A 72,089-nucleotide genomic window follows, 5' to 3' on the forward strand; every position below is an offset into this window, starting at 1 on the left:
TTGGTCAAATTGTCCTTCTTTAAAAGAGTGTATTTAATGTTTAAGTTTTTATTAATTTTTAATTTTGAATTAATTGAATTGTTTGAATTAAATCTGTTGATTAATTTCATAATCAAAATATACTTGATTATATCTTGGTTTAAAATTTGTCTTAGACTTGTAATTCAAGTCTAGATTTAATAATTTGGTAATTATCTTTTCTTGTTTATGAATTTTATTTTTCAAAAGATTGATTTGTTTTTCTAAGTTCCTAAACCTTGAATATGAAATTTTATAGATCAATGAATTGTTTTCTAAATTATTGTTTAGATTTTTATTAGTTAATATATTTGGTGGAGCTTGCATATCTAATTGTTGAGGTAAATCCAAACTAGAGCAATGATGATTATCTAATTTACTAACGTGTGTAGAAAAAATTAGATTGTCATGTATTGTAAGCTTACTAACCTTTGCTCCCCCTGGATCCTTGGGTCTTCTTTTTGGGCATTGAGGTTTGTAGTGACTCATCTTTTTGCAATTGAAGCATTGGATATGCTCCTTGCCTTTTTGAACTTTAGGGGTCGGCTTCTCCTTTACCTCTGATTGTGTGGTTCGAGTCTTATAGGTGGGGCACTTACTTTTGTAGTGTCCTCTTTCACTGCATTCAAAACATATTAAATGATATTTAAATTTTGAATTCATAATTTTACCTTTAGAATCCTCGTTCGAATTCTCCTCCTTGTCCATCGTCATCTCCGATTCAAATTCTGATTCAGATCTTCCTACCTCCTCTTGTGCCATTAAAGCTATAAAGCTGGTTTGGTCCGATTCTGAGGATAACTTTAAGGATTCGAACTCTGATTCGAGCTCGGATTCGATTGTGACTTGATCGTCTAACTCCAACGGTTCCTCGTGAAGCTTGGTCAGACAGGTCCAAAACTCGTGGGCATTCTTGACTTTTCCTATCCTGCAATTAACTTTGTTAGGTAATAAATCTGAAACTAACTTTATTACCTTTTGATTTGCTTCTGAGTTTTGTGTTGATCTTCTCAGTGCCAAGCCACTATCAAAGTCGTTCATGAAGATGAAGCTTTCCATCTGCATCCTCCACAAATTGAATTCATGCCTCTCGTATATCTCATATAAAGGTGGTTCGTGAATGCTCCGTCCTTCTAGTTAGGCCATTTTTACCTTACACACACAAAAAAAAAAGGAATCCCAAGACTTGGTCTTGGATTAATAGTGCGAGAGATAAGGAAAATATGCGTGATTTTTTTTTAAATAATAAAATATTAATAAAATATAATAAAAAATATTATTATAATTTTTTGAAAATACGATATTTTACTAATATCGACCAATGGTGAAAAGATGACAATATATATTTCAAAAATGGTTTTTTAAACCCAAACGATATCTATTTTACTTTGAAAAATAACCCCCCTTGCTCGATTGGTGGTTGCACTAATTCAGAACGGTATCCGCTCTGATACCACTTGTTGGATCAAAGAGTTTCACTAGAGTGGGGGGGGGGGGTGAATAGCAATTAAAAAAAATATCGAGTAAGCAGCGGAAAATAAATAAGTCAAAGCAAACACAAAGATTTACTTGGTTCGGAGCCTTTGGTGACTCCTACTCCAAGGCACGTATACAAGGGTGCTTTCGATGGGCAATCACTAATAATTTGAAGAATAATTACAGAATTGAAGTACAGGAATTATGTATAGAAAACAAAACTGACAATAAGAAAAGACAGAAACAGAAATAACACTTTGTCGGAGAGCTTTCGCAGCGCCGCAGGAGCACAGAGGAGTAGATCTTTCGTTATAGTCCCGACTCCAGCCTCTACCCTCCTTATATAGGAGGTTTAGAGCGCCTGGATCCTTTCGGGCTCCCTGAATATGACATAGCCGAGCCAACAAGGGATCTCCATGCGGTGAAGTGACGTTTGGGGATAAAATTCACCTTCGAGCGCCCGGACCTATTCCGGACGCCCGGACCCTTGTTTTCCAGCGGTTTCCTTCCTGCAAGAAAAAATTAGTCCGAGACAAATATATATCCTGCAAAATAGAGTGTTAGCACAGTTTATCATTAAAGAAGAATAATAATTAGATTTCGTCTCCTCGAGACCAGAATCTAGTCACGATCTCGACTTAAATTTCCGAAATGGATCTAAGTCGGATCGACGCCTAATGTTCCCTTCTCGGGAACGCGTCCTCACAGTCACTCCTCTCCAGTGACTTACCTTAACTTACCTGTCAGACGTCCAGGCAGCCCTTCGACCCGTTTAGACTTCGCATCAGCTACTTAGTTAGCCCGTCGACCTAGTTGAGCTTCCCTACAACACTGAGTTATCATAATATTAACAGATATCAAGTATAACCTAGGGTTACCTCCTAGGGTTGCCTAGCTTCACTCACTAGGACTTCCATTGTCTGGCTTCACTCACCAGGACTTCCTCTACCTAACTTCACTCACTAGGGTCTGACTTCACTCACTAGGACTTCCTCCACCTAGCTTCACTCACTAAGGCCCGACTTCACTCACCGGGACTTCCACCACCTAGCTTCACTCACTAGGGCCCAACTTCACTCACCGGGACTTCCGCTTTGCTTAACCATTGCTAGTCATCTAGTCCTGACTAGACTTCTCTCTCCCAAACATCAGGTCCTGTTTGGGTCAATCCTTGGTCATATTGTCAAATATCGAAACCCTAGAGGTCGATTGCACCAACAACATGTTTCAATCTTATCTACAAAAAAACATAGACATAACATGCATTATTGATACTTGTAGCTATTATTTGCTTGATTCATGTGTATTCTGGTTCATTAAAATTTTATTTGAAGAAAGACAGTACTAAAAAATATTAAGATTTTTTGTGCTTAGCTATCCCAAAATCAAGAGAAAAGATGCAACAGTTGAGATTAGACGCTTTTCAAGAGTACGGAATCTAGTTTCTTCTTATTGTGATCAAGTAAGAAAGGGGTTTCTTTTGTGATATGAAGAAAAAGTTGTCTTATTCTAACTTTAACATTGCTCTAAGAAGAAAAAAATAGTTTATCATCGCTAGTTTGCCACCTCTTACTCTTCTAGTCATTATGTTTGAGCCCTCAATTAATATATAATCAGCACATAGATGCTAATTATCTCAATATTTCAAAAAAATTATCTCATTGTTTAATCACAGATTATTATCGTTAACACTGTGATTCTCATATAAATAAGAAGATATAATTTTAAAGCAATTTCCTCAAGGTACTATATAATTGATGCAGTACAAGATTATATTTAGCTCAACGTCTAATCAAGGATATTAACCTTGCCATTATAATTTTCAAATAAATAAAAAAATTAACTACTACAAAAAATACAATGTTCTGGGATGAATTCTAGAACGAATTTATATAAAAAAAAAAATCGTTGCAAAATTTTTTGGGACGAATCCTGCAACGAAAAAATTTTCGTCCCAAAACCTCTTGTTGCCAACTTTTGGAACGAATATTTTTTTGTTACAAATTTGGCAATGAATTTGGGGACGAATAATATTTTCATCCTCAAATTCGTCGCCAAATTTGTAACAAAAACTTTATTTTTTGCAATATTGCATACAATTTTAGAACGAATATTTGCTTTTGTTGCAAACTTAGCAACGAATTTGGGAACGAAATCGGTGACAATTTGGCGACAAAATTTGGCAACGAACTAGATTTTCATTGCCAAATTTGTCGCTAATTTTCACCAAACTTTTACAATGAATATTATTCTTGTTGCAAAATTCGGGACAAATTTGGCAACAAAAATACTAATTCAATTTGCAACAAATAATCCTTCGTCCTATATTTCGTCACAGACAGATTCATCCCAGATTTTGTGACGAAATTTGGAAACAAAAATGATTTTGTCGTGAAATTATCGATGCACAATAGTTACGATAAGTTTGTAACAAATTATTTTCGTTGCCAAAATCATCCCTAAATAAAAAAAAAATCCAGAAATAATTTATTTCTGCATTTCAATCCATACATACTACAACAAATTCAAATAACACATTATATATATTAACACATCCTAATTAATATTATCACTTCCTATTTCACATACATTTGTTAATAATTGAAATCAAATCATAATACAACAAATTCAAAGGTCTGAACAAGTTATACAAGATCTTTCTTCTTCAAGCTACTCCAAAATATTATACAAATTCCACACTCCAAAAGTTGTACAAGTCTAACAATCCAAGAAGTTAAACAAGGATTTAAATTAAAAAAAGAACTAAGATACAACTCATCTTCTTTGTCCGCAAAAGTTTTCTTTCCCATCAAATATTCTTTTCCTGCATAAAAATAAACAAATAAAGCATATCATTTGAAACCAGAAAGATAATTACTTAAATTCTAACAGTCTCATGTAAGCAGATCATTATAACAGACAATAATGGTAAGGACTCACTCTACAGAGTAGTAATTTAAGATGCTAAAGTGAAAACCTATGATGATAAATAAACTAGGACCAAGGGAAAAAAAGAGAAACGAGCAAAAAATGCAAGGACATAATCTACTTAACATTCATAAGTTTACCAATATCATGTACTCCCTTTTAAATTGGAAGAAGAAAGTATGGTAGTATTTATAACAACCCATAATTAGATAACTCTACAATGAGAAAATAAAAATTCCTGTACAATTAATACCAAAATGACTCATAATCTTTTAATCAAAAAAATATTGAGAGCATTAATCAGGATTTTATTACAATGGTAAATTAAATGGTAAGAAGCACCTTGAAGCTAGTATGAACCATCCATTTCATAGCAATGGTAAATTAAATTACAAGAAGTACCTTGAAGCTAATTACTAGTATCCTATATATGATACAACCTATTTCACCATATCAAACAATAGCTACAAATATCCTAATTTCATATGACATGGAGAGCATGAGATGTATTCTTAAAATTCCAATCATATGAAAATGTCTCAAATAAAGAAAGCATAAACTAGTTAAGGTCAATTAGTTGATACTAGTCTTTTAGTACTCATGGTTACTTGGTTGCTAGGAAACTTCTAATCATAATTCAGAATTTGAAACTAATAATGCTGTAGTAGCAAATTTCAAAAAATTTATAAAAAGAATAATAACCTTATTTAACTTTTCAAAGGCAATTGATAAAAAAAATAAAATAAAAAATATAACATGTTCAACTAAGGGTGTGTTACTTAATACTTACTTTTTTCTTCGATATATATTTCGCCTCACCAACCATGTTAAAAACAAATTAACAATATTAATTAAAATAAAAATTAAAAAAGTTAACAAGCCATGGATTAATGTTTAAAACACTAATTATGAGATAAATAATCATCATACATAATTAAAATCATGAACAACCATCACCACCATCATCATTTCATCGTTGCCATCATTATCATCGTCATGCGGAGGAATTTGACTTAGAGTAGAGCTCAACTGAAGGAGTCGCATGATAAAATCTTGTTGTCGGCGCAACTCTCTCACTTCTTGCTCCATTTGCGCCCTTTCTAGGTCTCTTTGCGTCCTTTCTAGGTCTCTTTGCGATAACATTTCCTTCAGATTGCTAACCTCTTCAGTCAAGTTATTTACTTGGATCGTAAGTGCTGGTGAGGATGAAGATGTTTCAACTATTCTTTGGATTCTGCTTAAGGAACTCATCCCCAATATCCTTCCCCCTTTTGGTCCTCCATTGGCCTCCAATTGTAAACTCAAATTATTACCAACAGAGTCCTCAGACCCCTGACTATCGACACCACCAGCTTGTGAGCATGTTTGGGCTAGCTCAAGTTCATCATATTTTTCCTATTTTTTAAAAGACATAAGATATTGATTATATATAATAGAAACATATATAATATTAAGACAGTGAAGGTACTTAACTACTAAAATCTAAATCATATATTAAGACTAAATAAATAATAATACCAACATTTACTGCTTTTGCTCTCACCCTACTCCAAGTCTTATTTTTTTTTTTTTTTCTAAAAGTGCGGGTGAAAGTTGTTGGATTGTGAAGAATCGATAGAGGAGGGGGGGGTTGAATATCGAAAAACGTTCGAAGGTGAGTAAGCACAGCGGAAAAGAAAGAATAAGCCAAAGAGAACACAAGGATTTACTTGGTTCAGAACCTTTGTCGACTCCTACTCCAATGCCCACACACGAGGGTGCTTTTGATGGGCAATCACTATCAATTCGAAAATAGAATTACAAGATTAAAGTACAGGAATTGATAGAAAGAAAATACCGACAAATATAAAATAATAGAAAGGAACAGAGCTTTATCGGAGTAGCGTCGCAACGTCGCAGGAGCACAGGAGAGCAGATCGTCAATTCCGAGTTATGTGTAGAGCTCCGCCTTTGACCCTCCTTTTATAGGATGCTCGGGGCGCCTAGATTCCTTCCGGGCGCACTGGTGTGATGTAGCAGTCCCAACCAGCAAGCTTCATATGTCGACGCCGCGTCTTGGATAGAACTTACCTCTAGGCGCCCGGACCCCCTTTCTCCATAAGCTCCTTTTCCTGCAAGACAAGGTTAGTCCGAGGCAATGTATATCCTGCAAAACAAAGTGTTAGCACAGTTTAGAGTATGACTTAGATTCTGTCTTTCCGAGACCGGAATTTAGTCAAGATCTCGACTTAGAGTTCTGAAATGGTTCTAAGTCGGATCGGCGCCTAAGTTCCCTTCCCGGGAACGCGTCCTCACAGTCACTCCCTTCCAGTGACTTACCTTTACTCACCTGCCAGACGTCCGGTCAACCCTTCGACCCGTTTGGACTTCTTGCCAGCTATTCGTTCAGCCCGTCGACCTAGCTGGACTTCGTGCCAAGCGTCTGGTCAGCCCGTCGACCCGCTTGGACTTTTCGCCAGCTATCCGGTCGGCCCGTTGACCTAGCTGGGCTTCGTGCCAGACATCCGGTCAGCTCGTCGACCTGTCTAGACTTCTCGCCTGCACACTCGATCAGAGTGTTAGACAACAACAAACCTAACTTAACTTAATTTATCATTCATCAAAACCTAAGTTAGACCGTTAGTGCTAACCGCACCAACAATCTCCCCCTTTTTGATGGAATGACAATCTGATTAAGTTAGTGAAAAAATATGCAAGTAACAAAACCAGCATGATTTTTAAGGTTTAAGTTAATTTTTAAATTTGACATTTTGTTCAACCTGATTTCAAAAAAAAAAAAAACCGGAGTGTTACTTGACACGGGCCGCCCGAAAGGAACTCCGGGCGCCCCGCCCCACTTGACCCCGAGCGCCCGGAATAGGTCCGGGCGCCCAAAGCCCCCTATATATAGGGGGCAGGGGCGCCCCCTACAATTGCACCTCCAACCTTTCGTTAAGACTCCCTCCGAGCTTTATTGCGAGAGTGATTAAAATTAAATTTTACCTTACTCCGAGGTTAATACGCTGTTGCGAATCAACCGAGGTCATCATTTCTATCTGATATTTTGTGATGGCTCCTCGGTAAAATTCTTTTCCCTTATCTAAATATTTAATTTGTTGCATGCTAGTTTGTTTGTTACTTAAGAATATTTTTTGATTTAGAAAACGTTCTAAATCTGGTGTTGGGCCCTCCACTACTAGTGTTGACCCTAGGTTTCCTATTGACGAACTTAGGATTAAGTTTGAATCGACCATTTATATGGTCATTAGGACTAAATGTCTTGATCGAGCGTTCTTTTTACGTTCTTGCGTTCCAACTATAGAGGTTATAAACCACTATAACTTGCGGAACCTTGTTGACTGTACTAGTCCAGTAAACATAGGCTTGTGTGCTGAATTTTATAACAACCTAATGAAAGTAGATGACCTTACCTATGTTACTAGGGCAGCTGGCACTGATATCACGATATCCGAGACTTTTTAGAGTTACGACCATCTACCTGTCTCTTTCAGTGCTATCCTCCCAGGGATCTACCATTTGGAGATCCCTACTCGCATATTACTCTTGATACGATTTATTCGTATTTTTTGGGGGGTGAACGAGTACCCACTGTGACCCAGTTTAGGTCAGTTGCCCTTCGAGTCCAGGACTAGGCCCTTTTGCATTCTACCAGGGAGTACTCGCGACATCGTGGTGATGCGTCCATTCCACTCTTTTCTTCTCTATGCCTTGTGTCATAGGTTAGATATTGACATCAGCCTACATATCTTTTCCACCATTATCTACTCGGCCGAATACGTGACTAGTGGAAGAGTTCATATGTCCTACTGTCACATTCTGACAGCATATATGTCCTCTTTGGACATTGATGTCTGGTGGCATCCGCCCTATGACCGAGTTTGACGTTATAGGAGCTAGGAACTTTTCCCTAGCTGGTGTCCATATAGATGATGAGGGTATCATGTCTTGGCAGAGGGGGGCACAGCACCAGCCCGACCCAGATGCCTAGCAGGAGGAGGCAGAGCAGGATGAGTTTTTTCTCGCATTGTTTCCTGACGAGGCCGCTCCTGCCCTACCACCAGCTCGAGCACCACGTCCCGCTCCTCGCACTCTAGCCGATCAAGTATCTGGACTAGAGAGAGCTATGTCGAGCCTCCAGCAGGAGTCCTCCGAGTTTCACCGAGACATACGGCGAGAGGTCTCCGACCTACGATGAGAGGTGCGACAGGAGGTCTCCGATCTACAACGAGATGTGCGACAGGAGATCTCCGACCTGCGACGAGACCTACGAGAGGATGACCGGACCCGACATACTGAGCTGTTGGCACTACTTCGTTCTTTAGGTTCCCGACCACCTCCTTCATCATCTCAGTAGTTGTGATTGTTATATAGTTCTGTTATGACTCTATTACAGCTCTTGTAGTACATCTTGATCTATTGATTATCATTTCAGATTTGATTGGTTCTGCTCTAATTTAGTAGATTAGGATCACTAAAATTTAAACTGTTTTCACAATGATTGTTCTAAATCTTAGGTTAAAATTGTTTTATCTTTCAAAACTTTCCTATTTTTAGAATTTCAAAAAGATTTTTACCCTTAGACTAGGTCAATCCCTTAGAAATCATGTTCCCCTAGGACTAGTATTTGAGCATCTCACCAACACCCTAGGTTTAACTTGCTTGTGATTGACAAACATAGAAAGGGGTGAGATGCATAGGCAGATTGCTTGAACTTACGATGCTTATATCAGTGCATCGACATAAGTCTGGATGTTAAATACCAAACATATATTGATCAAGTTAAGTTATTCAGTTTAGTTAAATACTAACTGATTACAATGCACTTAACTTGACTAACCTGATATTCAAAATAGCAGCTTTCACTTAACTTGCTAACTATCAGAAGATAGCAGCTTTCACTTGGTTAGTCAAGTTAAGTGCATTGTAATCAGTTAGTATTTGACTAAACTGAATAACTTAACTTGATCAATATATATTTAGTATTTAACGCTCAGACTTATGTCGATGCACTGATATAAGCATCGTAAGTCTAGGCAATCTGCCTATGCATCTCACCCCTTTCTATGTTTGTCAATCACAAGCAAGGTAAACCTAGGGTGTTGGTGAGATGCTCAAGTACTAGTCCTAGGGGAACATGATTTCTAAGGGATTGACCTAGTCTAAGGCTAAAAATCTTTTTGAAATTCTAAAAATAGGAAAGTTTTGAAAGATAAAACAACTTTAACCTAGGATTTAGAACAATTATTGTGAATGCAGTTTAAATTTTAATGATCCTAATCTACTAAATTAGAGCAGAACCAATCAAATCTGAAATGGTAATCAATAGATCAAGATGTACTACAAGAGCTGTAATAGAGTCATAACAGAACTATATAACAATCACAACTGTTGAGATAATGAAGGAGGTGGTCTGGAACCCAAAGAACGAAGTAGTGCCAACAACTCAATATGTCGGGTCTGATCATCCTCTCGTAGGTCTCGTTGTAGGTCGGAGATCTCCTGCCGCACATCTCGTCGTAGATCGGAGACCTCCTGTCGCACCTCTCGTCGTAGGTCGGAGACTCGGAGACCTCCTGCCGAAGACTAGTCATAGCTGTCTCTAGGTCGGTAATCGATCGGCTGGAGTGCGAGGCGGACGTGGTGCTGATGGTGGGGCGGCCTCGTTAGGAAGCGATCGCGACTCATCTGCTGCCTCCTCCTGGGCATGCGGGTCGGCTGGTGCCAGACATGATACCTCATCATCTATATGAACTAGCTGGGAAAGGTTCTAGCTCTAACGTCAAACTTCGGTCACAAGGCGAATGTCACTCTGGTGACATCAATGTCGAAGAGGACATATGTCAGTGTGATGTGGGGCATGAACTCGTCCACTAGTCAGTGTTGGTAGATAATGGTGGAAAGATATGAGTGATGTATATCTATGACACAGGGCATAGAGAAGAAAGAGTGGAATGGACGCATCACGCGATATCGCGGTGCTCGATGGTAGAATGCAAACTAAGACTCTATAAGGCGTGGTCTTGGACTCAATGGACGCGACCTAAAGCGGGTCACGGGTACTCGCGGGCAAAAAATAGATAAATCGTCGTATCAAGTAATATGTGAGGATCTCAAATGATAGATCTGGGAGGATAACGAAAGAGACAGTAACTCAAGTCTCGGATGGTAGTGGGGATGGCGTGATATCGTTGCGGTGCCCAGTAACATAGGTAAGGTCATCTACACTAGGTTGTTATAAAATTCGGCACAAGCTCTATGTTCTTGGACTGTGCGATCAACAAGGTTCCGCAAGTTATAGTGGTTTATAACCTCTATAGCTGGAACGCAAGAATGTAAAAAGAACGCTCGATCTAGACATTTAGTCCTAATGACCATATAAATGGTCGACTCAAACTTAACCCTAAGGTCAGTAGGAAACCTAGGGTCAACACTAGCAGTGGAGGACCCAACACTAGATTTAGAACGTTTCCTAAATTAAAAAATATTCTTAAGTAACAAACAAACTAGCATGCAACAAATTAAATATTTAGACAAGGGAAAAGAATTTTACCGAGGAGCCATTACAAAATATCAGTTAGAAATGATGATCTCGGTTGATTCACAACAGCGTATTAACCACGGAGTAAGGTAAAATTTAATTTGAATCACTCTCGCAATAAAGCTCGGATGGAGCCGTAATGAAAGGTTGGAGGTGCAATTGTAGGGGGCGCCCCTGCCCCCTTATATATAGGGGGCTCCGGGCGCCCGAAATAGGTCCGGGCGCCCGGGGTCAAGTGGGGCGGGGCGCCCGGAGTTCCTTTCGGGCGCCCGCCCCTGATTTTTTACTCCGGTTTTTTTTAAAGGTTTAGGTTAAATAAATTTTTTAAGTTAAAAAAATTTAAGTTTAATTTTTAAAATAAATTTTTAAGTTAAAAAAAAATTAATTTAATTTTTAAAATAAATTTTTTAGTTAAAAAAAATTTAAGTTTAATTTTTAAAATAAATTTTTAAGTTAAAAAAAATAAGTTTAATTTTTAAAATAAATTTTATAGTTAAAAAAAGTTTTAGTTAAAAAAAATTTAAGTTTAATTTTTAAAATAAATTTTGTAGTTAAAAAAATTAAGTTTAATTTTAAAAATAAATTTTTTAGTTAAAAAATTTAAGTTTAATAAATTTTTAAGTTAAAAAAAAGTTAAGTTTAAAAGTAAAATTTTTAAGTTAAAAAGAATTTAATTTAAAAGTAAAAAAATTTTAAGTTAAAAAGAAAAATAAAATTTTAAAAAATTAATTTTAATTTTAAAATGTTAATTTAATTTAATTGATTTAATTTAATTTAAATTTAATTTAATTTAATTTTAATTAATTTAATTTAATTTAATCAATTTAATTTAATTTACTTAATTTAATTTAATTTAATTTACTTTACTTTACTTCAATTTAATCAGTTTAATTTAATTTACTTAATTTAATTTATTTCATTTAGATCCTTAGTCATCTCACCCGACCTATGTTTACAATCAGGGAATCCTATAATTTTGTGAGATGAGTTAGGTTCAATTTTACGGTTTGGTTTTAACTTGTGTTAGATTCAGGTTTAGCTTTGGGTTTAACAAATAGGCATTCTCTGGATAAACTTCTGGGTTATGGTGAGTCACTTGGGCATCATTAGAGTAACCATGCCTTCGAGGTTTTTCAAATAGTCCTATTCACTGGACTTAGTACAAAACCTTAGTCTAACTGATTATGATCCATAAAAGGGTTGCTTCGATTAGTTCCACTTAGCCAAATGCACCAGGTCGAAGCCATATCTTCCTAGACATGCATAGATTAAGCTTCCCTAACGTACTATCATCCAAAACTTCACCAGTACCATTTTTCAAGTTAAACTTGAACCTTTTTTAACTAGTCCTAATTACCCTGTCGAGTAGGTTGGTTAGGGTTACCCTATCGGGTAGGTTAGTTTTGGAGGTACCAGCTATTCTGGAGTCTTCCCCTGAATTATTGGTCGTTACTTTAATTTTTAGTTCTAGGTTTATATCTATTTCTTTTATAGTTATAATTTACTTGGTGATAGTCTAAGCTTTGGTGCGTTTTAAAATATTTAGATTTTGAATTTTTTTTGTTTAGGTTTGCATTTTGGGTTTTGATTTGGTTTATTTGGATTTATATAATATATTTTTTTCTTTAGGTATATAGTATTGGTTAAGTCCTACTTGCATGATCAAACATACTTTCAGAACCCAGGCTTTACTTGTTGGTTTTTGTATTAGATTATTAATGATTTAAAAGTTTTATTTGAGTTTGACTTATATCCGAGTCCTGTTTTATTATAACATGTTTTTTGATTATTTAGGATTAAGTCTAAATTTTTTGATCTGGTAGTAAATTTTTCTAACATATTTTTTAAATTATTAATTTCTAATTTTAATGATGAATTTTCCTCCTCAAGTGTTAGATCTTGAGTTGGTTTATTATTTACAATTTGTTCCTTGAGGATTTGATTTTCCTCAAGGAGCAATTTGTTTTCATTTTCTAATTTAACTAACTTATTATTTAAGTAAGAAATAATTTTAAAAAACTATCGATTTAAGTTTAGGCATACCTCTTCGGAACCTTCGGAAACGAGTACGGACTCGTGGCTCGATTCGGGTTCGGACCCGTCTTCCGATTCTGCTGCGCGGGCCATTAGCGCGAGGTGACTTTGATGCTTTTGATCTTCAGCTTCCGATTCGTCCGAGGAGTCGTCCCAAGGAGGAGTCGTCCCACGTCGCTTTGAGTGCCTTCTTTTTGGTCGGCTTCGTTTTGTCGATCTTCCGTCTTGGACACTCGTTCTTGTAGTGCCCCTTTTTGTTGCATCCGAAGCATGTTACGTTCCTCGAATCGACTGGAGAACTGATCTTTTGTAGATCCTTCTTGCTGAAGCTTCTCTTCCTCTTGGTGAACATTTTCCTTACCAGGTTCACCAGGTGTTCTTCTTCTGAGCTCCGCCTTTGACCCTCTTTTTATATGATACTCGGGGGGCGCCTGGATCCCTTCTGGGCGCCCTGGTGTGACGTAGCAGTCCCAACCAGCGAACTCCATGTGTCGACACCGCGTCTTGGATAGAACTTGCCTCCGAGCGCCCGAATCCCATCTGGGCACCCGGACCCCCTTTCTCCAGAAGCTCCTTTTTCTGCAAGACAAGGTTAGTCCGAGGTAATGTATATCCTGCAAAACAAAGTGTTAGCATAGTTTAGAGTATGACTTAGATTCCATCTTTTCGAGACCGGAATCTAGTCAAGATCTCGACTTAGAGTTCCAAAGTGGTTCTAAGTCGGATCGACGCCTAAGTTCCCTTCCCGGGAACGCGTCCTCACAGTCACTCTCTTCTAGTGACTTACCTTTACTCACCTGTCAGACGTCCGGTCAGCCCTTCGACCCGTCTGGACTTCTTGCCAACTATCCGATCAACCCGTCGACCTAGCTGGACTTCGTGCCAAGCTTCTGGTCAGCCCGTCGACCCGCTTGGACTTCTCGCCAGCTATCCGATCGGCCCGTTGACCTAGCTGGGCTTCGTGTCAGACATCCGGTCAGCTCGTCGACCTGTCTAGACTTCTCGCTTGCACACTCGATCAGAGTGTCAGATAACAACAAATCTAACTTAACTTAATTTGTCATTCATCAAAACCTGAGTTAGACTAACATTAGTGCTAACCGCACCAACAAAAGTATCAATGAAAAAGAGCTCCTTCCCCATCTCCTTCATCGGAAAAAACATGATTACAAATATTGAAATAATTTAATATAGATAAAAAAAGTACTGTAAAAGTTAAAAAATTATCAATTTCCGTCTATGCTCATCTATGTTAATGAAGCCTCCCATATATATAGCAGATGAGTCACCAGAATTGTGAGATTGATTCATTCTATTCAGGTTGCTCCTTTGCAAAAATTTCCTTCGTTGCCCAAAAATTGGTGATCCTCTCCTAATTTTCTTCGGTGATGAAGTTTGACTTTTTTCCCCGACACTTGGTGTGACTTAATACATGTTTGATGTGATCGACACATTTCTTTTTAAATATTCTACGAATCTCCATTTCATCATTCGGGTCCCAATTATTTCACCGCTGAAATGTAGAAAAATAATGTATTATATATTCACTTTAAATTTGAATTAAACTCAAGAAAATATACCTAGTTGTTTTGTGGCCGGTGGAGTGCTTTTGAATATGTCATCGATTCTCCTCCCCATGGTAATTCACGATTCTATTAATTTCGTGAACAACTTGTACAGGATTTTCAAATCTGCATTAAATTACAAACAAACAATGTTAAATAATTAAGATAGATAATAACATAAAATATTTTATAGTACTTACGAATCTCCGATGGGGACTAAAAAAGCTCTATCATTTCTAAACTCGGCAAATGAGTTTCTTGCAGAGTCAGGAAGATCTGTGGGCACTGGCAACTGTGCGGGCGATGGTACCGGCGACGATGAATTTAAAGCCGGTGGAGCCGGTGGAGAAGGTATATGAGATGACCCTGCCTGATCAGGGAGTGGCACAGGTACACTGGCAGGTGATGAATCAATCTAATCCTGTGATCTCCGTCTACGTCCACCATGTCGAAATATATGCTGAATATTTCAATATAAGATAAAGTAAATTACAAATTTGATGCATAAAAAAAATATTTAAAAACTTAACATTTTTACGTAAAGCTTATAGAGGGAAAAAAATATGAGATGTCACCTCTAATGACCTGTAGGAATAAATACAGTGTATTAACTGATAAAATAAATAAAATTATAAATGAGACACTATATAAAATACTTAGTGAGCTATAAGTTTGGTAAATTTGCATATTTATAATAAAGATAAATGTGCTTATAAAAAAATAAGTACCACAAATGTAAAAAAATATGACAAATTCCTTTAAATAAGCTAACAAAACTTATCCATCATCAAAAATCAAAGTCCTCGTTGTCATTATCATCCTCCTCCTCCTCCTCATCATCAATTTCATTTGTATCCACGTTTATCACTACACCGCTGGGGGGATCTCGTAAAGTTGGAATAATATATTTCTCAGTCTGAAAGATGTTTGCAACTTCCTCTTGTTGATATGCAATGTTTTTCCAACGTGCTTTGGTTTTACAAACAACCCACCAATCAATCTTATCACGTTTCAAACTAGGATATAAAGAATAGACTACTTGAGTTACTTGTTGTGCCAACACATTATAAAATCTCTTATGATTTATTTCAACCAAATTATAATGTGGATGCACCTTCATCCCTCTAACAGGGTATTCTACTTCTATAATTTCATCCAACAAACCATAGGAATTATTGCTTGCACCTCCTTCATTGGATGACGATACACACACCCCACTATTCATGGTATTCCCCATTTCATATTCTTGAGTATGAAAATTATATTCATTTATGAAATATGCTAGCCAAGTGCGTACAAATGATTTTGGATCCCATGACAGATGGATTAGCCATTCTTGCTCAAGGTGAGCTTGATTACCATGAACCTAAGGTTAAAACACCAATTGTTAAAAGTATGCATATGTATCAACCAAATATATAGTTTGTTTACATACATATATGATTTGAACCATGCAACAAATTTTTCTTCGCAAAATCGATCAAACTCTTGTATCGACAATTTAGACCATAAGTTTTGAAATATCCTACTAAAAAAATATATTATTACACAAACAATTTATGATATTTAAAAAAATAAAATAAAAATATATATTTACTCATAATATGATGATACTTCTAGACAATTTAGTAAAATATAGGTCTGGGTTGCCCGTCAATCTTTACCAGCTAAGTATCTTTGTTTACATGGTCCACTTGGTCGACCAAGGTAGTTAAAAATTGAAAATGAGTTCACATTTGGATCAATAGGACCCTCATTATTTCTGCCTGCTCATCGCCTTTTGCTATGAACATGAGGTTCAAAATAATAGGATGCAAAAGTTGTTACTTTCTCCACAATGTATACATTAACAATAGAGGCTTCAACTCGTGTTTTATTTTTTCACTTTTTTTTTCAAATGATATAAGAATATGTTGGTAATATAATAAATTATATTAAATATTAATATATAATCCAAAATTAGTAAGTTTTTTTTTCATTCAAAGAGTCGAAGTATATAAAAAAGAAATTCTACCTTTCAAATGAATACATCCATCGAAAATGGACAGGTCCTCCAACTTTGATCTCATATGACAAGTGAACCAAATGATGTTCCAAAGAATAAAAAAAAAGAGGGTGGAAATATACTTTTCAAATTGCACAAAATGATTGGAATGCCTCTCTCTAACTTCTTCATATGTGAACGTCTCAAAACTGTTGAGCAAATATCATGTATGAAAATACTTAACTCCGTAATCGCTCCCCATACAAATTGTGGTAAAAATTCTTTAAAAGCAATAAGAATCAGTCTTTGCATTATTATATGACAATCATGACTTTAAATAAAGTCATTTTGTGCAATTTGAAAAGGATATTTCCACCCTCTTTTTTTTTATTCTTTGGAACATCATTTGGTTCACTTGTCGTATGAGGTCAAAGTTGGAGGACCTGTCCATTTTCGGTGGATGTATTCATTTGAAAGGTAGAATTTCTTTTTTATATACTTCGACTCTTTGAATGCAAAAAAAACTTACTAATTCTAGATTATATATTAATATTTAATATAATTTATTATATTACCAACAGATTCTTATATCATTTGAAGAAAAAAGTGAAAAAATAAAGCACGAGTTAAAGCCTCTATTGTTAATGTATACATTGTGGAGGAAGTAACAACTTTTGCATCATATTATTTTGAACCTCATGTTCATAGCAAAAGGCGATGAGTGGGCAGAAATAATGAGGGTCCTATTGATTCAAATGTGAACTCATTTTCAATTTTTAACTACCTTGGTTGACCAAGTGGACCATGTAAACAAAGATACTTAGCTGGTAAAGATTGACGGGCAGCCCAGACCTATATTTTACTAAATTATCCAGAAGTATCATCATATTATGAGTAAATATATATTTTTATTTTATTTTTTTAAATATCATAAATTGTTTGTGTAATAATATATTTTTTTAGTAGGATATTTCAAAACTTATGGTCTAAATTATCGACACAAGAGTTTGATCGATTTTGCAAAGAAAAATTTGTTGCATGGTTCAAATCATATATGTATGTAAACAAACTATATTTGGTTGATACATATGCATACTTTTAACAATTGGTGTTTTGACCTTAGGTTCATAGTAATCAAGCTCACCTTGAGCAAGAATGGCTAATCCATCTATCATGGGATCCAAAATCATTTGTACGCACTTGGCTAGCATATTTCATAAATGAATATAATTTTCATACTCAAGAATATGGAATGGGGAATACCATGAATAGTGGGGTGTACGTATCGTCATCCAATGAAGGAGGTGCAAGCAATAATTCCTATGGTTTGTTGGATGAAATTATAGAAGTAGAATACTCAGGGCCACAAATGCAAGTTATATTATTTATGTGTCGCTGGTTTGACCCTGTTAGAGGGATGAAAGTGCATCCACATTATAATTTGGTTGAAATAAATCATAAGAGATTTTATAATGTGTTGGCACAGCAAGTAACTCAAGTAGTCTATTCTTCGTATCCCAGTTTGAAATGTGATAAGATTGATTGGTGGGTTGTTTGTAAAACCAAAGCACAAAAAAAATTGAGGCACGTTGGAAAAACATTGCATATCAACAAGAGGAAGTTGCAAACACCTTTCAGACTGAGAAATATATTATTCCAACTTTACGAGATCCCAGCGGTGTAGTGATAAACGTGGATACAAATGAAATTGATGATGATGAGGAGGAGGAGGATGATAATGACAACGAGGACTTTGATTTTTGATGATGGATAAGTTTTGTTAGCTTATTTAAAGGAATTTGCTATATTTTTTTACATTTGTGGTACTAATTTTTTTATAAGCACATTTATCTTTATTATAAATATGCAAATTTACCAAACTTATAGCTCACTGAGTATTTTATATAGTGTCTCATTTATAATTTTATTTATTTTATCAGTTAACACACTGTATTTATTCCTACAGGTCATTAGAGGTGACATCTCTATTTTTTTTCCTCTTCTTCTATAAGCATTTTGTAAAAATGGTAACTTTTTAAATGTTCTTTTTTATGCATCAAATTTGTAATTTACTTTATCTTATATTGAAATTTTCAGCATATATTTCGATGTGGTGGACGTAGACGGAGATCACAGGATCAAACAGATTCATCACCTGCCAGTGTACCTGTGACACCCCCTGATCAGGCAAGACCATCTCATGTACCTTCTCCACCGGCTTCAAATTCATCGTCATTGGTACCATCGCTCGTGCAGTTGCCAGTGCCCATAGATCTTCCTGACTCTGCAAGAAACTCATTTGTCGAGTTTAGAAATGATAGAGCTTTTTTAGTCCCCATCGGAGATTCGTAAGTACTATTAAATATTTTATATTATTATCTATATTAATTATTTAATATCGTTTGTTTGTAATTTAATGCAGATTTGAAAATCCTGTACAAGTTGTTCACGAAATTAATAGAATCATGAATAACCATTAGGGAGGAGAATCGATGACATATTCAAGCACTCCACCGGCCACAAAACAACTATGGTGAAGCAAATTCAAGGTATATTTTCTTGAGTTTAATTCAAATTTAAAGTGAATATATAATATATTATTTTTCTCCATTTCAGCGGTTAAATAATTGGGACCTGAATGATGAAATGGAGATCCGCAGAATATTCAAAAAGAAATGTGGTGATCACATCAGACATGTATTAAGTCACATCAAGAGTCGGGGAAAAAAGTCAAACTTCGACACCAAAGAAAATTGGGAGAGGATCACCAACTTTTGGGCAACGGAGGAAAGTAAACAAAGGAGTAATCTGAATATAATGAATCAATCTCACAATTTTGGTGACTCATCTGCTTATATGTGAGAGGCTCCATTAACATAGATGAGCATAGACAGAGATTGGTAATTTTTTAACTTTTACAATACTTTTTTATCTATATCAAATTATTTCATTATTCATGTTTTTTCATATCAAGGAGATGGGGAAGGAGCCCTCTTTCATTGATACTTTCACCCGCACTTTTAGAAAAAAAGATAAGACGTGGAGTGGGGCGAGAGCAAAAGCAGTAAAGGTTGGCATTATTATTTATTTGATCTTAATATATGATTTAGATTTTAGTAGTTAAGTACCTTCACTGTCTTAATATTATACGTGTTTCTATTATATCTAATCAATATCTTTTGTCTTTTAAAAAATAGGAAAAATATGATGAACTCAAGTTAGCCCAAACATGCTCACAAGCTGGTGGTGTCGATAGTCAGGGGCCTGAGGACTCTGTTGGTAATAATTTGAGTTTACAATTGGAGGTCAGTGGAGGACCAAAAGAGGGAAGGATATTGGAGATGAGTTCCTTAAGTACAACCAAAAGAATAGTTGAAACATCTTCATCCTCATCAGCACTTACGACCCAAGTAAATAACTTGACTGAAGAGGTTAGCAATCTGAAGTAAATGTTATCGCAAAGAGACCTAGAAAGAGCACAAAGAAACTTAGAAAGGGCGCAAATGGAGCAAGATATGAGAGAGTTGCGCTGACAACAAGATTTTATCATGCGACACCTTCAGTAGAGCTCCGCTCTAAGTCAGATTCCTCCGCATGACGATGAAGATGGCGACGATGATAACAATGATGGTGGTGATTGTTGTTGATGATTTTAATTATGTATGATGATTATTTGTCACATAATTAGTATTTTAAACATTAATCCATAGCTTGTTAACTTTTTTAATTTTTATTTTAATTAATATTGTTAATTTATTTTTAACATGGTTGGTGAGATGAAATATATGTTGAAGAAAAAAGTAAGTATTAAGTAACACACCTTTAGTTGAACATGTTATACTTTTTATTTTATTTATTTATTTTTTTATCAGTTGCCTTTGAAAAGTTAAATAAGGCTATCATTCTTTTTATAAATTTGTTGAAATTTGCTACTACAGCATTATTAGTTCAAATTCTGAATTATGATTAGAATTTTCCTAGCAACCAAGTAACCACGAGTACTAAAAGACTAGTCTCAACTAATTGACCTTAACCAGTTTATGCTTTCTTCATTTGAGACATTTTCATATGATAGAAATTTAAAATACATCTCATGCTCTCCATGTCATATGAAATTAGGATATTTATAGCTATTGTTTGATATGGTGAAATAGGTTGTATCATAACAATTTGATGTGGTGAAATATGTTGTATCATATTTAAGATACTTGTAGTTAGCTTCAAGGCACTTCTTATAATTTAATTTACCATTGCTATGAAATGGATGGTTCATACTAGCTTCAAGGTGCTTCTTACCATATAATTTACCATTGCTATAAAATCCTGATTAATACTCTCAATATTTTTTTGATTAAATGATTATGATTCATTTTGGCATTAATTGTACAGGAATTTTTATTTTCTCATTGCAAAGTTATCTTATTGTCTAATTATGGGTTGTTATAAATACTACCATACTTTCTTCTTCCAAATTAAAAGGGAGTACATGATATTGGTAAACATACGAATGTTAAGTAGATTATGTCCTTACATTTTTTGCTCGTTTCTCTTTGTTTCCCTTGGTCCTAATTTATTTATCACTATAGGTTTTCACTTTAGCATCTTAAATTACTACTCTGTAGAGTGAGTCCTTACCATTATTGTCTGTTAGAATGATCTACTTACATGTGACTGTTAGAATTTAAGTAATTATCTTTCTGGTTTCAAATGATCTGCTTTATTTGTTTGTTTTTATACAGGAAAAGAATATTTGATAGGTGATCCTGTCTGAATGCTGAATCAACGGACGCTGGGCACGTGACGCTCTCTGAGTCGCTGACGTAGATCTACGACTGGTCGTACGAACCTCCGGCGAACCTGCACAGAAGTCGGGCCGGAAAGGGGTTCCCGGCGGTGACCCTCCGACGCTCAAGTCAGGCAAGCGAACAGTGAAGAAGTGGCTCCAAAAATATCAGAATGCGTACCTCCGACGAAGTATAAGGCTCCTTATATAGAGCGGTGAGAGAGCTCACGCACACCTACCGAGGCAAACACGTGTCCTTAGCCCATACCTCGGTATGTGTTTGTCAGAAAGCTTACCGAACACCATATTGCTACAGTCCAGGCACGTCTTCGATGGGACAGTAGAACACCTCGTCGCCAGATTTGGAGTATGGCCTAGTCATAGGACTTGACAGCTGTCATAAGATATAAATTATCCTTCTCTCCCTACCCCATGCCGGGGCGTCCATCCGGCCGGCTGGACGGGGCGCCCGTCCGACCGGCACTCATCTTACGCCCGGTCGGACGGCACTCACATCACGTCCGACCCTCCGTATGCATCGGTATGCTGGGGAGATTCTCGGTAAGGTGCTATGTAGGGACTGCTAGCAGTATGTTACCTTATGTCTTCGGCCGAGCATGACTTCCGCTCGGCCCTTCATTACTGTTCAATCGAGCGTCGGAACCCCGACTCCTGTCGGGGCGCCTTTTGCCATCGGTTATTCATTGGCCGGCCGGCCGGGAGGTCGGCCCATCCTTCTCCAGTCGGCCGACTGGTCCGCCCTTCTCCGGTAGACTGTTGATACAGTCTGACCTGGATGTTGTTTTGCTGTTGACACTAATTTAAGTTTGTATCAGATATTTAACTCAGATTAATTACTAATCTAGGTTGACTAGGTTGACCTGATTGAGAAAGTCCTAACTGGGATGTTAGGCAGTTGAAAAATCCTGGTGAGTGAAGCCAGGTGAAAATCCTAGTGAGTGAAGCTAGGTGCAAGTCCTGGTGAGTGAAGCCAGGCAAGGGAAAATCCAGATGGATCAAGGGTGATCGGACATCTGGTGTTGAAAAGTCCAAGAAGGAAACTTGGCATGCGGAGTCAGAGAGGGGTTCTGTAGCTCGTTCTCTAGGACCGGATGAAGTCGGAGAGGGCTAGGGAGCCTCGGTTCTCCGGACTAGGTCGAGAGGGCTCGACCGCATCGAGTCGAGAAGTCGGATCGGTCGGCGGCCGATCGGACACGATACCGACGGCAGGCCGATCGAGGAATCGATCGCTGGCTATCGAGCGATTGCGGTCGATCGCGGACGATCAGCAGCCTCATCGATAGCCTTTTTTGCGATCGGTGCGCACCGATCGAAATCTATCGATAGCTCTCGTGATTTTCCGATCGGCCGGAGACCGATCGGAGGCTAAGCGCTTGGGAAGAGTGACACTTGGGACCGATCAGATTAGTGCTGATCGTCCGCAGACCGATCGAAGCGTATTTGAAAGAGCGACATCCGATCGGTCCGGGACCCATCAGATTAGTGCTGATCGGTCCGCACCGATCGGCGATCGGCGTGGATCGGTGCCCGCATCATCCATGGTATTTTTGTTTTGCATGCACTTTTTCTTCTTTATTTGTTTTCACTTTTAACCATGTTAATCTTTTTATAGGGCTTCAGGTCACACTCTCATGGTTGAATTCAAATTAAGCTTCATTAAGAGAAGAAGACAAGTGCTCCTTTCACTGTGATTTACTGCAACAGATGCATTTGAGGCATCAACGTTCACTGGCGAATCTGATTGCGATTGGGCTGCGCTCGGTTTTGACCTCTACTTATTGGTTCGTATCCAGAGACGCCAGTGATGACTGTGATCTCATTGGTGTGAGTCCAGAGAACCAGGTAAGGAGAAAGAGGGATTGGCTGCAGCACTGATTCGTGCAGTCTGACCATGATCGGGAACAGGGCTTCAGAAGCAGTAAAAACAGCGAGAGGAAAGAAGAACACAACAACAAGAAAGCTTGAAAGAAGGTTCTGTGCTGTTGTGCGAAGTTCTTGAGCTCTCGGGTGAACTGCGATCTCTGTTTCCTTCACTGATCCTCGTGTGGTTGTAAGCATTTTTCATTCTTCTCTGCCACCGAGCTTCTGTAAGTCTTGTGCTTTAACTTAGATATTTCTTGAGACTTTGTGGGAAGGTTACTCCACCTAGAAGGAGGATCTTTAGCCGGAATTCTTCCGGGGTGTGATCTACCGAAGATCAAGGAGTCGTCCACCTTACGGACACGCCGAGGAGTAGGGGCAAGTTATCCCCGAACCTCGTAAATCTGTGCATCAGTGTTTGTGTGCTGGTTTTCGTTTTGTTTGTTCCGCTGCGCTAACTAGTTTCTGTGTAGAACTCTCTGCTTAAGTTTTTAAAGAGGCTATTCACCCCCTCTAGCCATCTAAGATCCCAACAAGTGGTATCAGAGCAAGGGGCTCTTTGATTCGGATTAACACCCAAAAGAGCAAACAAGGATGGCTATGAAGGAAGGCTTTAGCACAAATCGACCACCCTACTTTGAAGGAGCAGATTTTCAATATTGGAAGGGCCGCATGGAGTATTACCTCAAGATCGACATTGCCATGTGGTTCTCAGTAAAGGAAGGTTTCACACCACCAAAGGATGAAGAAGGTAAGGAACTCGATTCGTCAAGGTGGTCTACCGAACAACTCTGCAAAGCACAAGCCGATGCCAAGGCTATGGTCACCCTGCAATGAGGAATCGCCAAGGACCAACTCGTCAAGGTAGGTCCGTTCTCGAGTGCAAGAGACCTATGGAACAAACTCATCAAGCTCCAAGAGGGAACTCGAGATTCTCGGATTGCCAAGAGGGACCTATTCTTGAATCAACTCCAAAATCTAACCATGAAGGACAATGAAACGGTAAGTGAACTTCATGGGAGATTCAAGGAGATCATCAACGGTCTACACTCTGTGGACGAACGAGTGGAGAATCGCAATCTAGTAAGGTACGCTCTTAAATCTTTTCCTAGGAATGCCTTGTGGTCATCTATGGTAGATGCCTACAAGGTATCCAAGGATCTTTCCGTTGTTAAACTAGATGAATTTTTCTGTGAGATGGAACTTCATGAGTTTGCTAACAAAGGTCAAAAAGAGAAGGGTATTGCTTTATTTGCAGGACCAAAGAGCAAGGATGGAAGAAGGAAGAAGGAAAAGAAGAAGGAAAAGGAGATTTCCTCATCCACCTCTTCCTCCGAATCCGATGATGAAAGTGGATCATCATCAAGTGAGATGGCGAACTTCGTAAGAAGGATTATGAGAAGAAGCCGAAGATACAAAGGAAAAGGTAAAACTAATGATCAAAATTTTGATAAATCTAATGTTATATGTTATGAGTGTAGCAAGAAAGGACACATTCGGAGCGAGTGTTCGAAATTAAAGAGGAAGGAGGAACGAGTCAAAAAGAAGGAGGAAAGAGGCAAGAAGAAGAAGGCTCTCAAGGCCACTTGGGATGAGTCCTCATCAAGCTCATCGGAGGAAGAAGAAAAGATGGAAAAGAGCACACGACAATTAGCACTCATGGCAAGGGAGGTTTCGGACTCCGAAAGTGAGGGAGATTCGAGCGACGCTTCAACCGCGGCTTCATCATCGTCGGATGATGAAGAGGTAACCTCTTCTCATATAGAAAAGTGTTATAAGACTATCACTCACTTATCTACATTGCTTAAAAAGTCAAAAACAGAAAATAAAGTGTTAAAAGAAGAAGTAAAAACCTTAAGGACCCTTAGGGAAGATGAGGTCGATGACCTACATCTAGAAGTCCTTGAGGATGAGAACAAGGCGTTAAAGGGTGAGGTTGAGAAACTCAAGAAAATGCTTGAGAAATTCTCAACTAGCTCTAAGACTCTAGACATGATTCTAAATGCCCAAAGGGCAGTCTACAACAAGGCCGGGCTAGGGTATCAACCCAAGGAGTCGAGTTTCATTTCTCTAATGTCTAGAACTCAAAATAGTAGATCACATGTTTCTAGGGCTCATGGAACTAGGAAAGGTATGACCAAGGCATGGGTTCCTAGGTCTTTCGTTGTAGAAGCCTTAGGTCCCAAGATTTGGGTACCTAAAACATCTATATTCCGTGTCTTGTAGGCATTGGTCGAGGGGGAGTATCTATCAACTTGGTTTGTTGATAGTGGATGCTCCAAGCACATGACCGGGGACAAATCACTGTTTACAACCATTCAAAACAAAAGTAGAGGTAATGTGTCTTTTGATAATAATGGTAGCCTTAAGGTTGTAGGAGTTGGAGACATTCATATATCCGAATGTTTCCATATCAAGAATGTCCTTCTAGTCAAGGGGATGACTTTTAATCTCCTAAGTGTCAGTCAATTGTGTGATACGGGTTACACAATTGAATTTCATTCAAGTCAATGTTTGGTTAAACACATTGACACACTTGACACGGTACTAGTAGGCACAAGGGTTGATAATATTTATCAAGTATCGTTTAAAAGTGCTACTAATGCTTTGATTAAGTGTTTCATGTCGAAAGAAGAAGAGTCTTGGCTATGGCATAGAAGGTTGGCACATGTAAACATGAAGAACATCCGGAAGTTGGCCAACCAAGGATTAGTGCGAGACTTACCCAGCATCAAGTACCACAAGACCAAACTATGTGATGCATGTCAAAAGGGTAAGCAAACAAAATGTGTTCATAAAGGTAAAAGCACTGTAAGTACATCTACTGCTTTAGATTTATTGCACATGGACCTATTTGATTGCAGTAGTGTAATATCATTGAATGGAAGTAGATATTGCTTGGTAATCGTTGATGATTTTACTAGATACGCATGGACTTTCTTCTTGAAACATAAGGACCAAACTATAGATATTTTTATTTCTTTTTGTAGAAGAACTGAAAATGAAAAATTGACAACAATTAAAACCATTAGAAGTGATCATGGTGGGGAATTTCAAAATCATAGGTTTTTAGAGTTTTGTCAAGAAAAGGGATATAGGCATGAGTTCTCTACTCCAAGGACCCCACAGCAAAATGGGGTTGTGGAGAGAAAGAACCGAGTCCTACAAGAGGCTGCACGAAGCATGCTCAATGAGTACTCACTACCGAGCTACTTATGGGCTGAAGCTGTAAATACAGCTTGCTATGTGCAAAATCGAGTTTTAATACATAGGTTTTTAGGAAAGACTCCCCATGAACTTTGGTTTGGGAAACCGCCTACAATTAAACATCTTAGGGTGTTTGGTTGTAAGATGTTTATTTTGAACACCAAGGATCATCTTGGGAAGTTCACGGCTAAGGCTGATCAAGGGATACTGGTCGGGTACTCTCTTACCAGCAAAACCTATCGAGTCTACAACAATAGGACTAAATTGATTGAAGAGTCCTCTGATGTAGCTTTTGAAGAAATCCCTAACTTAAATGATCAACCAAGGGATATAGGAGAAATTCAATTTGAACTTAGAAATCTAAGTTTGAATGATCAAAATGAAGAACGAGTCGAAGTTGACTCTGATGTTGATGAGCAAAGGCAACAAAGAACTCAATCTGATCCTTTGCCTGATATTGAGTCCTTGCCTGTGTCGAGTGAGACCACTCATGAGGCACCGCCAACACCAAGGCAGTCTAGGTTAGCCACTAGTCATCCCCAAGACCAAATTGTGGGAGACATCCAACAAGGGGTTAGGACTAGGTCATTCTTTAGAAATGAGTCTAATGAAGTCGCATTAATCTCAGAAATTGAACCAAGACTAGTTGATGAAGCATTGCACGATCCTGATGGGATCATAGCTATGCAAGACGAATTAGGTCAATTTGAAAGGAGCCAAGTGTGGGACTTAGTTTTTAGACCTAAGAAGACCACCATTATTGGAACTAAATGGGTCTTCAAAAATAAGTTAAATCAAAAGGGAGAAGTTGTAAGAAACAAGGCAAGACTTGTAGCCAAGGGCTATAGCCAAGTCGAAGGTCTCGATTATGATGAGACTTATGCTCCCGTGGCTCGATTAGAGTCCATTCGTTTGATGCTAGCTTTTGCTGCACATAGAGGTTTCAAGCTCTATCAAATGGACGTTAAATCAGCCTTCTTAAACGGATTCATCAAAGAAGAGGTCTATGTTGAACAACCACCGGGGTTTATGAATACCAAAGTTCCAAACCACGTGTACAAGCTCAAGAAAGCTCTTTATGGGCTTAAACAAGCACCTCGAGCATGGTACGAAAGGTTGTCAACTTACCTATTAGAAAAGGGCTTTGTAAGAGGCCAAATAGACCCAACACTATTTCTACGTAGAGATGGTGAAAACATTTTTGTAGTCCAAGTATATGTCGATGACATAATTTGTGGCTCAAATAACAAGGGCTATTTGAATGAATTCATTTCTCACATGGAAAGTGAGTTTGAGATGAGTCTAGTAGGAGAGTTGACATTCTTCCTCGGACTTAAAATCAAACAAACTCGAGATGGAATTTATGTCCATCAGACAAAATACACTCAAGAGATGCTTAGAAAATTCAATATGAGTGACTCTAAGGAAGTGTCCACTCCAATGGCGACAAACACTCACCTTGACAATGATGAGAGTGGAAAACCAATTGATCTAACGCAATATAGAAGCATGATTGGTAGTCTTCTATATCTCACAGTTAGTCGACCAGACATACTTTTTGCTGTGGGCATGTGCGCTAGATATCAAGTCTGTGCCAAGGAATCTCATTTAATTGCAGTTAAGAGAATATTGAGATACCTTAAGGGCAAAATTCGAGTAGGTCTATAGTACCCTCGTACAGAGTCTTTTGACTTGATAGGCTATACCGATTCCGATTATGCTGGATGCAAATTGGATCGGAAAAGCACTAGTGGAGGTTGCCAATTCTTAGGTTTATCATTAGTTAGTTGGTCAAGTCGGAAGCAACATTGTGTTGCTCTCTCCACGACCGAGGCTGAATACATTGCCATGGGAGAGAGTGTATCACAATTGTTGTGGATGATTCACACTCTAGAAGATTATGGACTTTCGTATAAGGGAGTGCAAGTGTTGTGTGACAACATTAGCACAATAAACCTAACGAAAAATCCAGTCCATCATTTAAGGACCAAACACATTGAAGTGCGTCATCACTTCATTAGAGATCACGTAGCTAGGGGAGACATTGCACTCACATATGTTGAGTCAAAGTCAAAGTCAAACTTAGCCGACATTTTCACAAAACCCCTTCCGGAAAATGAATTTAGTCATTTAAGGAGGGAATTGGGAATGTGTTTGGCTCAATAAGTCATGTTGACCACATCATGATCAATAAGGATCATTAAAATGACAAGAAAAATTGGGAAATTAATTTGGGCAACTTGGGGACATCTCACACAAACTATAAGGTTTAACAAATTATTTTTGTTTGCTAAATATGGGGTGAGATGCTAGGATCAACCCAATTATTCAAAATGTATCATGCATCCCTTGAATAATTAGGTTGAAGAGACATTAATTGAGTATGGGGAAGGCCATTACATAATTCATGTGTATTTGGCTCCTAGATCTTACTCATATATTCCAACCAAGGAATCTTGGTTGGACTTTTGCCTAGAAATTTTCTAATTATGGTTGATGGTTGATGTGTTGATTGGTATTGTTGTTTGGTTCATGTCATGACTTTGATTGATAAAACGATAGGTTGGTAAAGGAAATAATAGCAACTTGGATATATTTTGACAAACTTGAAACTAAACATAAGAAGGATAAAAAATTTCAGCTTTCATGCCTTGATTGAAAAAATTAGGACAAGTTGTTTATATTTTGACAAATTTGAACCTGATCATAGAGATGAGTTTAGCAAAAATATGTTTTGAACTTCTAAGGACCAAGAAGACAGAACTTCATATGGTTGGAGTTAGTGTGAGGTTTTGTTTGATAAGAGGTGAAACTTTTGGGTTATGAACAAGTTCAGGCCATAAGAAATCATATTTCGAATATATTAGTGTTTTGGTGATTCCTAAGTTCTAGGGTATGTCTTAGGGAAGTTCTGAATTCTTGAGTTCGGATTTTCGCATGGCTCGATGTTTCGATTCATGAAACTACGAAATCGTTATCGAACCGATCGGTCCGGCCGTCGAAAATCTGGATCGATCATCGGCCGATCCAACAAACTCTCATTTGGTATCGATCGGTCGATGACGATCGGCCCCCGATCGGTCGGGCACCGATCGGTTGATCTGATCGGTCCGACCCGATCGGTGTCGCCGATCACTCGGGTGGATCGATCGATCGGATCTCTCGATCGAGCGGTAATCGATCGATCACTATCCCTCATTAAATCCTCCCGACCTCCTCTCTTTCCGATCTTCTTCCTTCTCAAAACCCTAGCCGACGCCCCTCTCTTCCTCCCGTCTTCTCGACCCATCGTCTTCTAAAGCCGAAGGTCACAATGATCTCTACTGTTTATTATCTTTGGCAGGTCATGTTATCATGTTCTTACTGTCACTGTGGTTTGTGCTCGGTGGTTTGCCCATGACCGGTGCTCTTTCCTTGTTCCCATTGTCCTAATTGTTAGGAAGAAACCCACTGGTGGTGAGGGAACCTCTAAGGAACCAACCAAGAAATCCAAATCCAAAGCTCCTGCTGCTCCTTCCCGACCTCAACCATCCAGTTCGGGAAGATTTCCCAACCAACAGTTTGAACAATCCTTTAAGGAAAGGACCTTCAAGTTGCTCCCATGTAGATCAGTCGATAAAAAATACATGAATGAGTTTTGTCCAGCGATTACGGAGACCATAGCCTACTATAAACTTGATTCCTTGGTATATTTAGAGAGGGATATCAATCTTGACCTAGTTTCCGAATTCTATAACAACCTTCATCAGACTATTGATGGTAGTTATAGATCAAGAGTGGCTAAGCAAATCGTTGATTTCAGCTTAATTGCTTTCTTTGATTATTTAGGCTATCGTTTGTGTTCGGGGACGGTGTTCTCATTCTATCCTTCTTTGCCTGAACCCGTGCCTCATCCTCTTGATGTCTCATCTGACTCGATTTATGAGTACTTCTTTGGACATCCGAGACCGGATGGATTAGATGAGTTAGATGTCGACTTTCCTACATTTGCAGCCCTTGGCCTTTCTGCTCCTGATTACATTCTTTTCAAAATTGTCACAAACTGTCTTCTACCTATTACTTCTAAACCATTGGCAGAGATTCGACCGTATCATTGTCTGATGCTTTACGGGTTGCGTAGGCGTCTTGACTTTGATGTCATGTCGAGTGTCTATACTTCTATCATATCCCATAGCGAGCCAAGCGGTTACACCATCTAGATGCCTTATGGGCATGTAATTACTGATTGGCTTGAGACCCTGGGTGTTGACGTCTCTAGGGGGAGGATGGTCAAGATGGTTAGGCAGGATTGTCGACTTGGGAAACATGCATTTTCCAAGTCTGGAATCTTAGGACAGGATGGGGCAGTTAGGTGGAAGGATGGGAGGGCACTAGGTGAGTTACCTCGACGACAGGTTGCCGATCCTGATCTGCGCTGGCAGATCGCCGAGCTGGAGAGCCGCCTTGATCAGCACGATGAGATGATATCTGCTGAGCTGGATGGCCTGCGTATTCGGATAGACCAGCGCTATGATGACCTACGCGGACATATTGACCAGCGTTTCGATGATATGCGCAGTCATCAGGTGGTGACACAGCAGTTGCTACTCGGATGGATAGCACGCTACCCGCCTCCGCAGTCTTACCCAGGCTATCCATCCTCCAGCGTGCCGCCTCAGGATTTCACCCCTCCTGCCGATGATGGTGATGTTCCTCAGTGTGAGGATATTGATTGATACAGTTTGTTTGTTGACTGTATGTATTTTGGATGTTATTTGTTAGTCTTTATGTCTGACCTGGATGTTTGCACTTCTGATGCTACTCATGTATTTATGCTACTCAGTTTTATATTCTACACAGAAACTAGTTAGCGCAGCGGAACAAACAAAACGAAAACCAGGACACAAACACTGATGCACAGATTTACGAGGTTCGGGGATAACTTGCCCCTACTCCTCGGCGTGTCCGTAAGGTGGACGACTCCTTGATCTTCGATAGAATATAAAACTGAGTAGCATCAGAAGTGCAAACATCCAGGTCAGACATAAAGACTAACAAATAACATCCAAAATACATACAGTCAACAAACAAACTGTATCAATCAATATCCTCACACTGAGGAACATCACCATCATCGGCAGGAGGGGTGAAATCCTGAGGCGGCACGCTGGAGGATGGATAGCCTGGGTAAGACTGCGGAGGCGGGTAGCGTGCCATCCATCCGAGTAGCAACTGCTGTGTCACCACCTGATGACTGCGCATATCATCGAAACACTGGTCAATCTGTCCGCGCAGGTCATCGTAGCGCTGGTCTATCCGAATACGCAGGCCATCCAGCTCAGCAGATATCATCTCATCGTGCTGATCAAGGCGGCTCTCCAGCTCGGCGATCTGCCAGCGCAGATCAGGATCGGCCTCTCCATCGTCAGCAGCAGGAGGAGCAGCAACAGGAGCAACCTGTCGTCGAGGTAACTCACCTAGTGCCCTCCCATCCTTCCACCTAACTGCCCCATCCTGTCCTAAGATTCCAGACTTGGAAAATGCACGTTTCCCAAGTCGACAATCCTGCCTAACCATCTTGACCATCCTCCCCCTAGAGACGTCAACACCCAGGGTCTCAAGCCAATCAGTAATTACATGCCCATAAGGCATCTAGATGGTGTAACCGCTTGGCTCGCTATGGGATATGATAGAAGTATAGACACTCGACATGACATCAAAGTCAAGACGCCTACGCAACCCGTAAAGCATCAGACAATGATACGGTCGAATCTCTGCCAATGGTTTAGAAGTAATAGGTAGAAGACAGTTTGTGACAATTTTGAAAAGAATGTAATCAGGAGCAGAAAGGCCAAGGGCTGCAAATGTAGGAAATCGACATCTAACTCATCTAATCCATCCGGTCTCGGATGTCCAAAGAAGTACTCATAAATCGAGTCAGATGAGACATCAAGAGGATGAGGCACGGGTTCAGGCAAAGAAGGATAGAATGAGAACACCGTCCCCGAACACAAACGATAGCCTAAATAATCAAAGAAAGCAATTAAGCTGAAATCAACGATTTGCTTAGCCACTCTTGATCTATAACTACCATCAATAGTCTGATGAAGGTTGTTATAGAATTCGGAAACTAGGTCAAGATTGATATCCCTCTCTAAATATACCAAGGAATCAAGTTTATAGTAGGCTATGGTCTCCGTAATCGCTGGACAAAACTCATTCATGTATTTTTTATCGACTGATCTACATGGGAGCAACTTGAAGGTCCTTTCCTTAAAGGATTGTTCAAACTGTTGGTTGGGAAATCTTCCCGAACTGGATGGTTGAGGTCGGGAAGGAGCAGCAGGAGCTTTAGATTTGGATTTCTTGGTTGGTTCCTTAGAGGTTCCCTCACCACCGGTGGGTTTCTTCCTAACAATTAGGACAATGGGAACAAGGAAAGAGCACCGGTCACGGGAAAACCACCGAGCACAAACCACAGTGACAGTAAGAACATGATAACATGACCTGCCAAAGACAATAAACAGTAGAGATCGAGAGATTACCTCGGTGCCATTGTGACCTTCGGCTTTTAGAAGACGATGGGTCGAGAAGACGGGAGGAAGAGAGGGGCGTCGGCTAGGGTTTTGAGAAGGAAGAAGATCGGAAGAGAGGAGGTCGAGGATTTAATGAGGGATAGTGCACAGTGTGATCTGATCGGACGGCTGTCCGATCGAGAGATCCTGATCGATCAGGAAACACCCTGATCGGTCGTGGAGACCGATGAGATCAAACAAGTGCTTGGTCACTGCATACTGGACCACGAACCAACCAGAATGCTAGTACAGATTTTGAGTCAGCCGATCAGTGCACTTGATGGCATTCTGAACAAATTCATCTAAGAGTTTCAAGAATCGAAATACAAAGTCTTGACATAAGAATCCGGAACTCAAGAATTCAGAACTTCCCTAAGACATACCCTAGAACTTAGGAATCACCAAAACACTAATATATTCGAAATATGATTTCTTATGGCCTGAACTTGTTCATAACCCAAAAGTTTCACCTCTTATCAAACAAAACCTCACACTAACTCCAACCATATGAAGTTCTGTCTTCTTGGTCCTTAGAAGTTCAAAACATATTTTTGCTAAACTCATCTCTATGATCAGGTTCAAATTTGTCAAAATATAAACAACTTGTCCTAATTTTTTCAATCAAGGCATGAAAGCTGAAATTTTTTATCCTTGTTATGTTTAGTTTCAAGTTTGTCAAAATATATCCACTTGGTTACCAAGATTCATAAACTCTAGTACTTAAGCCTGGAGGTTTAGAGTTCGAGTCTTGGGGGAGGCAAAAATCCACTGCCAGGGGTGGAAAGTCCTAGTGAGTAACGGCACGACCAAAGGGTCGTCGGTCGACGACATGAGAGGTCGCCAAATGGGCCGACGACATAAGGGCCGCCAGTGGGCCGCCGCAAGGGCCGCCCAAGAGGCCAAAGGGTCGGGTCGTTACAGAAGGAGGCGAAGTCCGACTGACTGGACTGCCGATCTGACTGAGTAACGGCCGCTACACTAGTCCGCTCGGCCAGGCATAGGGATGCCCATCCGATCGGTGGTGTCTTGCCCGTGCCTTGTATTCCCTTGGAATTCCTGCCGAATCTTCTCCTTTACTGCCAATCACGTGCACTGCGTGCGGTAAGGGGTGCTCATTAAATGTGACCTGTATCCTGCTGACACGTGGCGATCTCACTTTTGCCAGCGTATGGCGATGGCGTTACCTCCGATGGGACAACCGTCGTTTGAAATGAACGGCTGGATGATGGCCTCGTTCTTCACGACCTGAATTGGACGGCAGAAGCTGCTTGCGGCCGTCGTTATAAAGCTTGCGACTTCTCCTCTTCGCCGCATTTCGGCTTCACCGATCCTCGACGCCCCACTGCTCCTTTCTTCTCCGGCGACCTCGCTTCTCCGACGACCCCGAAGCCCCTTGCAACCATCCTTTTGCTTGTAAGCCTTTCTTTTCCTCGCTTCCTCCCTCCTTTTCTTCCTGTTTTATTTCCCCCTTCTTTCCTTGCTTTATTTCCTTTTCCTTTCATTCCGCGTTCGTTCCCTGCCCTATACCATGACTAGTACCTCACAGTCGACCGGCGGCGCTCCTGGTCTCTGGTACACGACCATGGAGAGCCGGTTTGACGAGGAGGACGCGTTGCGCCTCGCTCGGACTTATGACATCCCTTCCGACCACCACATAATATTAGCCACCCCCGCCAACCGGCCTCATGAAACGCCGCCCGGCACCGTTCTTTTCTTCCGAGACCAATTTTTGGCCGGGCTACGCTTTCCACCCCATAAGTTTTTCTTGCAAGTTTGCAACTACTTTCGCATCCCGCTCGGCCAGCTAGTTCCTAATTCCATCAGGCTGCTGAGCGGGGTGGATGACATCCCTTCCGACCACCACATAATATTAGCCACCCCCGCCGACCGGCCTCATGAAACGCCGCCCGGCACCGTTCTTTTCTTCCGAGACCAATTTTTGGCCGGGCTACGCTTTCCACCCCATAAGTTTTTCTTGCAAGTTTGTAACTACTTTCGCATCCCGCTCGGCCAGCTAGTTCCGAATTCCATCAGGCTGCTGAGCGGGGTGGTAGTTTTGTTTAAACTGAACAACATCCCGTTGGACCCCAAAGTGTTCCACTACTTCTACTACCCTAAGCAAGCCGAATGGGGTACTTTCATTTTCCAATCTAGGATAGGTTTTGTCCTTTTTGATAATATGTCGAGCTCCAACAAACATTGGAAGGAGCACTTTTTCTACATGCGTTTCCCCGAGCCACCGGCCTTTCGTATCAAATGGCAAACGGCGATGCCAGCGCAACCGGAGCTCGGCAAGTTCAGGGGCGATCCGGCCTACCTTCATGCAACCGACCGGCTGGTCGGCCAGCGATATCACATCGACAAGCTGCTCCTTCCGAGAGTACTGTATCTATTCAGCTTGTCTTCTATCCCAGCCGATCTGCCTTGCAGCATGAGTAAGTTCTCTTATCTTCCCGTTTCTTTTGTTCTAACTGATTTATTTTTTGCTTCTACAGCTGAAGTCATGTGGCGCGCCAAGGCTACCGAGCGGCTGAAACTGAGAGCCGTTGAGATCGAGGCGGCCAAGAATAGGGAGGTCGCCGAGCGGAACTTGGCCTCAGTTGGTCCGGCCGGCGGAGAGGGTGAGGGGACTCAGGGTGTCCCCGAAGCCTTAGACGCCTCTGCTTCTCTCGGTGAGGCTGCGGGCGATATAGAGCCCTCTACTCAAGTCGAGGTAGAGGGTCGTTCGGCCGACGAAGTTCCCCTGGCAGCTCGGAAACGCAGACGGCCAGAGCCAGCCTCTCAACCAACTCTATCTGATGAACCACAATCCGAGCGAGGGGATGAAGCTCGAACGATCTCTCGGACGGTCTCCACAGAGAGTACCCCCACGCCGCTCGGCTCTCCAAGGGTCGTTCGCCCTGACCGTCCTTCTTCCTCCACCGTTGAGCCATCCGGTAAAGCCGCTGCGTCCCAGGGTGATCCGAGCGGCCTAAGGCTGATAAAAACTGTCCTGCGCCTTCCTTCGGAGGAATATTTAGCAGTTGCTGATCGACCAGCGGTTCCCGGGCAGCAGATCACCCTTACGGGTCCTCTTGCCAAAGCCTGGGAGGATGCTTGGCTCCGAATTGCAATGATGACTCCCGGTCAGCTAGGCGACAGCAATTTACGACAGGCGACCGGGGTATGTTCTTTGTCTTGTTAGTTATTTGAATTTAGTTTCTAACTTGTTCATATTCGTTCGCAGAACTGGGTGGAGCAGATTGCCATCAGCGATCGATTGGCCGAGCTGGAGGACGAGCTGAAAAAGCTCAAAGCTGCGGGGGAAAACAGAGGCCAATCGACGGCTGCTCTGGAGAAGGCCAAGAAGCTACTGGAGGCCGAACAGGGTAAATCCTCCGATCTGTCTGGTGAAGTGGCTCAACTCGAAACTTTGGTGAAGCAGCGGGACAAGGAAATAAAGACCGCGACCACCCGGAAGCTTAAAGCCATCGATGACATAGATATGATGAAGGTAGAGAATCGGGGGTTAGAGCAGCGAGTGAAGGAATTAGACGCCTTGCTGAACACTGAACGGGAGGGCCGCTCGGCCGACCAGGTTAAAGCGGAAGGGGCTTTGAAAGATCTCCAGGCGGCCCTTGACGCTTCCGGAGCCACTCTTAAAGAATATCAAGATGGGGAGCCCGGTCGGTTAACGGAAGCACGCAAAGCATTCGTCCGCTCGGATGAATTTGGTGAAAAGTTTAGTGACAAGCTGTCCTTAACTTTTGAAGAAGCGATCAAAGTGGCCGTCGAATATCTGAAGAGCAAAGGCCACATACCTGCCGAGCTATCCGTCGAATTCTCTCTCTTTGTTATTTGTTTGTTCGACCAATATCCAATCCTTAACTATTGCGCTGATCCTAATTTTCTCACGCTAAGTGCGTTTTCTAAAGGAGCCGCTCGGCCCCACGCTTTCTTTATTCTTGCCTCATCGCATTGCCCGATCTGAGGTCGGCCTTTACAACCGAGGACCACGCAGAGAGCTACCCATCCTGCGGCTCTATAGGCTTCGGTTGCCCGCCTTTTAACGTCGATTCTTACCGTCGGAACTCGACGGTCTTCCGATCGGAAGGTTTATAGACGCCGATTCGTCTCTCGATTCTTACCGTCGGAACTCGACGGTCTTTCGATCAGAAGGTTTATAGACGCCGATTCGTCTCTCGATTCTTACCGTCGGAACTCGACGGTCTTCTAATCGGAAGGTTTATAGACGCCGGCTCGTCTCTCGATTTTTAATGTCGGAGCTTGACGGTCTTCCGCTCGGCGGGTTTATAGACGCCGGCTCATCTCTCGATTTTTAACGTCGGAGCTCGACAGTCTTCCGCTCGGTGGGTTTATAGACGTCCTGACCGAGCGGGTCAATCGTCAATTCTCAGAGGCCATCTTGAAGGACCCTCTGCGAATTCCGTCGGACGTCCCCTGATCGGTCAGGATTTCTCCTGTTCGGACAGCCGTTCGATCTTATGATCTGATCACCCTCTTTAACTTCCCCCAATCCTTCGTCCTCTCATTTCACGCCGAAAACCCTAGCCGAACCACTCCTCAGTCCCGACTCTTCTCTCCATCTTCTCCGAAAGCCTCAAATGGCGCCCAGGTAATTTCCTTTCTCCCCGAAATCTGTTCATTTTTGGCATTTTAGTTTCTTTTCACAGTGTATCTCTGTGTGTTGTCTCGACTCTGTGGCTCCCGTGGACTCCCATTTGCCCCGACCATGTCCCATTTTTTACCTATTTAGGAAGAAATCAGCCTGTGAGGGTACGTCTAAGTCATCTGCTGAGAAATCCAAGTCCCAGGCACCCTCCCGACCTCAACCTTCCTCTTCTTCGAGACTCTCGAACCGACAGTTTGAACAAGTGTTTCAACAGAGGACATTCAAGCTACTCCCATGTCGATCTGTGGATCGAAAGTACATGGATGAGTTTTGTCCCTCTGTATCCGAAACCCTGACATATTACAAACTTGACTCGTTAGTCTACCTAGAAAGGGACATCAACTATGACCTAGTATCTGAATTCTACAACAATCTTCATCAGACCAGTGATGGTGCTTATAGAACCAGAGTCGCTAAGAGAACTATCGATTTCTCCGTCGTAGAATTCTTTGGGTATCTAGGTTGCCGAATGTGTTCAGGAGATCCTTTTTCCATTTATCCTGATTTACCCAATCCTTTACCTCCTCCATTTGATGTCTCACCTGATTCCATCTATGAGTACTTCTTTGGTCATCCTAGACCAGGTGGACTGGATGAGTTGGATGTTGATTTTCCCTCCTTTGCCGCCCTACAACTATCTGCCCCTGACTATATTCTTTTTAAGATAGTCACAAACTGTCTTCTTCCAATCACATCCAAACCTCTAGCAGAGATCCGACCCTATCATTGTTTGATGCTTTATGGGTTGCGTCGGCGTCTCGACTTTGACATTATGTCCAGCATCTATTCTTCGATCATCTCATATACTCAGCCTAGCAGCTCCACTATTTATATGCCTTATGGGCATATAATTATAGATTTGCTCGAGACCCTTCTGATAGATGTGTCTAAGGGTAGGATAGTGAAGATGGTCAGACAGGATTGCAGACTTGGGAAACGGGCATTTTCCAAGTCCGGTATCTTGGGACAGAATGGGACTGTTCGGTGGAAGGATGGGAGAGGTCTGGGAGAGTTACCACGGGCACTTCCTCGACAGTTGCTCGCCTCCTCCTCCGATGAGGTCGATCCCGATCTGCTACGATGCATCGCCGAGCTAGAGAGCCGCTCGTTCGGATCAACCAGCGCTATGATGATCTACGCAGTCAGCAGCTGGTGACGCAGCAGCTGCTTCTGGGCTGGATGGCCAACTACCCACCTCCGCAGCATTTCTCGGGTCATCCACCTTCGAGCTCCAGCATGCCGCCTCAGGGTTACATGCCTCCAGCAGATGATGATGATGTTCCTCGTTGTGAGGATATTGATTGATACATTCTGTGTGTCACTTTGCCTGTCTGTGTTTTGGATGCTATTTGTTGGATATCTTTGTCTGACCTGGATACTTATGCTACTCATATATTTTTGCTATTCATTTGTCTATTTCTTGCTTTTCCTTATGCTTCAGTTCATATTAATATGTTGTTCCTATGCCATGACTTGATTGTATCTTATCTCTTTCTTACTGTCATATAATACACTTAGAGGGAACTCTAGGTGCATTAAGAAAAAGACAGTATGGGTTAAGGGGGAGCCTTTTGAGTTTTGTCACTCTTGATTTTAGGGGAGTAGACAAAGGGAGAGGATATTAGAGATTAGAGATGTATGATTTTAGGGGAGAAGATAACGGGAAGGATCTTGATTCCCGTTATTGACTTAGTGGTGTATCCATCTTAGGGGGAGGATCTTGATTCCCTTAAAATTATGAAAATAAAAACATTTCTGATCTAAACTTAAATCGTGTTATCAAACAACAAAAAGGGGGAGATTGTTAATACAGTCTGACCTGGCTGTTGTTTTGATGTTGACACGGATTTAAGTTTGTATCAGATGTTAATTAAACTCGGTTTGATTAATGATCAAGGTTGATCAAGTGGAAGGGAAAAGTCCAAGTTGGAAACTTGGCACGCGAAGTCGGAGAGGGCTCGGTAGCTCGTTCTCCGTACTAGGTCAGAGAGGGCTCGGTAGCTCGTTCTCTGGACCGGACGAAGTCAGAGAGGGCTCGGTAGCTCGTTCTCCGGACTAGGTCAGAGAGGGCTCGGTAGCTCGTTCTCTGGACCGGACGAAGTCGGAGAGAGCTCGTTCTCCGGACTAGGTCAGAGAGGGCTCGGTAGCTCGTTCTCTGGACCTGACGAAGTCGGAGAGGGCTCGGTAGCTCGTTTTCCGGACTAGGTCGGAGAGGGCTCGGTAGCTCGTTCTCTGGACCGGACGAAGTCGGAGAGGGCTCGATAGCTCGTTCTCCGGACTAGGTCAGAGAGGGCTCGGTAGCTCGTTCTCTGGACCTGATGAAGTCGGAGAGGGCTCGGTAGCTCGTTCTCTGCACCTGGCGGAGTTGGAGAGGGCACGGTAGCTCGTTCTCCGGACTAGGTCGGAGAGGGCTCGGTAGTTTGTTCTCCGGATTAGGTCAGAGAGGGACCTAAGTGGACATTCCATGGTACATTGGATCGGTCGGCAGACCGATCCAGTGATACATAAGACAGTGGATCGGTCGGCAGACCGATCCAATGAAACTAATCAGTAGCACACTGAGTGTAATCTGATCGATCTGTAGATCGATCAGGAAACACTCAGTAGCACACTGAGTGTAATCTGATCGGTCTGTAGACCGATCAGGAAACACTCAGTAGCACACTGAGTGTAATCTAATCGGTCTTGGAGACCGATCAGGAGATGGTATTGCGAAGAGAAGAAGGCAGGGGATTGGTCGTGGAGACCGATCCACCTGCAGTCTGATCGGTCTCCACGACCGATCAGACAAGCTGCGGACCGATCAGGATATGTCCTGATCGGTCCATGGATCGGTCTGGTGACCGATCCACACACAATCAGATTTGTTCGCTGTTTCTGCGATTCCTCCACTGCATTTGATCTGCCTGATTCATGTGATATAACCCTTTGTGCTGTTAGCTTTTGAGTTTGCAGGATCACAGGTATCATTCCAAGCCTAATTTCAAATTAAGTCCATAAGAGGAATACGACAAATGGCCTTTCTGCTGTGATTCGCGGCGCATGGTGCATTTGAAGCATCAACGGCTACTGGTGTGATCTGGCTGCGATCCGCTTGACTCCTAGTGATTGGTTCGAGCTCAGAAGACACCAGTGAAGACTGTGATTTCATTGGTGTGAGTTCTGAGAACCAGGTAAGGAGGAAGAGGGATTGGCTGCAGCGATGATTCTGTGCAGTTTGACCACGATCCGTGACAGCAGAGAACAGGGGCTTAAGAAGCAGTAAAAAGCGAGAGGAAAGAAAAACAAGAAAGCAAGAAAGTGAAAAAAGAAAACAAAACGTTCTGTTGATCGTTGAGGTGTGCTAAGTTCTTGAGCTCTCGGGTGAGAAACTGCTATCTGTGAGTTCTCTGTTTCCACTGATCCTCGCGTGGTTGTAAACATTAGTTCATTCTTCTTTGCCACCGAGCTCTGTAAGTCTTGTGCTTTAACATATATATTTCTTGAGACTTTGTGGAGAGGTTACTCCACCGAGAAGGAGGATCTTTAACCGGAATTTATCCGGGGTGCGATCTACCGAAGATCAAGAGGTCGTCCACCTTACGGACACGCCGAGGAGTAGGGGCAAGTTATCCCCGAACCTCGTAAATCCGTGTGTTAGTGTGCTTGTTTCCTCTTTGTTTTAGTTTCCTAATTCCGCTGTGCTAACAAGTTTCTTTATAGAAATTTGCGTTTAAGTTTTTAAGAGGCTATTCACCCCCCCTCTAGCCATCTAAGATCCCAACATGACCTAGTCATAGGACTTGACAGCTGTCATAAGATGTAAATTGTCCTTCTCTCCCTACCCCATGCCGGGGCGTCCGGCCGGCCGGCTGGACGGGGCGCCCGTCCGGCCGGCACTCACATCACGTCCGGCCCTCCGTATGCATCGGTATGCTGGGGAGATTCTCGGTAAGGTGCTATGTAGGGACTGCTAGCAGTATGTTACCTTATGTCTTCGGCCGAGCATGACTTCCGCTCGGCCCTTCATTACTGTTCAATCGAGCGTCGGAACCCCGACTCCTGTCGGGGCGCCTTTTGCCATCGGTTATTCATCGGTCGGCCGGCCGGGAGGTCGGCCCATCCTTCTCCGGTCGGCCGACCGGTCCGCCCTTCTCCAGTAGACCACCTGACCCTTTGACTTTCATTTGGCGTTGACCCCTCAAAATGGGGGTCCCCTGTTCTAACCGCCGGATCAATAGGGAAGAAAGCTTTTGCGGACAAAGAAGATGAGTTGTATCTTAGTTCTTTTTTTAATTTAAATCCTTGTTTAACTTCTTGGATTGATTGACTTGTATAACTTTTAGAGTGAGGAACTTGTATAATATTTTGGAGTAGCTTGAAGAAGAAAGATCTTGTATAACTTGTTGAGACCTTTGAATTTGTTCTATTATGATTTGATTTCAATTATTAATAGATATATGTGAAATAGGATGTGATAATATTAATTAGGATGTGTTGAGTTTATATAATGTGTTATTTGAATTTGTTATATATATGTATATATGGATTGAAATGCAGAAATAAATTGTTTCTGGAAAAAAAAATTGATTTAGGGAAGATTTTGACAACGAAAATAATTTGTCGCAAACTTATCGTAACTACTGTGCATCGATAATTTCAAGACAATCATTTTTGTTCCAAATTTTGTCGCAGAATCTGGGACGAATCCACAGATTCATCCTAGAATTTGGGACGAAATATAGGACGAAGGATTATTTGTTGCAAATTAAATTAGTATTTTCGTTGCCAAATTCATCGCGAATTTTGCAACAAGAATAATATTCGTTGCAAAGGTTTGGTAAAAATTGGCGACGAATTTGGCAACGAAAATCTTGTTCGTTGCTAAATTTTGTCGCCAAATTAGGGACAAAATTGGCAACAAAAAGAAATTTGTCACCGATTTCATCCCCAAATTCGTTGCTAAGTTTGCAACAAAACAAATATTCATTCCAAAATTGTATACAATATTACGACAAATAATGTTTTTGTTGCAAATTTGGCGATAAATTTGGGGACGAAAATATTATTCGTCGCCAATTTCGTCCCCAAATTCGTTGCCAAATTTGCAACAAAAAAATATTCGTTCCAAAAGTTGGTAACAAGAGGTTTGGGACGAAAAATTTTTTCGTCGCAGAATTCTTTCCCAAAAATTTTGTAACGAATTTTTTTTATAAATTCGTCTCATAATTCGTCCCAGAGCACTGTATTTTTTCTAGTGGTTAATTTTCTTATTTATTTGAAAATTACAATAGCAAGGTTAATATCCTTGATTAGACATTGAGCTAAATATAATCTTGTACTTCATCAATTGTAATGCATTATATAGTCCCTTGAGGAAATTGCTTTAAATTTATATCTTCTTATTTATCTGAGAATCACAGTGTTAACGTTAATAATCTATGATTAAACAATGAGATAAAATTTTTAAAATATTGAGATAATTAGCATCTATGTGCTAATTATATATTAATTGAGGGCTCAAACATAATGACTAAAAGAGTAAGAGGTGGCAAACTAGCGATGATAAACTATTTTTTTTTCTTAGAGCCATGTTAAAGTTAGAACAAGACAACTTTTTCTTCATATCACAAAAGAAAACCCTTTCTTACTTGATCACGATAAGAAGAAACTAGATTCTGTATTCTTGAAAAGCGTCTAATCTCAACTGTTGCATTTTTTTCTCTTGATTTTGGGATAGCTAAGCACAAAAAATTTAAATATTTTTTTAGTAGTGTCTTTCTTCAAATAAAATTTTAATGAACCAGAATACACATGAGTCAAGCAAATAATAGCTACAAGTATCAATAATGCATGTTATGTCTATATTTTTTTGTGGATAAGATTGAAACATGTTAGGCAGCCTATTCTTCCTGATCAAGGTACCATCCACAATTCATTTAAAATATAATAATCCAGCATTAACACCAATGTAAACTCACCAATATCTTTTGCTCACACTTTGCAACCTCTAATAGGCATTTTGAGATTTGTGAGATTCCAAATTCCTTGTTCAATAAAGAGGAAAATCAGTGTCAATATACACACAAATAACTGTATAAATGTCTTAAAAACAGATATAAATGTCTTAAAAACCGATTGATCATTCCATGAAATGGAGTCTAAACTGTAAATCAAGAAATTTATACATTGTAATGTTTAATTAGCTCAACCGAAAGATCAATAACTGCAGGGTATCTATGCCTTCATTATACAATATACACCTTAAATATTTTGTTTGTTTTTTTTAAATTGATTAAAAACAAGAAATATACTGAGTCACTTCATTTATTTTTGTTCCCTGCAGGGTATCTATGTACTAGAAATTGTATGTCATTTCAATCCATCCATTCAAATGAATCCCTGCAGGGGGCTTGTAGCTCATCTGTTCCTAAAATAATGAAAATTGGATTTGAATGTCTAAGGCACAACGCATGAGCTATAGCTCAAATTAAGATTTTAATAGTTCACTGAAAAATCCATCATTAATCAGTAGTGAGATTTCATTTTTCTCCCCAGTCACCCTATAGTTAATAAGCAATGTGAGATTGCATTTTTCTTTCAACCCACCTTATAGTTAATTAGCAATAGTGTTTCTGAACTAGTTCACAAACATAAACAAAATTTATATGTTTTCTTTCAACACTAGGTAAGCACTTTCTATGCAGAAGAGCTTACAAAATTTAATGGCAATACTTAGTTTATCAGAAAATCCCCTATTACTTTGGTAGATTCAACAGCTAATATGAACCAGCGCCGCCCAGATTTCTCTTTTTGCGTTGCTGGTATAGGTAAAGTTTTGTAATTTTTTTCCTCATTAATGTATAATCCATTTTCTTAAAAGAACAAGAGAGAATTACAAGATCTAGCATAGAACTCTTGTGCTCTATACAGAAAACTCCAATGACTCAGAATGAACTTATGGCACTAAGCCTCACCCAATAGAATCAGTCTCCTCTTTTATTGTTCGTGTACAAGGAGGCCATATCCGATTTTTTTTATCGGATGCCTCAGAAGAACGAGACCATATCTGATTTAACAACGAGGAAACATGCCAAATAGCATGTGAGGACCGATGATCAAAACACAAAATGAAATATCGATAGATTTGAAAAGAAGCACTGGAACACAGCAACTGATGTTCCCTTGGCCTCCGCTTGAGCACTCACCTCAAGAAGCTTGAGATTTTCCTGGACCCTTTGCCGCTGGAGTTCTTCATACGAGTTTGCATCAGAGGCCATGGAGCGGCAAATCGATCTGAGATCGGGCGAAGCTGCTGCTGTTGCTGCTTTTGCCCGTTGGGGGAAACCAGCAGAACGTTAAAATGGCAGGGTTCGCAACTTGCCACCTCGGAATACTAAACGCGGATTCAAAATTTGAACACCGATTTGAAGGAGTAATAATAATATAATAGTGTAGCGTTTTTAATAAAAAATCTTAATTTTTAAGAAGTAAAAAAAATCTCACCGAATTTTTGTATATAAAAATTGTATACAGACGGTAAATGAATTAACCATTCATAAGTTTGGTAAGTTTGATATTCAACTTAATAAAAATTTATTTATATTCATTTAATATATATAAGATTAATTAAATAATAAATTAAATAATTCATTAAATTAAATAAATAAATTTGAACATATATGTGTTCAATTCATTAACGTATGTGAACAATATTTGTAAATAATTTTTACAAACCATGTTCGTTAATAAAATTTTCTTATCAGTATATTAAATAAACAAAATAAATAAGCAAATAAGTGTGAATTATCATGCTCAATAACCAACTAAACAAATAAAAATTTCAAACAATTAAACAAGTTTGAATTAAGAGTTCGATACTATTTAAGCAAACCAAGCTCGAATCAAGTTTAAGCCAAACTTAAATTGAGAGTTTGATAACATCTAAATGAACCAAGCTCAAGTTAAATTTCAAACAAGTTCAAGTCAATCTTGATTAATGATTTCAAAAGTTTAGTTTATTTTAAACTCGACTAATCTTAACTCGATTATCTTATCAAATAAACTTGAACATCCTAAAACTCGACTCGACTCGTTTTATTTACCATCCTATCATCCGAATATTATTATAATAACTAAGGAGGAAAATAGTTATTATAAGTTAAAATAAATTAGTTTTAAATTCAATTTAATTCTTTGTCTGCATTAGTCAACCCAACCCGATCTTGGACATACACTATCTATTCTACCAACTATTTAAGATGATTTAAGATATACTTAAATAATTCTAATTAAATTGATAAAGTGTTTAAGTAATTTTAATTAAGATTATAAAAAAATATGTAAAAGTATTGTATATATAATATTTTTTTTATCAAATTGATTTGTAATAATAATATTTAAATTAAAAAAATTATAATAAAAATGTTATTTTCACTTTTTTTAAAAAAACTAAACAGCTCCCTATTAAGCATGCTGCTGCTGTTAATAATAATAATAATAATAAAAATAATAAACGACACACTATTAACAATTCTAATAATTTCAGACGTTCTTATGTTTTCAATAGTGCGCATCGTCTGTGTTGAAACTGTCTCCATCAGATACACACAATTAATTAAAAAATGACAAATTTACTATAGTAAATTGAATTACATTCATATTTGAATTGAAACTGCGATACTTTCTTCCTTTCTAAATTAGATAAATTAAATTATTTCAAAATGAATTATTTTTCTTTATTTTTAGGTTAGAGATGTTATAGGAATATCTATAAATGAGTGAATAGTTTTACAAATGAATGATTCGGATAGAATTGAAAATTAGAAAAAGTAATTAACTTTCAATGATTGCGTGTCTTAATTTGATGATTATAAATTCATCCTATAATTTATATATATAAAAAACCTAATAAAGTCTCTGCTTGAATGTTCGGTTGAAACCGAAAGATGACAAGTGATTTGTATCTTTTTAACGAAATCATACACCTACTCGCCTTCCAATTTGTTGGAGAAGTGGGTCCCAACATACAACCGTAATCCCATTCGTGGATTAGAGCATCACTAAGCTGGCAGCAGGGTGGAGGGAGGTTTTTCCTTTTAATAAGTTACGGAATCGTTTCTGCGGTTTTTTAATTTTTTTAATAATCATAAAAAAAATAAAAAGAGAACAACGATTAATATTTAGTCGTTGTATGTTGTTGAACAACGGCTAAAAATTTAATCATTATTCAATAATTATAATTTAATTTTTTAATATATAAAAAAATCTATAAATATGATATCTATTTCATTCATTCTATTGTTATTTTTAATCTCAACTTATTTTTTCCTTTCATTCCCTATTTGTATTCGAGATAGATGAAAATCTCAATACTTTCTTTACGAATCTTTTGAATTCTTCAAATACGGAAGGAAATACATCTTTTCAAAATACTCGCATTCCTCCAAATATCTAATATCCTCATATTTTCTCTCACACACAATATCCTCCAAATGTTCAAAATATTTCATATGTTCCACAATATTCTCCAAATTTCTCAAATTCTCAAAGTTCTCAAAATTTTTTACAGACGTGAAATCCAAGTAACGTCATCCCAACTCCATTTGGTATGTATCCATCCCAAGATTGGTCAGCAATGGGTAGCCAACTTGGGATGTCTTATACTTACGTATTTTCTCCTACTCAACCACCTGTTATACTATCGAATGAATCAAGAAAGGCAACTATTGATCCATCTATCAGCGACAAAGAATCTCTAACACCATCATCTGTTCCAGCAACTCAGTTGCCACCACACTCATCACAAGAAGAGCGTGAAGTTGAGTTGGAGGAAAATGAATCGAAACGAAGATTTTGGTCTCTCGATGAAGATGTGATCCTTGTAAAGTCATGTGCAACTATAAGCACTGATGCAATCATTAGTAATGACCAGAAGGATCAAGCTTTTTGGAAACGTATAGCTTATTACTACAACAAAGATCACCCCACTGGATCTATATGACGAGAAGTTATCAGCGGCTGAAATCATATTATTATAGGTTTGCACCGATGGTAAATGAATTTTTTGCAACTTATAATAATTTTTATACTCATCGGCAAAGTGGTTGGAGTGACGAAAATGTGTTGAAGAATGCACTGAATATGTGGACAGCCAACAACAATAACAAGGATTTTAAGCATATGCATGTGTGGAGGGTTCTCAAAGAATATGAGAAATATACTTCACAATCAGTTGCTCATTACTCTAACAAGAAGGTAAGGACATCCGAATCAAGGGGAAACACTTTAACATCAAATCCAGATACAAGTGTTGATTTAGATGACTCTAAAGTCTGCATTCGTTTGATAAGACAAAAGACAGCAAAGAGAAACGACAAATCTAAAGCCAAAGAGAGCGATACAATGTAACATAACATTGACAAAGAATGACAAGATATTAAAGAATATAAATACAAAAAATGGCTTTGCGAGAAGTCAAGATCTTTCAAAAGATTATGAAATTCTTATGAAGGATACCAGTGAGATGACACCAGAACAACTTTATTTACATGAGAAAATGGTGAGAAAAATTAAACAGAGACATGCCCTGATGTAGATGAGTTGACGTTTATTTTTATATATTATTATCATTTATGTCTTTTTATTTGATGTACTATAATATTTATGTATTTTTTTTTTAAATTATTAATGTTAATTTATAAATTTAAATTTTATAAAAATTTAATAGTGTATAATGTAAAATATGAAGGAGAAATAAGAATTATATATAATGAAAAGTATGGGTGTTAGAGGTTTTTTTTTTTTTTTTTTTAAAGTAACCTGATTCTCATCTCTTCCGACAATCCCATCTCTCCCCTTCCCCGGAGCGTGCTAGGTTTTCCTTAGGCTATAAACCTTCTTTTGACTTATTTAATCGGAGGCAGTGATGGGTGACTAATCTTCTGCTCTATTATTTGTTTTCTTGGATTTAAAATTCTTCAATGATTAAATTTCAACTATAACTTTATCCTTCGGATTTGGGTTTATTCTTGACTGGAAAGTTTCATTGAACTTTATCATTTGAGAAATCTTTATTAGACCTTAGTTGATGGGAAGTTAGACAATCGATAGTGGGGATGTGATATCGATTGTTTAATTTTATATGGATAAATAAGTTAGTATGATTTAATTATGAAGATTATGTTATAAACTATTTATATATATACGTTATAAACTAATATATTATTTGTTCATACTTTGTACCGATGAACTAATATTATCAATAAGATATTACTTTTATAATGTTGGTAATTTTATACTCTTTTATTCTTGTGCAGTTGCACCCTCCTATCATTTTTCACTTTCCTTTTTTTGGTCTTGGGTTTATATTTCTCTCTTATAGTTGATGTAATCGACAGAGTTTTATTATGTTCTCCACAATAGATATACTGGTCTAATAATTGTGTTCAATTCAAATGTTCCGGAAACTATGATTTGTAGATAACTTGATCAAACAAATATTACAAAAGCTGAAAAGAAACTTGGACCAAAACTTAGATAACTGACGAATCAAATATTCTGACTATTGGGGTTTTCCTCTATAAAACCTTTTATTAGTTTTAGGTCGTTTAGTTTGATATAGCAGCTCCTCCTTTATGTTTTTGTAAAGGGTTCATGGATTTAGTCATTAGAGGGGATGGATACACAATTAAATTAGACTGCTGGTGCCCGGGTACCAGAAGTTCTGTTATTGAAAATCAGACCTGGGTCACAAGACCATTGTAAGATGGGAGTTTATGCATGTAGTTTGAATTCCAATTTTCTAATATATAGCCTCAAAATATCAGGAAATAGTTTCCCCAACTATGGTTATTATAAGAGCTAATATTTTTAGTGTGAAATTTTCCATAGATTTAGTGGTAATCAAGATGATGTGTGAATTGAACCGCTTAATAATGTGTAATTTGAAAATCATGTCAAATTTGCTCGAGATTTAGATAAGGAAGTGAAATTTTTAGATAGCTATCATGTGCTGTTGCAGTCCTTGTTTAGTCTGTATGAAAAATCCTGATCAGGAATTAGACAGACATTAAGTATCTACATCAGACTAACATCTCCATCCTATGGGGAAATAATATTTTCTGAGATTGCAAATGTGTATTTCATCTGTTGCTTCAATTTCTCTATGGATTGATTTGAATATCCACATAGGCTTGGGAAGCGTTCTAAGTGACTGCTTAGGTGGTAGGTGGCTGTGTAACTGCATATGCCAAGGGGTCATTTTGCCTAGTATCTAGCCCTTTTAAAAAAGTCGGACAAGCAAACCACTCAGGCAGCCAAGGAGGACCGTCTATGAGGCCCAAAAGTCTAAGAAAAAATATTTTTTAATTAGTTTTTGTTCATTTGACATTAATTATCTTTATCTATGTTATCTATATATTTTGGTATTGTAACATGACACTAATTATAAACTAGCTATGTATTTTCTTACAATTTGGATTGATAGTTATGAAGTATTAAACTTATCTCTTCGTGGATTTTTTTTTCTTGATTGCAATGTGAAATATGAAACATTTTATTATTTTTTTTATAATCAGTTGATTTAGTCATCTTCAAATTTTTTTTTTTAAATATATATTGAGCACTTAAGTGCTAAGATAGTGGGTTGACTGCCTACCTTTGGAGTCATTTTTTAATATCTTGAATATCCATGAATTTGCCGTCATGTTTATGCTTTGCTCAAGTATTCCATGAATCTGTGCATACTAATTCTTCAATGTCCAGACAGCTGCATTATTCCTGCGACCAAGAGCTTTATTTATTTATTTCTTCTCATTCTGTCCCTCTGTAGCATGATGCCTAGCCTTATTCAATCCTCGTCCACTTTCAATCAAATCTCTCTCCTATGAAATTTCTACAGATCAATTAGTATCTGTTTGGAATAAGTGAATGCACATGTGTCCATACTACTGTATTTATGTTTTGTATTTAGATTACATGGACTTCTCCTGTAGGTCAATCAAAGGATACAAAAGGAAACACAATGCCTCTGGGATTGATAATAGGACTGACTAGGGCAGTTCGGAGAAAGAGAACTTCATCACTGTCTATATTATCTTCCAAAAGAGGGCCAAGAGACTACTACAAGGGAAAGAACTGCAAGCCCACTGGATTTCACACTCGGAAAGGTTAATGTCTTCATCACTTCAATAACTCTGCTTATCATAAAACGGTTACTAGCATCTGCAACTGCACTTCTTAAAGTTTTGATCTTCTTTTGTTCCCAATTCAGATCTAGTCATCTGAGCTAAAGGGTATTCTGGGGGTCTAACTTGTTGGTTAAGTTAGAGTAATTCTTCATTTTGTAGTTTGGCTGCTATTGCCATTGCTCTTGTTATCCCATAGAAATTGAGCATCCAATATTGGGTAGACTTGTATTAGAATTTCACCTTTCAGGTCTTCGTTGCCACAAGTTGTCTTAATGCTTCAGTGATTGAAAAGGGAAAATATTACAATTCTTATGGATAAGCTGAAAGCAATGGAAAACAAGTTCAAATTTTATTTACTATTATTGACCATCTTACACTAAGTTCAGAATTTGAAATTAAATTTAGTCAGATTTTACTAATTATGGAACCAAATCTATATTGTTTTTACAGGTGGTTATGTTATGATGGATGAGAAGATGCCACGTTACGTAGTTCCAGATTTGACGGATTTTAAGGTAGAACAACAAATCACTTTTCCATTTTTTTATTGATTAAGCATTATCTTGCTGCTCGAATTGAATATAAATGTTCTTTCTAATTTCTGTTCCCTGCCATATGACTACAATATTCTTTTGTGCTGTGTTTTTATTGTTTTTAAGTTGGCAATAATCTTAATGTTTTTTATCCGTCACTAGAATGTTTGGCGAATAACGCTGTGGTTTATATGATAATCCGTCACTGTCTAATGATGCTTGGCAATGTTTTATGCTGCTACTATTTTGCTGCAGCTCAAGCAATATGTATCACAATGCCCTCGAGTTGCAAATGCCGGTTCGACCACAGCAGAATCTTCCGGGTCAGCCAAAGTAAATGTTGGTTAAGATTTTGGATCTCACTGTGTTTCTTCGCCATTGCCACGCCAAAACAAGTGTAGTAAAGACGTTGAACAATGATATATCCTCTCAGTGACTGCTTGTTGCATTTTTGCCTCTGCATCATCCTGGACCTATTTTTATTTGCTGCCGTCAACAGAGAATACGGCTATGGAATTAGGTGCGGCTCGTTATTGTCAATATACAAGGAACAATTAAATTACAATTTATTTTTTAAACTCGGAAGTTTTGAAATTGTAGTATGGAAGTTTATAAGTTGCTAAACTTAATTTGACCCAGCAAATTTTAGTTAGATTCGATTTAGATTGGGACTTATATATATAAATTTATATGCTGTGGACATTTTTATGCATCCAGACTTGACTCAGAGGTGCTTGTAATTGATCCAGACGTCCTTGCGTGATATGGTCCAGGTGCCTAGATGATTCATTCAATAATATTTTTTTTTTTTATTTTGACGTATATTATATGTATTTAGAGTTCAAAATAAATTTAGGAGGGTTATAATGGGTTTGACTCAGTAAGATTTTTCTTTTAGGGGTTTAGATTTTTCTGTTGGGTTATAGTGTTCCAGATTAAAAATTTTAGATATTCATTGGGTATATTGTATGCATTTACGGTTTAAGATTTTAGGATTTAGAGATTGGGTTAAAATGAGTTTAAATTAATAAGATTTTTGTTCTGGGTTTAAGCTTCCCTTTTGTATTATAGTGTTCAGGATAAAAAAAAATTAAATACTCATGGGGTATAGTGTGTTGGGGATCGGACGACCGGCTTGAAGGGGGGTTGGATAGACGGCGCCCCCAAATACTCGCTTCTTTCTACAACGTTAGTGCGCAAGCGGAAATGCAAACAAAACAAGTAGAAAGCTAAATACTAAAGGAAAGAATTCAAACCAAGCTACACGATCATTTACGTGGTTCGGAGATAAAGCTCCTACTCCACGGCGTGTCCGTAAGGTGGACGATCCCGATCCTTCGGTGGATTACTCCCCGGAAAACTTCCGGCTAGCTCAAACCTCCTTGTGGGTGGAGAAACCTCACCACAACCCTCACAAGAGCTCTTTTGACGCTAGGGCACAAGTAGACTACTAATAGAGATTAACCACCTCTATTTCGTCAACTCAAACCAAGCTCCCAAGCTTTGGTTTTATAGGCCACGGGTTGGAAAACCCCGCCTACCACCGATCATTGCTAAAACATGCTGATCGCCTCGTGGAAATTGACCGTTACATCCCAGCTACCGATTCCACATTCTGCTCGATGCCGATCGCTTGATCGCACTGCACGATCGCTAAAACATGCAATGATCACATAAAGATCACAAGAGTGCTACAAGACTACTACAAGAGGCGCACAGATCGCCACAAGAAACCCTAAAACTAGGATTTTACTCCGAGTACAATCTCTCGTGCACTGCACCTCACCCTTATGACTCACTTGATTCTTCCTTTGCAGCTTTGACCTTTGCCTTCAAGCCTACTTCCTTTGGCTCGTCCCTCGGATGCATTGCCCGCTACTGCACTCCAATGCCATCCTTCGCAGATGCCTCAAGTCGCCTCGCCCTTGTCCTCGCCGCTTGTCCACGGTCCCTCGGATGCTCCATCCTTCACCGACCCGAAGCCATCAACCTGAGTCATATGTGTATCCTGCAAACCGCACAACTCAAATACACATATCAAATACAGGTGAACCTAACTTAAACCCTTTGCCCAAACACCAAAACACATGGTCGCGGACCATTGGGATTGCTCCAACAATCTCCCCCTTTTTGGTGTTTGGCAATACGTTTAAGTTAGGGAAAACATATAGCAAATAAACATGCTAAAACAAATGGACTTACGTTGCCAAGGCTACACACTTGGACTTACACCGCCGAATGGACTTACGTTGCCAAGGCTACACACTTGGACTTACACTGCCGAATGGACTTACGATGCCAAGGCTACACACTTGGACTTACAACGCCAAATGGACTTACGATGCCAAGGCTACACACTTGGACTTACAACGCCAAATGGACTTACGTTGCCAAGGCTACACACTTGGCAACCGCCGTATAAAAATCAATGCATTTGAACATATCACAAGGCTCCCCCTACACCTAAGCTCCCCATTGAGTTAGGAATTTTACAACAGGTTTTTTTAAGAACCTATCCCAAGGCTCCCCCTACGCAAAGGCACTTTCAGGTTTTCCCAACTAAACCTTACTTCTCCCCCTTTGCCTAACATCCAAAAAGTCCTCCAACAATATCCCAATTGTTGAAAACTTGTCATTCCAATTGACCCTAAACTCATGTATGTATCACCCATGGATCGCATACATCTATATGAGCTGACCCGGTCAAAATCTAGTGCTGAAAACACTTTCAGACTGGTATCAGTCGACTGCAAGAAGTACCAGTCGACTGCCCCCATGAAAACGAGCTTACAGAGACATTCTGTGCTCGTGAACAGTGTTACCAGTCGACTGGTACACTATTCATGAAAAAATCAGCCTTTTCTGGCCAACTTCAGAAATGCGCCAGAAATTCCACAGACCTCCAAAAATTCCCAAATTTTGTGGAGAGGTCTATTATATCAATATCTACTTGGGAAAAATATATATAAAAATATATCTATCACCAATCCCAAGATTGACACAAAACACAAAACTAGCTAAAAAGTTCAATTGAACCTTGACCTAAAGTCCTAGTTTTGGCTTCCTCTTGATGTATTTGCCCATACCAACCCACAATGCATCCCTAACATTGGTTTATATGGCATCTATACTTCCAAAACCAATTATCATGCAATATGACCCCAATTGTCATATTTCTTGCATGAAACATAAACCATGTGTGCCAATTCCCTAGGTTTGAGACTCAAGTCCGTCTCTAAACCACTTGGCACACTCCATGGCTCCCCTAGCCACCCAAGTAGAAACCACCTGAGATCCATTGGCCATGGGTCTCAAATTGACTCTTTGAGCTCCCCCTAGAGCTCTTAGCCTTAGCCACCTCCCTAGGTGACTCTTCCACAATGGCTAGGCCACATCGATCCACCCCGGTGACACTTGGCCTACAAACGTAACTTTCTTAACCTTGGACACCTTGTCCTTGGTTAATTTCTTCTTACCATTAAATGACTTTCCCTTGCCATTAATTGATTTCTCCTTGCTATAGTCATATGCAACCCTAGCATAAGACTTTCCCTTAGCCTTGGAGACCCTATGATCATTTGCCACCCTAGCATATGAACTCTCATTGGCCTTGGAGGGACTAGATCGGTATCCCAAGCCCGATCTATCATTGTTGGGTCTTTGGCTACCCAACATCATCCTTAATTCCTTAGATCCAACATTGAATCTCTTAAGGAATTGTTCTAACTTATCAAGCTTTCCCCTTAAAGCTTGATTCTCCTTCTCTAGGTTTCTAACCCTAGAGTTAATTTGTCCAAATTGGACATTCCTAGACCTACCCTTCCTAGGCATGTGTCTCCCCTTCTTGGGATTAATGCCTTGGGTCTCCCTAGGTCTATTGTTTCTAGATTTTTCATGCATAGATTTCCTAGGGTTTTGATCTACATTAACCCTATTCCTATCATGATATTTAAAACCAAAATTTTTCATGGGCATATAATGATTAACATTATTTTTCCTAACATGCATGGGAACATAAGAATTTGAATTTGAGTTACACTTCAAATTAGGGTATACCTCCCTTACCCTTGAAGCTCCCCCTTGACTTGAGCTTTTCTTCTTCTTCTCTTTCTCCCATTTCTTTAATTGCGCAAGCTTCTTGATCTCCCTCTTCTTGGGGCATTTTGTGTGGTAATGCCCCTTCTCCCCACACGTGAAGCATATGATACGCATCCTTTTTCCTTGGGTTTCTTTATTCCTACAACCCTTGTTAGTGTTTAAATTAACTTGAACGGGTTTAGGATTTACCTTCTTCTTACCCAATGGACATCTACTCTTGTAGTGTCCCTTCTCATTGCACTCGAAACATATTATGTTGTCCTTTGACTTCACTTCGGTGGAGGTGCTTGCTATGTTGGCCACTTCCAAGACCTCTTCTTCATCCTCTTCACTTGTCTTGGATTTTTCTTCACTTCTTGAGGATGTTGATGATGCCTCATCTTCTTGTTGATCTTCCTCTACTTGAGCTTCTACATCCGTTTCTTCGGATTTTTCTTTTTCTTCTTCTTCTTGTGTAGGCATGAGTTTTTCCCATTGAACCTTCTTTATTTTGCTCCACAACTCGTGGGCGTTCTTATACTCACCTACACCATTTATCACATTAGACGGCAATATATCTATTAAGATTGATATTACCTTTGAGTTTGCCTCCGATCGTGAGGTTTGCTCTTCCGTCCAATGTCGTGGTCGGAGTCTTTTTCCCTTCTTGTCTCTTGGGACTTCAAATGGGTCCTTGATAATCATCATGATGTCCCAATCCGTATTGAAGAAGATCTCCATCTTCATCATCCAATACGTGATGTCCCCAAGGCTTCCTCCTTCAAATTTTGGAGGGACAATCAACCCGGCCATCTTCTTATGCGTTGCTCTTCTCGGTGGTTAGTCCGATGAAGTGCACCCTTGCTCTGATACCACTTGTTGGGGATCGGACGACCGGCTTGAAGGGGGGTTGGATAGACGGCGCCCCCAAATACTCGCTTCTTTCTACAACGTTAGTGCGCAAGCGGAAATGCAAACAAAACAAGTAGAAAGCTAAATACTAAAGGAAAGAATTCAAACCAAGCTACACGATCATTTACGTGGTTCGGAGATAAAGCTCCTACTCCACGGCGTGTCCGTAAGGTGGACGATCCCGATCCTTCGGTGGATTACTCCCCGGAAAACTTCCGGCTAGCTCAAACCTCCTTGTGGGTGGAGAAACCTCACCACAACCCTCACAAGAGCTCTTTTGACGCTAGGGCACAAGTAGACTACTAATAGAGATTAACCACCTCTATTGTCAACTCAAACCAAGCTCCCAAGCTTTGGTTTTATAGGCCACGGTTGAAAACCCCGCCTACCAGACTCCAAAACATGCAGTCGATCGCCCTTCGACATCCCAACGGCTCGATTCCACACATTCTGCTCGATGCCCGATCGGCCGATCGCACTACCGATCGCTAAAACATGCAATGATCACATAAGATCGCTACAAGAGTGCTACAAGATTACTACAAGAGCGCTTACAAGATCGCCACAAGAAACCCTAAAACTAGGATTTTACTCCGAGTACAATCTCTGGACTCGCACCCTCACCCTTATGACTCACTTGATTCTTCCTTTGCAGCTTTGACCTTTTGCCTTCAAGCCTACTTCCTTTGGCTCTCGTCCCTCGGATGCATTCAAGCCCGCGGCTCGTACCCAATGCCATCCTTCGCGTATGCCTCGAAGTCGCTTCCCTCGGCCCTTGTCCTCGCTGCCTTGTCCACGGTCCCTCGGATGCTCCATCCTTCACCGGACCCGAAGCCATCAACCTGAGTCATATGTGTATCCTGCAAACCTGCACAACTCAAATACACATATCAAATACAAGGGTGAACCTAACTTAAACCCTTTGCCCAAACACCAAAACACATGGTCCCGCGGACCATTGGGATTGCTCCAACATAGTGTTCATCTTTAAGGAAATGCCGATTTTTTAAAAAAAAAATTAAATCCAAATAGCTGGATCATTATGGCACGGCCATGCATGCGGCATATGATTTGTAACATATCACCCCCCCTCCCCCTCTATATATTTTTGATACCTGGGTGACGTGAGTGGGTGTCTCACTGCATGGGAGGCGCCTCTAATGAATGGAGGCACCTTCCATGTAGTGAGCGGCGCACACGCATCTCTCAGGCTAACTTTCCTCGATTTTATATAGAAATATTAGTCTGCACACCCTTATATATGCGACGATGGGCGACAGATGACTTATATATGCGACGGTGGGTGACAGCTAATGTGGTTATCTGACACGGCGTTGATTTAAATTTTTTAATCCCTCTGTCTACTCTCTCTTACAGTCCATTGTGGAGTTGACTTTAAAAACCAGTTCTACAGTGTAGTTGGTTTGTACAAATTAGCATCACGTGCTGAGACCAGCACGGAGCTTCAACCCATTTGGACCAACATTGGGAACATTAACGGTAATTGAGGGCATATTTGACTTGTGTGAGCCGTATAAACCCATATAATTTGGAATGGATCTGATCCGACCCCTCTAGGGTTATCAATGGATTTTGACCGAAACCCATTGATTGACCTAGAGGCCTTAGATTTATGAAATCCTGGTATGATAGGAAAGGGTGAGTGTGTAGAATCTATTTATGACATCCAAACATGGTTTTGAGACTCCAGCCTGAATTTATGATCGCGTGCAAAGTGGCATCAGCACATGGTGCTGGTTTGTGCAAACCAACTCCACTGTGGGGTTGATTTTTAAAAATTAGCTCCACATGGAGCTAGTTTGCACAAACTAGCTCCATTGTGGAGCTGAGCACCAGCACGTGGTGTCGTATGAACCCATATAATTTGAAATAGGTCTGATCCAACCCCTCTAGGGTCATGAAATCCTGGTATTGATAGGAAAGGATGAGTGTGTAAATCTATTTATGACCTCTAAATCTGGTTTTGAGATTCCAATTTGAATTTTTATGGTCACGTGTCAGATAGCACCAGCACATGGTGTTAGTTTGTGCAAACCAGCTTCACAATTGGGAGAGATTGCATGTAGGAGAGAGAAGAGAGAGAGGTTAAAAAAAATTAAATCAACGTCACGTTAGATGGACACTGATCCTGTTCGGAAGCTGAGTCGGACGAAGTGCCAGGTGATATGGCCAGAAGGTTGACTGAATTGCTATTACCTGGAGGGGAGGTATGCTGAGCTGACTTCTATATTGACCAAGTCGCCCGAAGTCCTCTAGTCAATGCTACCTGTAAACAGGGTCGGGCTACTCCGGTCCCTGGGACCCTGATGCTCGAGGCAGATCCAATGAATATATAAGAAACAGGCTAAGAGTATAATAATGAAATGAACGAAGAATGAATACGGTAAACGTACCTTAGCTCATAAGGGCACCCTCTGGAGGATCCGTGAGCTGGTTGTGGCGCTAATCGAGTTGTTGTGACCCGGAAGAGTAGCTGAATGCGAGCCGGATGAGAAGCTGGATCTAACGGCATGGAGCTGAACGCGGCCTGGACCCGGAAGGCAGCATACAAGCCCTAATAGCGACACGCTGACCGGGATATGACATCGACACATAGCCCGGGATATGATATTGGCATGTAGGCCGGGATATGATATCAACACGCATGTCGGGATGTGACGATGACACGGGCCATGATACAATAACGACACAAAGGTCGGAACACGACGGCGGCTCGAAGGCTGGAACACAATGATGGCTCGAAGGTCGGGGATAGGTCAGATTGGAGTATAATCACAATAGTGGCCTGGAGGCCTGAACAACATCAGAGGCGTGCGACAATGCGAATGCCCTAGAAATGGCCTCCGATGAGGTAATACGGGAGGTGATAATGTGGTGACCTGGAGGAGGAAGTTGGGGGTGGTTGTTAACGCCAGCAAAGATGGAACTGGAGGTCGGACTTGGCTGCCGGCGGTCCGGAGGGTGGCGGCCGCTGGAAACCTCTATGGCTGTTGGAAACGGCTGTGAACATCGGTGTGCCAAGGGAGAGGGAGACTGCGTGCGTGGCAGCGACTTGCCCCATAATGAGACAGAGAGGCTTGCTAGCGTCGACGGCGAGAGTGGCGTGAGGAGGAAGGAAAGAGACGACGGCGGTGCTCCTTGATAGCGTCAGCGTGGAGAATAGTGAGCGGAGGCGGTGTTGGCCGCAGGGGTAGAAGAAGAGAGGGGCGGTCCGGCCAAGGAGGCGGCAAGCATCGACAACAGGCAGCGTCGGAGGTGGTGTTCGCGATAGTGGGGCGCTTTTCCTAGCATGAGGCAGCAGCACTGGGGGTGCCGCCAAAGGCGGCGTGGAGAGGAGAAAGGGGGAGGAGGAGTCGACAACATCAGTGTGGAGAGGAAGAAGAGGCGTCGGCACCGGTGTGAGAGCGTGATGATAAAAGGAGTGACACCTCAGAACTTTTGCTTGTGCGAGGAGAGTAGGCTGCCAGGGTGACGCCGAAGGCGACGTGGGCGCCCGCACTCGGACGTGCTACCCTAGTGGCGGCGTCAAAATACCAAGAAGAAGCTCCTTATGAACAGTGCATTTTCCCCCTCTTAATGCCCTAAACCGTGATTTGACAAAAGTATCCTTCCTTTTCCTCTTAATTCCTCTTGGGCCCTTAAGCTAAATCCGTATCACAAGCCTCCCTTTCAAGTCTAGTCGAAGAAGGCACAAGTCCGATTGACTAGACCAAGCCTCATGTAAAGCGGAATTGCTACTGAATGCGGAATCAGATTGATGGGCTCATCGTATAACGTCGAACGAGTAGCTGTGGCGATGCCGAGTAAGTGACTAAAATAGTGTTGCAAGAATAACAAAAATAGTGTCGAGCATATACCGAGTAGACACTCAATCGAATGCTGAGCGGGAGATCGAGCTGTATTGAGCGAACACTTGAGCGATGCTAAGCAAAGTGATCAGGCGATTATACAAATGCCAAGCAAGATATAAAATGGGTGTTGACCAAGTGACAAGTGATATACAAAGTCGCGAGTGAGACACGAGCGATGAGTGCTGAGCAGAGCGAGGAGTGAGACGCGAGCGGTGAGTGCCAAGCAGAGCAGCAAATGAGGCATGCGTGGTGAGTGTAAGATAGAATGACTGTTAAGATAGGTACATGTCCTGGGATTTATCCCGACTGGGAAATCAATGGGTTGTATGAGCAATACATGCTTATAACTTGCTTTCGGGCGGGAGTCTGGGAACCCAACCAAGAGACTACCAAACGAATGATCGAATGGTACCGAGTAGCTGTAAAGAGGACGGGTGAGCAAAGCCTAGCGAGTGACCAAGAAAAGGGTGGACGGGCAACAGAGATAATGCTGGGCTAGTGGAAAGACGACTGATGAGCAGTTATGAGCACGCGACCGAGAAAATGCCGATCAGATAATAGGGAGAATGTCAAGCGGGTGGAAAGACGATGGATGAGCGGTTTCGAGCATGCGACCGAGAAAATGCCGACTGAGCAATCGAGTGAATGCCGAGTGGGTGGTCGTAAGAAGTTCAAGTGATACAAGCGAGTGGCTAAACGGATAGCTGGGCGATACTAATCGGTCAACTAAAAGAATGCCGACTGGGCGTCTGAAAGAATGTTGAGTGGGCGCAAACCTTATGTGCTTTGTGAGCTGAGTCAAGTGCGGATCCTAAGGGATCGAAAGCGAACGATGATAGAGCCTGTGGATTGAGTACGAACAAGATCGAAGCTCTATGAGAACAAAAGTGCAGACGAGTGCGAAGCCTTGTGAGTTGAGTTAGGAGCGGATCCCCGAGAGATCGAAAGACACAATGTTGCTACACTGAATGGGCGTGAAGCCCATGAGATCGAAGGAGAATGCGAGAGGGGGCAAAGCCGACGAGCCGAGTGGGAGCGAAACCCATGAGCCTAGCGGCGAGTGGGACGAGTGCTAACTGAGCGACAAGTCAGGCAGAGTTGCGAGTGAAACGATTGTGAGTGTCGGGCAGAGGAGCAAAACTGACTGACTAGTCGTTGTGCTCGACCGAGAGGCCGTTGGTCAGGAAAGTCCAATCGAGAGGTCGTTGGTTGCAAGAGTCATGCTCGCTTATAACTCGTACTGGGGTGAGAGTCTGGAAAGCCGATCGGGAGGTCATTGGTCGCGAGAGCCATGCTCGCTTATAATTCGCACGGGGCGAGAGTCTAGAAAGTCAACCAGGAGGTCGTTGATCGCGAGAACCATGCTCGCTTATAACTCGCACTGTGGTGAGAGTCTGGAAAGTTGAGTAGGAGGTCGTTGGTCGCGAGAGCCATGCTCACCTATAACTCGTACTGGAGTGAGAGTCTAGAAAGTCGACCAGGAGGTCATTGGTCGCGAGAGCTTTGCTCGCTTATAACTTGTACTGAGCGAAAGTCTGGAAAGCCGACCGGGAGGTTGTTGGTCGCGAGAGCCTTTCTCACTTATAACACGAACGAGCAAGAGTCTGGAAAATCGGCCTAAAGGTCAGTGGCGATATTCCGGTCCGAGATCAATGGCGATATTCAGGTCCGAGATCGGTGGCGATACTCCGGTCTGCAACCGGTGGCGATACTCTCGGTCCGCAACAGGTGGCGATACTCCGGTCCGCGACCGATGGTGATACTTCGGTCTGCGACCGATGGCGATACTCCAGTTCGCGATCGGTGGCGATACTCCGGTCTGAGACCGGTGGCGATACTCCGGTCCGACACCGGTGGCGATACTCCGATCCGAGACCGGTGGTGATACTCCGGTCCGAGACCGATGGCGATCGCTCGACCCCGAACGGGGGAGATGTAGCTTTGATATCAGTGAATGCGGAGACTGTAGCAATGATTGAGCAGAGCCCATAGCAAACCTTATTGGCGATACTCCGGTCCGCGACCAATGGCGATACTCCGGTTCGAGACCGGTGGCGAGACTTCGGTCCAAGACTGGTGGCGATACTCCGGTCTAAGACAGGTGGTGATACACTAGTCCGAGACCAGTGGTGATACTCCGGTTCAATGTCGGTGGCGATTGCTCGACCCCGAACGGGGGAGATGGAGCCTTGATATCAATGAATGCGGAGACTATAGCAATGATTGAGCAGAGCCCATGGCACACCTGATTGGGGAGTTGAGCTCCTAGTCCCTGATTGGAGAGTGAGACCCCTAGCCCGTAGTCAGAGCGTAAGGCCCCTAGATCTTGATCGAGAAGCTGTACCGCTAGTCTCTAATCGGGGAGGTGTGTCTCTAGTATCTGATTGGGGAGGTGTGTCGCTAGCGTCTGATCGGAGAGCTGTGTCCTTAGTGTCTGATCAGGGAGCTGTCCTTAGTGTCTGATCGGGGAGCTTCATCCCTAGTGTCCGATCAAAGATCTAGGGCCCTAGTATCCAATCATGGAAGTATGTTCTTACTCTCGTAGTAGAGAGCTATAACAGATCATGTGGGGGAGTAGAGCCCGTAGTGTACCTGGTCTAGGAGCTATGCCGCTCAGCTAAGGATCCGTCTCGGTCACTCGACTCCCGAATACCCATGGAGTCAAGGAAAAAATATAATGGAAAAATTAACTTGTCGGACTGAAGCTCCAAGTCAGTCCCTCAACTCCCGAATACTCGTGGAGCGAGGGGAGAATATAACATGCTCGTCAAAATCCTCTAGGACTGTGATAATGGCAAAGAGTTATCCTGTGTTCTCCATCTTCACGTTCCGGAATAGGTGGAGAAGATTCCCACATACGATGCCAAATTGATCCTGTCTAGAAGCTGAGTCAGACATACCGTCGGGGTGATGTGGCTGGAATGTTGACCAAATCGCTATGGCCCAGAGGGGGTATGCTGAGCTGCCTTCTATGTTGACCAGGTCGTCAAAAGTCCTCTGGTCAACAACGCTACCTGCAACCAACGACCAGATTGCCCCGGTCCTTGGTATCCTGATGCTCGAGGCAGATCCAACGAGAATATAAGGAACAGAATAAATAGTATAGTAATGAAATGCGTATAGAATAAAAATGGAGAACGTACCCTGGCTCAGGGGCGTCCTCTAATGGATCGATGAGCCGGTTGTGGCACTGATCGAGTTGTCGTGACCCGGAAGAGTAAATGAATGTGAGTCGGATAAGGAATTGGATCTGACAACATGGAGTCGAACGCGATCTGGACCTAGAAGGTGGCACGTATGATAGGATATGACATTGGTGTTGGTGCAATATTTCCTAGGTCAAGGTTGACCTGGTTGACTGAGTTTGAATTGGTTCAAGCTCGAGTCTTGATGTTTGGGTTTCGATGTTTGACAATACATGTAGACAACACATGGAGATTGCAGGTGCGATTGTTCATGTGGGGAGATTGTGAAGGAGAGTTAAGTAGGTCAAGGTTGACTAGATACTTGACTGAAAAATCCTGGTGAGTGAAGCCAGGTGAAAGTCCTGGTGAGTGAAGGCAGACAGCTGTGGAAAGTCCCATTGAGTGAAGCTGGGCAGTTGAAAGTCCTAGTAAGTGAAGCTAGGCACAAGGAAAGTTCCGGTGAGTGAAGCCGGGCAGTTTGAAAATTCTGGTGAGTGAAGCCAGGTGAAAGACCTAGTAAGTGAAGCTAGGTAGTATGGAAAATCCTGGTGAGTGAAGCTAGGCAGTATGTGAAAGTTCTAGTGAGTGAAGCTAGGCAGAAGGAAAGTCCTGGTGAGTGAAGCCAGGCAGAGGAGAAGTCCTAGTGAGTGAAGCTAGGCAGAAGGGAAGTCCTGGTGAGTGAAGCCAGACACAGGAAATCCAGATGGGTTATGGAAGTCCAAGTGGTGGAAGTCCAAGTGGTGGAAGTCCAAGTGGGTTATGGATGACCGGACACTTGGCACGAGGAGAAAAGTCCAAGTGGGACAAAGGGATTGACCAGACACTTGGTGAGGGAGTCCTGGCAGGTAAAGGGTGACCGGATGCTAGGCATCATGTACCAACAGGTCATGTTTGATCGGATGTTGGTTTAGGGGACTTTGGACTTGATTTTGGGCAAAAATCTTAAGCTGGATCGATCAGCCGATCGATTGGCTCATGCCCAATCGATTGGCTGATCAATTGGGGTGAGTCCCCGCGACAAGCCTCCTCCCAATCGATTAGTGGATCGATTGGGAGAAGCTCACGATCGCACAGAATGACTCTGGATCGATCGACCGATCAATTCAGAGCCTCCAATCGATCGGTCGATCGATTGAGAGTCGTGATTCTGTGCGATAAACCCTGGATCGATTGGCCGATCGATCCAGGTAATTCCCGAGAGCACAGAGGCGCTCTAGATCGATCCACAACCTCCCCCCAATCGATTGGGATTCGACTGTTGGCGTCGTATTTAGCTGTTGGCGAGCGTTTCTCTCGACAGAACTCTAAGCTTTCATCTCCGATCTTCACAGCGAGTTCACAGCTCCTCCACAGACTTCTCATCGCCAGATCTTGAATGTTCTTGGAGGTATTTCCAAGTCAAGAGGCGGATCTACAGCAAGAAGAAGAAGCTAGGGTTAGGGTTTCTTGTGTAAACCGTGTAAGCTTTCCCTTGTTTGTGCTTCTCTTTGTTTCTTGTTGTATTGAGAGTATTGTAGGGCTTCTCCGCCTTCGGTAGTTATCGTAAAGGAGAGTTTTCATAGTGGAGGGTGCGTGAGTGTGTGGATCCTTGGATTAGTCACCTATTCTTGAAGTGGATACCAAGTAAATCCCTAGTGTTAGCGTTGAGTGTTGTTTCTTTGTATTTTTCACTGCACATCATCTCAAGAAACAAGCAACGACGAGCACGAGATCGCGCCGAGCTATTCACCCCCCTTCTAGCTACATTTCGGTCCCAATAATTGGTACGCAGGCGGGGAAGCATAAAGGCCGGAACACGACGGCGACTCAAAGTTAGAACATAACAAGTCAGATTGGAAGATAATGGCTTCAAGGACTCGAAGGCTCGGATGCGTATGATAGTGCGGATGGCCAGAGGTGGCCTACGATGAGGTGGCAAGAGAGGCAATGTTGTGGTGTCCTGGAGGAAATTGCTGGTGGGTAGCTGTGGACGCTGGAAACGAGGGAGGCGGAGGCGGAGCTTGGCTACCGGCGGCCCGAAGGATAGCGGCGGTCGCTGGATGCGGTTGTGGCGATGGCGGCTGCTCCAGTGGCTGGGGCTGCAAGGGAGAAAGGGGCGTGGCGACGAGCTGTAACACCGGCGGCGGCTCCGACGGCTAAAGTTGCGGGGAAAGAGGAATGGAGAGGGGCAGCGTCAGTGTCGTCGGCACGGAAAGGGGGAGACATCCATGTGTGCTTGGCGGTGGTGGCGATGCGAATCCGATGTCATTGGCGTGGGGAGGAAGATGGCTACTTGGAGGCGGTCGTCTCCTTGGTCGCGGTGGCGTGGAGAAGAGAGGAGGTGGCGGCTGGAGGCCTCTACCGGCGAGAGGAGAGGGAAAGCAGAGGAGGGGACTGGTGGCTCGCCAGCGACGAGGGAGAAGGCGACAGCGTCGTCTGTCCTGTGTCGCGGTGGAGTGGAGCGGGGAAGAGATCACGACCACCCAAAAACACCGCCACTCCCCCCCCCCTTCTCCGTTTTCAATCGCCCTTATAAAGGGGTGCTACATTAAAATGACAAAAATGCTCCCCTCTACTTACTACATCACAAGCCTCTCTTTCAATTTTAGTCGAAGGAGGCGTAAGTCCGACTGACTAAACCAAGCCTAACATAAAGCGGAATCACTCCTGAGTGCAGAGTCAAATCATTGGACTTGTCTTATAACATCAAACAAATAGCAACGAACAGCGAGCGCCTAGTAGAGCGATGAAAAAATAAGTGTCGATCGAGTGGTGAAAAACAATGCCGAGTGGATGCTAAGCAGGCGATCGGGCGAATGCTGGGGGAGATCGAGTGATATCGAAAAGACGGTCGAGCGATGTTGAGCAGAGTGATCGAGTGATTATGTAAATGCCAAGCAAGAAATAAAAATATGTGTTGATGTGGCGGCGAATGCGGGGCAGAGCGACGAGTGAGACACGAGCGGCGAGTGAGACGTGAACGATGAGTGCCTAACAGAGAGGCGAGTGAGGCGCGAGCGATGATTGAGATGAATGTCGACCAGGCGACGGGTGTCGAATAGAGCAGTAAGTGAGACCAACACCTAATCATGGAGAGAACCTGACCGACTAGTAGTTGTGCCCGACCAAGAGGTCGTTGGCTATGAGAGTCGTGCTCGCTTATAACTCGTTCTCGGGTGAGAGTATGGAAAGTTGACCGAGAGAATTCGATCGAACGACCGAATGGTACCCAGCTGATGCCAAGCGAACAAAGTGTTAGGGTCGAAATATGCTAGAGGGAGGAGGTGAATAGCTCGTCGTGCGCTCGTCGTCTTACTTCTTGGTGATGATAGGCAGCGGAAAATACAAGAAATAAAAATACAACGCTAACACGAAGGATTTACTTAGTATCCACCTCAAGAAGAGGTGATAATCCAAGGATCCACACATGACACACACTCTCCACTATGAAAACACTCCTTCTCGGTCGTAGCCGGAGGTGGAGAAACCTCGTACAAACTCACACAACAACAAGAAGAAAAGAAGAAGCAAAATACAAGTAAACCTTACAAGATTTTTCACAGTAAACCCTGCTTCCCCTTCTTGTTTGGAACGCATCTTGACCTTGGAAGTGCAAAACACCTTGCTCCAAGAAGCTTCAAGATCTGGCGGTGAGCTTTGTGGAGAAATCGTTGTGAATCGGAGAAGAATCGGGCGAAGAAGTCTGTTGAAGAAAATGCTCACAACGACTTTATCCAACGCCAGCGGTCGGATCCCAATCGATTGAATTGCTCCCAATCAATTGGAGAGACTTTGGATCGATCGGTCGATCGATTTAGAGTGCCTCTGTGCTCTTGGAAATCATTTGAATCGATTGTCCAATCAATTCAACATGTCTCACGATTTTCCAGCGCTCCAATCGATCGCCTGATCAATTGGAGGCTCCCAATCGATTGGGTGATCGATTGGGAGGGCTTATGTGCGATAAATCCAACTTCCCAATCGATCAGTGGATCGATTGGGAGGAGAGTTTGTCGCGGGACACACCCAATCGATCAACCGATCGATTGGGCATGATTCAATCGATCGGTTGATCGATTGATTTCAACTTGATTTGCCCTGCTCAAGTCCCAAGCCCCTAAAATCCAACATCTGGTCAATCATGACCTGTTGGGACATCATGCCTAGCATCCGGTCACCCTCGACCTGCTAGGACTTTCTCATCAAGTGTCCGGTCAATCCCTTTGACTCACTTAGATTTTTCTCCTCGTGCTAAATATCCGGTCAACCCTTTGGCCTATTTAGACTTCTCAATACCAGGTGTCCGATCAATCTTGACCCACCTGGATTTCCACGTGCCTGGCTTCACTCACCAGGACTTCCCTTCTGCCTAGCTTCACTCACTAGGACTTCCCATCTGCCCGGCTTCACTCACCAGGACTTTCACCTAGCTTCACTCAATAGGGTTTCCCATCTGCCTGGCTTCACTCACCAAGACTTTCACCTAGCTTCACTCACTAGGGTTTCCCATCTGCCTTGCTTCACTCACCAGGACTTTCCATTTGTTTGGCTTCACTCACCAGGACTTTCACCTAGCTTCACTCATTAGGATTTTCATAATGCCTAGCTTCACTCACCAGGATTTTCCAACTGCTTGGCTTCACTCACCAGGACTTCTTAGTCTAGTATTCCGTCAGTCTTGACTTACTTGACTCTTCTTCACATCTAACTGGTCAACCTTGACCAGAGGAGAATTGTACTAACAATCTCTCCAAATGAACGGTTGCACTTGCAATCTCCATGTATTATCAGTCTCCATATATTATCAAACATCGAAACATAAACATCAAGACTCAAGCTTGAGCCTTCTCAAGCTTAGTCAACCAGGTCAACCTTTGTTGGTTGCTACTCGGAAAGCCTAGAGGTTCCACTGTACAAAAATTTTGTACAAAGGTCTGAACCTTTTCCTAGCTACCATGTGTTCTTTTAAATTAAATTTTGGATCGCCTGCGGAACTTAACACGTTTGATCCAAAACTTAATCTATTTGTTCTTTTAGGTTTTGACTTGGATCTCCTGCGGAACTTAACACGTTCGACCCAAATCACCTTAAGTTATTAATTCCATTAAATATTAATTTCCATAATTGGTTCCCAGTACTGACGTGGCGAGGCACATGGCCTTCTTAGATATGGGAGCAACCACCACCGACTAGACAAAACCTTTTATAGAAATCTAATATTTAATTTCCTAAAATAACTTTAGGTTAACCGAAAAGAACAATCAAATCACAAGGAAAAATAAAACAAAAGAACACAACTTCGAAAAATATATTCGAAATACTAGAATCGTAAGCCTCTTGTATTTGGTATTATTTTCATAAATAACTAGCATGATGCGGAAAGAAAAATTACTAGTATACCTTTTAGAAAGACCTCTTGATCTTCTACCGTATTCCTCTTCTAACCTCAGACGTTGTGTGGGCAACGATCTTCCGAGATGAGAATCCACCAAAGCACCTTCTTCTCCTTTCTTCAAGTTTCGGCCAAGCACAAAGCTTCCAAAAGATGAAGATCTTTTTCCACCAACCAAGCTCCAAGGGATACAAGCTTTCTCTCATTCTTCTTCTTCTTCTCCAAGTAGTATCCGGCCACCACAAGAGCTCCAAGCCAATAGAGAAGGTTCGGCCACCACCAAGAGGAAGAAAGGAAGAGAGGTTGGCCGGCCACAACACCAAGGAAAAGAGGGAGAGAAATAATAGAGGTTGTTCACCATGAAGCCTTCTCTACCCCCTCTTTTATAATCCTTGGTCTTGGCAAATAAGGAAATTTAATTAAAAACTTCCTTAATTCTTTTGCCATGAAAAGGAAAAATTTATTTAATTAAAAACAATTTTCCTTTTCTCAATTACATGGCCGGCCACACCAAAGCTACAAACAAGGAGAGTTTTAATTAATTAAAACTTCCTAATTTGTCTCCAGAAATTTATAAAATTTCTCCAATAATTTAATCCCTTCATGATTGGTTTATAAAAAGGAAATTTAATAAATTAAAATCTTTCTTTTAAACATGTGGATAAAAAGAAAATTAAAATCTCTTTTAATCTACAAATAAGGAAAGATATCAAATCTTTTCTCAATCTTTTGTAGAAACTAATAAAAGAGAATTATTAATTTTTTAAACTTTTCTTTTAAATCATGAACATGGTTAAAAAGGAAAGTTTTCTTAAAATTTAAAATCCTCCTTTAATCAACAAATAAGGAAAGATTTCAAATTTTAAACTCTCTTTTAAACATGTAGATGATTTACAAATAAGGAAAGTTTTTACCAAAAATTAAAACCATCCTTTTAAACTATAAATAAGGAAAGAGATTAATCTCTTCTCTTAATCTTTTGTAGAAAACTATAAAAGGAAATTTTTAATTTTTAAACTCTCTTTTAAAATCATGATATCCACATAAGAAATAATTTTAATAAAAATCTTTTTAAATATTCTAGTGGCCGACCACCTAAGCTTGGGACCCAAGCTTTGGCCGGCCACCTACATGACTCATCCACTTGGCTTGGCCAGCCCTAGCTTGGGTTCCAAGCTAGCTTGGCCGACCCCATTGGATGGGTAAGAAGGTGGGTATGCGGTGGGTATAAATCTCTATATACTAGAGGCTACGATAGGGACCGAGAGGAGGAATTGGTTTTGGTCTCCCGATGAAATTAAGCATCCCGTGTTCGCCCCGAACACATAACTTAATTTCATCAATAATAATTCATTCCACTAAAGAACTATTATTGAACTACCGCACCAATCCCAAATTACATTTTGGGCTCCTTCTTATTATGAGCATGTTAGTCTCCCTGTGTTTAAGATATCGAATGTCCACTAATTAAGTGAGTTACTGACAACTCATTTAATTAATATCTTAGTCCAAGAGTAGTACCACTCAACCTTATCGTCATGTCGGACTAAGTCCACCTGCAGGGTTTAACATGACAATCCTTATGAGCTCCTCTTGGGGACATTATCAACCTAGTATCTCTAGGACACAGTTTCCTTCTATAATCAACAACACACACTATAAGTGATACCATTTCCCAACTTATCGGGTTTATTGATTCATCGAACTAAATCTCACCCATTGATAAATTAAAGAAATAAATATCAAACATATGTGCTTGTTATTATATTAGGATTAAGAGCACACACTTCCATAATAACTGAGGTCTTTGTTTCTTTATAAAGTCAGTATAAAAGAAACGACCTCTAATGGTCCTACTCAATACACTCTAAGTGTACTAGTGTAATTATATAGTTAAGATAAACTAATACCTAATTACACTATGACCTTCCAATGGTTTGTTCCTTTCCATTATGGTCGTGAGCTACTGTTTATAATTTATAAGGTACTGATAACATGATCCTCTGTGTGTGACACCACACACCATGTTATCTACAATATAAATTAATTGAACAACTACATTTATCATAAATGTAGATATTTGACCAATGTGATTCTTATTTCTAGATAAATGTTTATACCAAAAGCTAGGCTTTTAGTATACACTCTAACAACCTTGACCTAGGGAATATTACACCAACAATCTCCCCCTTTTTGATGTTTAACAATACCTTTAAGTTAGGCTAATCCCATAGCCTCAAACTTTGTTTAATGTCAATGTATGAATGAGGGTTTCCTTCATTCTCCCCCTTTCCTAGAGGGCAAACTCCCTCTTTAGGTAATGAAGGCCTAACTTAAACCCTACATTCTCCCTCAATTGGCACACATTAAAAAGAACTCTCCCCCTGAAGAGTTACTCATAGTTGGTCACAACTTCACTTGTTGGACACAACACTATAATGAAGGTCTCATACCCTTCATCGTATCTAATGCTCACCCTTGAGCATTAACCAATCCAACAATGAAGGTCTTATACCCTTCATTGTATTAAATGCTCACCCTGGAGCAGTACTCCACGTTATGATGCTCATCCTAGAGCATCCATAACCCTTCAATGAAGATATCCACTCTCCATTGCTTTTCAACGCTCAACCTTGAGCAATTGTCTTTCTAAACGAAGGTTTAATCACCTTCAAAGGTTTTGGAAAATAATTTCCATGTCTTTAGTGAGTGACTCCCCCTAAAGACATGCTTCAAACTTTTGTCATTGCACCAACAATGATTTGGAATTCCTAAATCTTTAGGAAATCCACATTTAGAAGTTTTGAGGTTCAAAAATTCAATAATAAAACCAAACCTCAACCTAAACTCCTACTTAGTCTTCCTTAACCAATTCATCTTTGTTTTTATCATGAAAACTCTCCCTAAATGTATACAAATGAGTCTCAAGGGGTTAGGAATGGTTACCTCGACTAAAAATGATCTAAAATGCTGAAATTAGGCTTTTTCAGCCGAAATCAGCACTTCAATCGATTGAAATTGGGGTTTGAATTGATTGAACCTGACCCAATCGATCCACTGATCGATTCAATAGGTGTGGATCGATCGGTGGATCGATCCATTAAGCTTCTATTCTCGATACCTGCCTTCTTAATCGATCACCTGATCGATTGAGACATTCCAATCAATCGGGCGATTGATTGAAGCCCTGATTTTCTGAAGGTTAATTTCAGTGAACTTCATAAACTCCCTAAAAATTCTATAAAATTCTAAAAAATATGAAAATTTATGTAGACATTACTTAGGGTATACACTATCGAGGAAAAATAGTTTTCTAAAAAAAGACTTCCT

The 72,089-nt window shown here is 40.9% G+C and overlaps 1 protein-coding gene and 1 long non-coding RNA gene across 2 annotated transcripts; one reads left to right on the forward strand and one right to left on the reverse strand.

Annotated features, from left to right (window-relative positions):
* Positions 1-4,052: 4,052 nt before the first annotated feature.
* Positions 4,053-45,023, reverse strand: LOC121994422. Its single transcript, XR_006115733.1, has 3 exons — positions 44,828-45,023; positions 43,601-43,666; positions 4,053-4,318 (listed from the first exon to the last, which is right to left on the reverse strand). It is a non-coding gene; the product is annotated as an uncharacterized LOC121994422 (long non-coding RNA).
* A 5,620-nt stretch (positions 45,024-50,643) lies between these two features.
* LOC121994502 (39S ribosomal protein L41-A, mitochondrial-like) lies at positions 50,644-52,007 on the forward strand. Its single transcript, XM_042548535.1, has 3 exons — positions 50,644-50,788; positions 51,260-51,324; positions 51,598-52,007. Exons 1-3 carry the CDS (start codon positions 50,644-50,646, stop codon positions 51,688-51,690), a joined length of 303 nt encoding a protein of 100 aa, XP_042404469.1. The 3' UTR covers positions 51,691-52,007.
* The last annotated feature ends 20,082 nt before the right edge of the window (positions 52,008-72,089 follow it).

This window comes from Zingiber officinale, chromosome 1B (assembly GCF_018446385.1).
Source record: "Zingiber officinale cultivar Zhangliang chromosome 1B, Zo_v1.1, whole genome shotgun sequence".
Classification (NCBI taxonomy): domain Eukaryota; kingdom Viridiplantae; phylum Streptophyta; class Magnoliopsida; order Zingiberales; family Zingiberaceae; genus Zingiber; species Zingiber officinale.

What these genes read in the sequence shown, in the direction of transcription:
- LOC121994502 (XM_042548535.1), top strand. Translation starts at nt 50,644, where the DNA reads ATGCCTCTGGGATTGATAATAGGACTGACTAGGGCAGTTCGGAGAAAG. An exon ending in TGGATTTCACACTCGGAAAG is followed by an intron (nt 50,789 to 51,259) that starts GTTAATGTCTTC and finishes TTGTTTTTACAG; the next exon opens with GTGGTTATGTTATGATGGAT. An exon ending in CAGATTTGACGGATTTTAAG is followed by an intron (nt 51,325 to 51,597) that starts GTAGAACAACAA and finishes ATTTTGCTGCAG; the next exon opens with CTCAAGCAATATGTATCACA.